The sequence below is a fragment of the Lagenorhynchus albirostris genome, chromosome 16 (assembly GCF_949774975.1).
Source record: "Lagenorhynchus albirostris chromosome 16, mLagAlb1.1, whole genome shotgun sequence".
Lineage (NCBI taxonomy): Eukaryota > Metazoa > Chordata > Mammalia > Artiodactyla > Delphinidae > Lagenorhynchus > Lagenorhynchus albirostris.
Genome location: NC_083110.1, coordinates 2,649,368 through 2,711,831, shown reverse-complemented (window position 1 = coordinate 2,711,831; position 62,464 = coordinate 2,649,368). Strand labels below are relative to the sequence as shown.

Below are 62,464 nucleotides of genomic sequence, written 5' to 3'. Positions count from 1 at the left end.
CACTTGGAGTTAGGGTCTCAAGGGGACAGAAGCATCTGCAAATCAGAACCACAACCATCATGGTGTCTTCTGTAATTCCAAAAACAACTTCAGACGAAAAAGGGTTTTTATTTTCAAAACAGGTGCTGACTACTGGATTCAGAGCTGCCTTTCAAAACAATCCTCCCAGCACATGCCTTCCTGCATCTGACCAATATCTGTGAGGGCCGCTGGGTGCCCAGCTTTGGCTGAAGTCGCCTGGATAGACCTGGGGCAGCCGCACCACGGCGGCCAGAGGACGAGGATGCTTGTGCTCTGGCCTTACTTCCAGAAGCAACCGGCAGGACACTAGCGGACTCGCCGCTCTCCGCTCCGGAGCTCTTTCACAGATGCGCAGAAGGCTCAGGGTGCTGCAAGGGTGCTCAGGACCGACGTCTTGTGCCCCACTTGACACAAAGGATTAACGGGTTAACGGTAGGGGTTGGTTTCTCTTACACATTTCTGCAGATAACCGTGCGTCTTCTGGGGTTGCGAAGTGCTTATCCAGTGACAAGGTCATCATCTGACAACTACAGGTCCCTTCAATCTGACATTCCAGCTGGGCACGAGCCCCGGCCCAAGGACGGCCAGGGAACGCGCCTCACGGCCCCCGAGGGATGTCATCAGATCCCAAACCTGTTACCGACTCAACTCCTTAATTTCTGTTTCCTCACCTGCAAACTAGGAACAACAGTGCTGGAGTTGGAGGGGCTAATAAACGGTATCCCTGTCCACCACGTCCTGAAACAACCGATAAAGGCAAAGCAGCCGGGGAGATGGGGACAGCGCCAGGGTCTATCGCTGACTGAGACCGGGCCACGTGGCTGCCGAGGCCCCGAGGGAGCCCGCGCGATGCGGAGGCAGTGATGCAGAGCGTGCAGCGCACCCCGTTACGCCGAGCTGCAGGCTCGCCTCCTGGCACGAGGCCGCGCCCCAACTCCCAGGTGTGTGTGCAGCTCCGGGGCGGCGCTGAGGGGCTGGCTCTCCCCGCCCCGGCCCCTGCTGCCCACGGGCCCAGCACCGCACAATGGGGCGCCGGCGCCCCCGGCCAAGCGGGCTCAGCCCCTTAGCGCCAGTCCCTCCCACGGTCTCACTCGCCCTCCTGCGCCTCTGGCCAGCTTCCTAATGTTGCGCAGAGTTAGGACGCCCATCCGTCCAAGGGCGGGGCCCTCCCTGCGGGGAGCGGAGGAGGCCAGAGCGTTGCCCAGCTGCGCCCGCTGCCCTCCCGGTGGCTCCCCTCCCCTCCCCTCCCCCGCCCCTGCTCTGGCTCCGCCGCCCAATCCCCGCTGATGCCTCCCAGGTCTGCTCCCTTAACTCCCGGTCACCCTTCTCCCCCACAGAGCTAACCTTCGACCAGACTGAGCCACGAGGAAACGCAAAGGCAGAGCAGGAGGCGTACCTGCTCTCGCATCGTCGTCGGGCTGAAGGGGCCCGTGCCATGGCCCGGCACGAGCGCTCGCACGCGCGTGTGAACCTGCGAACCGACGAACCAGCCACGCGCTTTCAGTACCTTTTTCCAGCACTCCCAACTCTTCTCCCTCCCCGACACGCAGGCGTCAGTTGCCGGGAAGGTGCGTCGGGTCACCCTCCCCTGGACCAGAACTGCCACGCGCCTGAAGGGAGGCTCTGGGTGGACAGGACCCTGCAGGTGCCAAGAAGAGGGGACGTGTCGTCAGAGGCATGACTGCGGAGGAGCATCTGACTTGTGCGGAATTCACACATTAGAGGTACACAGGCTTTGGCAGACTCTTCTTTTATTTAGGAGACCGATTCCCCCGCTGGTTCTTGCTCCTGACAGAGGCCTGGGTGACCTGCACTCTTCCTGAACGCCTAACGGGGGAGGGGGAGCCACCAGGACTGCGTCTTCCAGAAAGTCAGCAAGTGGGCAGTTACTTGCATTGTGGAGAAGGGCGTTTGCACACAGTATGGTCACCCCTCTGCAGCCGGCCACTTCTAACTGCAGGATCAGGGAGACGACTTTTTATATTCATATATATATTTCCTTCAATCATATTTTAGAAATCAGCTCTGCCACGCTAAGATTTACGATAAAAATAAAATAATTTGCTCTGTAAACTACAGTAGAAAGTTTCAAATGTCTTAGTTAAAAACTATCTTCCATACAACGGAAAAAGGCTTTTGTATTCTTTTTGGGTGAAAGAAAACCCAAATACGCTGCGGTGGGAGGCCGTCCTGGTGCGTTGCTGGGACCCTGTGCAAGCGCTTCTTGGCTGCAGGCCGTGAGAGAACAGAGCCGCTTTCTTCCGTGCAGGCGCGAGGCCCGACTTCCTCTCCCCTGGGCTCTTCCAAGATGCTTAAGGCTGCCCCGCCGTTGCCTGGTCCTTCGCAGCGGCAACAAGCTCTGTAAGAGCTGGAAAGCTTCTTATGTCCTTTGTCCGCAGGCCTATCTTTTCGATCTGCAAAGGCCACGGGGATGAATCAAGTTACTGCGATGTGAGCTGAACGTGGAGAAGACCCTTACAAAAAAGGAAACAAAACACGCACCCTCACCTCACCCTCCACGGAACCAGAAAAGGGCAGCTCCCTAGTGACTGGTAGGATATTTCTTCCTTTCAAATAAATGCAGTAAAAAAAAATTTCCTTATGGTAGAATTTATTTCGGGGGGTCATTCTAAGAAGCCAGTGTTAAGTTATCTTAGTTCATTAAATCAGACTCTCACCAGGATAAGAGCCTCTTTTGCGGACTGGAAGAGAAAATTCACACTAAGAGAAATAATAAAGTAATTTTTTAACTGAAGCATTTTCAAAAAACAACTGGCCTAAGACCTTCATTTCTTAGTGTGTCATCCACAAGCCTTTCTTAGAAGCTGATGCAGTCAGACAGCTTTGCACAGCAGCTGCTGTGGATTATTTCAGTGCCAGAGACGCAGCATGTAGCGTCCCTCCCACCTTAACCCAACAGCTGTCAGGAACTACACGCGCACGCGTGCACAAGCGGACCTGGAAAAACCCAGACAGAGTATCGAGTCTCTGCCGGCGTGCTGTGGCTCGTGTGGGGGCTGGGGTCGAGGACTGCCTTTTCCTTCCCTCCCCGGCCCACAACTCTTTTGCTTGTTTGCTCTTCATGTGTCTATAACTGACTTTCCTGCCTGTCAAAAGACTTCTGAGTTTCTCTTGAGAAATAAAGAAACAAGGCAATGGACTTCTGCCAGAATGCATCTCTAAATTCACCCGAAAGGGGAAAAATTTAGATTTTTAGTGATGACCCTGAACTGTATGAAAGACTGACTAGAAAACAAGGCATCTTCTGATGGGAATGTTATGATCCCACTTTTTCTCTAGCAAAAAGGTCTTCCTTGAGGATCTACTGCTATAGAAAACCTAAGCAGTTGACAAAGCCAGTTTCTGAACACCCCAAAGCTCTGACAGTCTGTGAGGACAGAAGGCCGTGCGCGGAATCCACACCTGCCCCTACGTGGCGGTACCTACGTGAATGTCCACATGCCGTGACACAAAAATCTGTGTTTTATAGAAAACCTACAAAACGCAGGCAGGGAAGCAAAGAAGCTGTGCTGAGATAGTTTTCAAGCACCGCACTGAGAAGTCAATGGCCTAACTCTTCTCCGAAAGTCAAACTCACAAATACCTCAAAAGACCCTCATCTGGCACCCGTGACGTATCAGGCACGTTCCAGGCAGTGGACCAAAAGGACGCCACCTCTGCCCATGGGCACAGCCCCAGTGGCTTCGGGAACATGAATGCCAGCTAGCCAAGAGGATGTCAATTCCCTGGACCTCAAAAAGCCTGTCTTTTCGTTCTCATGTTCCCTAGGGGCCCATCCTCTTCCTTCAAGCGTCTGGGGCCCTGGCCCTCTTTTCCAGCACTGGGAATGGACTCCCGGCTCCTCCCAGCATCTCTGGGCTCAGGCGCACCACCAGCTGGCTGCCAGGCCCTCGGAATGTGGAGTCAGGCCCCCTGGAAGGACGGCGGCGCTCGGGTCACCTGCTCTCCTAAATATGCGACGTCCAAGGCCAACTGCAGCCTGATCTTGTCGTCGTCACTCATGCCGCCGCCACTGGGCCCGGCGGGGGTGGCGGGAGCGGTCCTCCTGGCTTGTTTCAGCCTCTTCAGGCTCTCCTCCATCTTCCTCACGGAGTTCAGGACGTCCGACACGGTCTCATAGTACCTTGAGCACGAGACACACAGACTGGTGAAAGAGACACAACGCCAAACACGCCCGCGAGCTTTGTGGACCAAAACAGGGATTTTTAAGATAAAAATTCAATTCCAGTAAAAAAAAAAACAACCAGCCATGGTAAATACTGTTTCTCAAGACTGAAAGAAAAACAGGGTCTTGACTGTCTAGCACTGCATCCTCTCGGAACATAACAACTATGTACGTGAATTCTGTCTAAAATTTCAGTCCTGAACACTAAGCAAGAATCTCAGGCCAAACTGTCTTTCTCATATAAAGGGTGAACAGCTGCAGCTTGTTCCCCAATGCAAGGAACAAACTCATTTACCATCAGTTCTAGGAACAGCTCATCTTTTAAAAAGTATTTCAGAACTTTTAAATAAAACTAATTGCCTTTAAATATTTTCAATATAATTTCCAAATTATAAATGAGTTATATTTCAAAATTTTGTTTACAAGCTGGTTATTTGGAATATATTTCCCCACAGAAACAGTATTATAACTCATTGTTATGTTCTAAGTTAACTCACAAATGCTGCTTAACTCATAACTGGTCGAAAGAAACAAAATAGTACTGCAAAATTAATAATTAAAAAAAATCCAACAATAAAATCAAATAATATACTTTCTGACATAACTCCGTGCTGGATTTGGGGAAAAGTAGGGGGAATCGGAAATGAAGAGATGCTCGACCACAGTGATACTGAACACCTCCCCTGTTCTCATTGGTTTTAGGATTTTGACACCCATCCTTCAGCAGTTGTAATTACACTGCACAATGAGTGTTTCCGCTTCCTTGATTACACGGGTCTCCCCAGCGCAAGTCTGCTGATTACGTGGCATGACTGGAGCCATCATGGACTGACAGAGCTGAAGAGAAAGGACCTGAAAGGAGAAAGCGTGCCTGGACTCGCAGAACAATCCTGCATGAAGCGACGTTAAGGACAGTCCAAGGCAGTGTGCCGGGGGAACTGTGCAATGTGCCTGGGCCCCGAAAGGTGTGTGAGCTGGGATAGGCCAAGCAGAGCCTTGGATGGGGTGGAGCGAGCACAGTCGGGGAGGGACTGAGTGCCCGCACCCTGCCTTGTCCAGCGATGAGGCCACTGGATGTTCTTACTACCTTATCTACAAGCAGCCTGTGATGGTCCCAGTGATGTCTGACTTAGGGCTTTTCTAAGCAAGTCCAGAATAGTCCGCTTTTAAGTTACTTACTTATGCGTGCTGTCAGAGAGAGCGCCTTCTAACCACTGCTGAATTATGGCTTGTTTGAGCTTATCCTTGTGCCCGCTCTGAAGCTGGTACAACGGCTTCAGAGCACTGTCCACATAAGAGGAGGCTGTCGTTGGCACCTCCTGGAATAACGTTGGTAGGGGTTAAAGATGAACAGAAAAAAAAAAAAAAAAGAAAGAGAGTAAGTTACCCAAACCTCACGTTCAAAAGGGCATTACGCAGGTACCAGTTTTGAGACACATACAAGCATTGTCCACAGAAAGACCCCTGGAGACCAAGAGGGAGCCGTGGAGAGACAGCCGGGGAGGACGATGCCCGGAGCGACTGGACTCAGGCTCCCTAACCTGCTGTCCACACAGATCACCTGGCCACCCCGTTAATTCCGGGTCTGATTCGGTGTGTGTTGCAGGGAGGGGAACGGGGCCAAGTTTTGAGATGGCACATTTCTAACAAGCTCCCACCAGCGACCGTCTGCTGCTGGCCAACAGACCACCACGTGAGAGCTTAGGATCTAGGGTGTCTGACTTTTCTTAGTTTTGGTTTCTTCATCCGTGAGTAAGGACACGGACGCTCACTCTGTAGGACTAATGAGGGTATAAAGTCTTTAGCACGGTGTCTGACCTACGATGCAAGCGCTCGGTAAATGTAACACCCCGTTGAAGAGAAAGGGAAAAGTTGCTAGATTCCTAAAGGAAAAGTAATGAATTTGGCAAATTAAAATAGGTCTCTCCCACTTCAGACCAGAAAATCGGGAGATAAGGTACTCTTGCTAGAAATGGGAATTCTGCTGGAGTGTCCCAGTTTTTAAAAGGAAAAGGCGAACAGCCCCAGCGGAGGCGAGCTGGGTTTCAGCTCAGCACTCAGCCCAGCTGCTCGCTGCACCCAGAACACAGGCAGGGCGGGACGAGTAACCCTGACAGCAGCAGACCAGACAGCTGCAGACCAGGCCGCAGGCTCAGCGCACAACAAAGACGCGGCCCCGCCCAGGCGTGTCTGTAGGAACTCCGGGATATTCCAAAGGAGCACAATGCTGCAGGAGATTCTCACAGTTCCTGAGAATAATTTCAGTTGTAAATGGCCTAAAATCCAACTATCCAACTGGGAGAAAAGAAAATCTAGAGGGAAAATAAGTGAGAACTGACAAGAATGAAATGAGCATAAATAAACGCATGAAAATGGGAGTTCAAGAGGGAAAATTAAAACGCTGGTAAAAACAAATCCCCCCAAATCCCCATTCTACAAAGTGAGGACACAGAACTCGACTCTGAACACCAGTGTGAGCTTCATTTTTCACCTTATAAATGCCTTTAATATTTTTTAATGCAGCTTTTTTTTATACCTTACCTAGTAAAAGACAGGAGAAAGCAGGTACTTCCAATGACAATGTAAAAGAAATAAGGTAAATTCAAATCTTTTCAAGTATAAAATATGAAGACCAAAAGAAGGATAGGACTTAAAAGTATTTTATTAAAATGCTTCCTTTGAAGATACGGTTTTTCCTTAAGGCCAGAAGTCCGTGCTGTGCAAGTCCAACTACCTCAGTTGTGTCTGTGCCACATCTACTGAGGAGCCCCCTTCTCACGAATAGGGTTTCTCTCCAGGAGACGGATTCTCCCCCCGAGAACCTATTTCTGTCCCTCGCCTAAACAATTCCTCCCTCTCTGGCCTTCCTGATATATATTTCCCAACCTCGAAACCCTTTTCAGTGAGGGCACTGACCTTGTTGGTTCTTCGGTACAGCCTGGGAACCTCCAGGGCACTTTTCAGGTGACTGAAGCAAGACTCACTCAAGTCCTGGGTGACTCTGTCACTCAAGGCAGGCACACAGGCAGACAGAGATAGCCGGGAGTCCTCCAGGGCTGCTGCACAGACAGAAGCATGTGTTTAATCACACTATCCAGGCCCAGGGGTGAATTCTATTTTAAACACCGTCAACATATTTAGAGAGCATACTACAACAAACCAAATCAAATCAAATCATTAGAATTAAACAAAATATCTCATCCAAGGAAGTTATAAACACAGAACAGAATACAGAAACCACCAAGAACTTACGACTAGAGAAGAAAATGGTTAGTTAAAATTTATCCTACGGTCTCTAAAATTCTATTGTAAATTATTTCTTATTCAAAGATTTGCTGAATCTAAAGATTCATTTTTACCTGAGATGGAAGAAAAATTCTTAAAGCCAATCACTTCAAGTTTTGGCCTGATTGTTTCCAAGAGCTCTGGAAGCTGAAATAAATATGCACTTTATATATTCAGTTACTTTTTATAAATCAAAGGAAGAGTCAATTCTTTATGCATCTACGAACTCTAGAATATTATTAATGAACGATAAAACTAAACTCAGAACTTCCAGTGGTTTTCATCAGAAGAAAACAAAATTCCTAATTAATGCTTTCACTATGAAAGAATCCAACAGCATGGAAAATAGCATTTTCACGGCTATTAACAGACCCAGAAAACATGCGAAATCCTTTTCTATTCTGCAGCTCTCCCCAGTACCAAAAAAACACATGGTAAAGACCACGTTTTTGCTCCAAACATACAATATCTGTCCAAGCACCACAAAATATTCAAACTTGAGAAAAGCAGAATTGCATATCACAGCGCTTAAACACATTCATCCCACAAAGTTCTGTTAATGGTAAAAGCAAGAACATGGAATCTATTTGGAGAAAACAGGAAGACGTGTTAATAGGTCAGCACTTTCAAAGTATAACTGAAGATTACATATTACCCTGAAATACTGGGTAAGTGAATTAGAAACGATTAAAATCCAACCACTAAAGGTCATGCCTGCACAGAGTAAGCGGAGCTAATGCAAGAAACGGCGGTGCCTGGCGTGCTGCTAGACTGTGGCGTCACTGCTGAAGGGAAGCCGAGGCTCCGGGCTAGCACATCCTAGGCGGGACTGGCAAGCACGGGGGAGTGAGCACGCCGGGCAGGGAAACGAGAGCAACACCCAGAAGCGAGGTGAACGGACGTGCTCTCAGGGTGCTCTGGGCCCACAGTTCTAAGCCCCGTGAGGCCAGCCACTGCAAACATTGAAGCCGGTACTTAGAACTCCTCCGGGACACAGGCTCACCTGCTCCTGAAGCCTGTCCAGGTCTGCGACCACGTAAACAAGCTGAGTGCTGGAGACGGGGACGACGGGCTTCGTCTCGGAAGGGCCGCTTCCTCGGTCTTCGCAGTTTCCTTGGGCGATGGAAGGATCTTTGCTGCCAGTTCCCGAAGGCTTTTTAATATCCTTGGCACTTTCATTAGAGATGGGCCTGAGTAAAAGCTGAACAAAAGGGTTTCAACGATTAAATGTGTTTCCACCAGCAAGATACCTGCGCATTTATACAGGTCAGTGACTCACCATAAAATGTCAGCTGTCTACAAAGGATCCAGTGAAAGTTTACTCATGACAAACACCACAGCCCTCTCCCCAGGCAGGCGTGGAAAACAGAGAAACAGGACAAACTGCAACCCCATGTGCATTTCCCCTCCCTAAGTAACAGGCAGAAATGAAACCACAGGCCCCTAAACTAAAGGAAAATTAAGATGTGGAACATCATAGGTTTTAAAAAATTAATTAACTGCTTAAGGTAAATAATGTACGGTATCTGCTTAATAAATTTATCATCAACATAAGGGTAAAAAAATCAAAATCTAAACCTTAATTATGCTTCAAATAACACAAACGACAGAAGTGTTCTTTGCATAATGGATTTTTGCTACAAGGGGAAAAAACCTATGAGACGTGCACTGGGATCGAGAAAAGAACGGAATATTCTGGATGTGAGAAGAACTGCTGGCTAGCATCTTGCTTGGGCGTGGCGTAGCAGGCCCAGGCCTAACAGAAGTGTACCAACCCGACCGTGCCCAGGAACGGCACGGTCTTCGTGAACAGTTTCATGGAGCACGGTGGTCTCCTGAGACCCCTCTGAGCAGAGAGAGGCAAAGGCGGAGGAGGAAAGGAACTGCCGTGGAGCGCCCCTGTCTGCCAGGCCCCTTGGTTATCAGTTTGCTGGTCAAACCTCTCTCTACTCCTCACGACAAGCACAGACAGAAGCTGTTTTCCTCCTTTACAGATGAAGAATCTGAGACTCAATTTCCCTAAGACCACGAAATTAGATAAGGAGTGGCAGAGCCAAGGTCTGACGCTGTCACAAGCCTGCGCTCTTTCCGCTGAGACCCTCTGCTCCAGATGACAGAGTGCTTTCCTCTCCATGGATGAGGCCTTCCTCGTGTCGTCTTCCCTAAGCTTCTGCTCACATCTCTTTTATACTCATCACCTTGCCGTGGCCGGGGGGTGCGTCTGTCACTGAGCTGTCCGTGCAGCAGGCATCTCTGAGACACGGGCGCAGGGCCTGGCGGGGCTGGGGGCTCAGCAGGGGACCACACGAGTACTCCCGTGGCTTTACGCACAATATCTAATAAACCATCAGAGGCGTGCGGACGCTTAATGCATCCAACTACTACTTCTGAAATGGAGGGAAGGTTAATTAATTTTACTACCTTTTAATCTCAACCACTTGGAGTTTTTACACTTCCAAAGACTAGGTACTAAAGTACGCATTTTAAAAATCATTTTCATTAGAATCATTTCATTTCTGTTTTAGTCTGGAGGCAAAGATCCTGGTTTTCAGAAGGGAAAAGTGAGGTGGCCGGTGAGGGCTTTTCCAAACGACAAACCACTGACCACGTGACAGCAGACGCCCCTCGAGGCCACACGCACGAGTGAAAAGGAAACCCAGAAGCGAAATTGGGTAGCAACTGAGAAGCTGGCCTGCAGTCCCCGCATCAACCTCTCATGACAACACGGCCTTTAAGACTCTCAGCACGTTCGGCTTCACCCATCTTTAATTTGTTTCAGCCTCGATTAGGGATGAGCCACCCGCCAGCCCTCACCTCCTTGACAAACACGGAGTACCGTGCGAGAATCTGCAGAGTGAGTCTCCACAGACGATGCACCAGCAACGGCAAGAACATCTGGTCAGACCAACACCTCTGCAGGCTGCTCCACGTCCTGTGAGAAGCCAAGAGGCAATACGAACTTCCAGCTAGACAAAAAACATACGGTTAAGGAATCTCAGCTGAAGGGCCAACGGCTAAAATCTTCCACGTACACCCCAAGGGTGAAGGCAGCGGCCTTCTTGTCAGCAAAGCTTTAGGGAGGTCCTTCTACTTTTACATGGCTCCCCCTCCCAGGCATCTGACAGGCATTAGACATAAGCGGCGTTCAGAATCGCCAGCCAGCAGACACTTCGTACCAGATCAACAAGCACAAGCTGGAGAGGCAGCCACTGGCAAGGGTTTCACCTTCGGTTCTGAATTTGTCCTGTCTTCTCCTTCCCTCCTGAATACGCTATTTCAACACAGGATGTCGATTACATATGGCCATTTTGGGCAAAAACAGCTGGAAACTAACTTTGAGGCTAAAAGAGTGCAGTTTAGATGGAACTTGGCTGCACGAAAGGGAGCAGAAAGCGGAGTGGAGCTGCCCCAAGACCCTTGCGGCTATAGGAACAGCCACCTACTAGGTGAGTGGCCACCGGGCATGGCTACAACGTGACACAGGTGAACGAGGCTGTAGGGATGCAAATGATGCAAACGTGTCTGCAAAGTGTATCCTAACCCCAGTCACCTGCGCACTGTCCCAGGACTGGCCCAAGGGCTCTGGAGGCCCGGGGCAAGGAGCCCCCGCTGTGAGCCATCGCCCCCCGCCCAGAGGGAAGGCCACCCTGGTCCTTCACCTCAGCTTCGGAGAGAAGTGGAGCGTGGCCACTTGGCTACAAAAAGGGCTGCTCCCTTAAGCACAGCAGCAGTTATATCCCCTTGACACGTTATACTGAGGAATGAAAATGAGGTCTCCTTCCTGTGTTCTTAAAGCAGCGTTTTTATCATCTCTGTACAGCAAGAAGCTCTATAAACCTTTTTTTTTTTGCGGTACGCGGGCCTCTCCCTGCCGTGGCCTCTCCCGTTGCGGAGCACAGGCTCCGGAAGCGCAGGCTCAGCGGCCATGGCTCACGGGGCACGAACCCGTGTCCCCTGCATCGGCAGGCGGACTCTCAACCACTGCGCCACCAGGGAAGCCCTATAAACCCTTTTTAAAAAAAGAAGTTAAAGTACACCTTTGGGTCTAACTTACTGGAAGACAGGAAAAGGTGAAAGAGCCCCCAGGGTACTGAGGTCCCCAAGATGACTTGGTGAGCCTACTTAACTCAGTGACAGCCTGTCATTTGTCACTTTGAGGAAGTTACCTGGTGCGTCTTCCAGGACATCTGTAAGTGCTGCTTCTAAGGATCCCGCTATTTCTCTAAATCTGAGAGAAAAACAAGAGTGTAAACTGTTGTTTTCTCTGCTGCAGGCGGCTGTCCCACCCACCCTCCCCTCTCCCCACGAAACAGGACCTTCCTCCACTGGCTTGTTGGTGAGGCCAGCACTGTCAGAGATGCCGCACCAGCCCTGATGCCTGTTCTCCAGACTTTTTTTTACCGAGCAGGAAATAAACGTGTCTCAATTAATCCACTAGGAAGCCATTTCTGGCAAGTCCCACCAGCTATAATCGGGTAATCACTTCAAGGCTGCAAGACTGGTTTTTCCAATCCCCTTACATCAGCCCTATCAGAAGAAAGTGAATGTCCCCCAAACTAAGAAATGAGAAAGCTGTATTCTGTGTCTTTGATCGCAGCTTGAGAAAGATCACTGAAGGTAGAGGCAGTTACACCAGAACAGCTCTCTGCCTGGCGCTCCTCGAACATCTGCTGCCCTGCTGCCGGTCTCTCACGTTGTCATGGTAACTGGCCCGCCGGCCCCGAGGCTCAAGATCTGCTTTCTGATGGGTTTTCTTTTTCCTCTGCTGGCCCACTTGTGCCCTCATACCATCCTGTCACAGACTTCTATTTTAATGACTAGTGTGGACACATTTTTATGACTCTGAAATGAAAACTTTGTGTGTGTGTGCGTGTGTATTTCCTTAACTAGCTGCTTACGTAGCATCTTTCTTCCCAACTATATAGCTCTTCCATCTTCATACTTTCTTTACCATACACTCTTCTGTCACCTGCTAGTCCTTTGCTAGCAATAAATTCTGACACATGCTTCAATTTACTGAAGTCGTAATTCTGGTTTTTGGATAGCACTCACGTGCTTTTTAAAAGCAGTTCAGAGGCTGGTTTTCAGGAGTAAAAGCACTTCACACAAGGAGCAGCCACCCCATCCGCCACAAAGGTGCGAGTGGCTGACAGCGGAGGCCTCTGGACCGCCCTGGCCACTGGAGCTGGCCGGTGCCTGCAGCGTCCCTACACCACAGGGAGGGAAAGGACTCGCCCTCTGCCCCGTGAAGCCTGCGAAAGGCCAGTCTCTCCAAGCAGCAGGGAGAGGCAGAGAGAGAGCAAGTGATAGAAGGCAAGCGGGGAACAGAAGAGAGCGCCGGGGCCCAGCGAAGGAGGCGGTGGCCCCGAGCACAGTGAGGACGGGGAGGGGCTGCCCCGCAGTGGAGGGAGCAAACCAGCACCTGCGTCAGCCTCAGACCCTCAGCCCACCTTTCCTCCAAATCCGCAAAACACGGAAAAGGCCTGACAGCTAACACAGCACCATTTACAACGGGAACACCAGGCCCCAAGGAAGGGAAGGGCCTGTAAACGCGCAGCACATCCATGCTGAGCGCAGCATGAAGAGAGGTCAGCTCGAAGCTCTGCAGCCATGAGAAGAGCAGGTATAGTTCAGTGTAAGTAAAGACACGGGATAAAATTACATGTACGTCTGTGACAATTCTGATAAACACACAAACGAGAAAGTGCAAGAAAAATGCAGCAGACCCGACACCAGTGCATTTCACACAGACGTGCTGACTGCGTGGGACCAGCTGTTGGACCCTTGAAAGGAAAGCTGTCTATGTCACGTGACCCAGCTGTCCCCTTAGCCCCAAGGGCCAGGAGCCCAGCACCAGCCCCTGGCACAGCCTTGCTGAGCAGTAGCTTCCAGGATTGAAGTGATACGTTATACTTCTTAGAAAAGAAACAAAGTGAGATGTTACTTTGGTGGAATTTGAAAAGTTGTGCTGTAGTCTTCGTGTGTATATGGGATGCTATTCTACTCTTGATAGGAGATTTGTAAGAAAGGCAACCCCAAATACAAACACTCCCAAATTCTTACATTTGGGTTTGGGGAGGGCCTGGAGACGCACTTCCCAACGCATGTCTCTACTTCGCGCAGGCATACACTTGCGGAGGGTGGAGGGAAAGGAAGGTACGTTAGTGCCACACGGACTCCATGTCATCAAGGAGCTACACCATGCTCAGCGCGTGCTGAACGTGACAGACACAGAACACACATGTGACCGTCCTGGGAGCATATAACATTCTAGCGAGATTTCAATTAAAAAAGACCTAACGCTTTGCCTGTGGCATTTAAAGGGCGACCAGCCCAGTTTCCAGGCAGCCACTGATTCGCTACCATTTGAGACTGCTCTGCGCACATGTACATTTAATCTCTTCCTATGAGAAACGGAGTCCTAACCCTACTTTCCGATACTCCTGTAAGAACAAATGAAGCGCAGACACAGTAGGGTAGCAGGGGCAGGAGGGGTGCACAAGTGCTCACAGAACGGTGTGTGTGGGCCAGGGCTGCCTTTTTCCTGAAGGTGACGGGGATGCAGGCATAGAGTCAGACCCGGGAGCATCCACCTGTTACTGAGGGTGCAATATTAATACTTCTTCCTAGAAACATGTCAACACACCATCACCCCACTGGCTTTAGGCTTACTTTAAATGACCCTGAGGTGAATCAGGTAACACTACAACTCTGACCCCAGCGGTGTTCGCAAAACATTCTGTCATCCCTCAGAATAAACAATCTAATGCCTGATAAAAATCAACAGAACGGTGTCCCATAAAGTATTACTTGAATTTATTTCTTAAACAGAAAAGCAGATGTATTGAAAGTTATGAAGCTCCACACTTCATAACTCAAACATAATTTTTTTTTAATTTTATACATTTTAAATAAAACTGTTTACAAAGAAAAGTTAACCAATCCCTTTGAATGCTATGGCTAAAATCTGCTGAAGGTGAAAACGTCTTTCAGGGAACTGGCTGAGTTCCGACAGAGTTTAAGGCTCAATCACCAGCTTTGAGAGAACGTATAATGAGAGGAGAACCTGCCGAGGCCGGGCTGTGCCGCCCCTGCGGGGCCCAGAGCTCCAGGAAGCAAGGTGACAGTGCAAGATTACCAAGCATGGGGCCCTGGGGTCTGGGGAAAATGACTAGAAAAGAGGGGTTCGGAGGCAGTAGACGGGAGCATGGGCTGATGGCATTGGATATCTAAAGCAATCTAACTTTGAACCTGGACTACAAAAGACATGGGACAGTTGAAACATTATTTCTCTACTGCAGTCTTATGCTATAAAGTGATGCTTCACCATTTTAAATTCTTCTCACAAACCAAAAGGGCTTCTTGCCCTGGCTTAGTTTTCATCATCACGTAACGACTACTTCCCATGCAGTCCATGAGTATCTTACACAAAAAAAATCCTTAATTTCCTACCTACAGGATAATGTAACCTTGAAAAATTAAGCATAAAACCCAGTATTGTGTGTAAAAGGGCATTTACTAACAGTCTGACAGCTACGATTTCACTATCAAAAGATGATTACATACATTCTCAATCATGGCGAGTAATTACAAATCAAGGTATCTAGTTCTTAGTATATCTCCTTCTGTAATTATTCCTTAGAACCCTGGGGAAGGACTGCATCATAATTAATGAAAACATCCAACAATTTAAACAAAAAGCCTGAGTCTTGAAAGAGCATCCTAGCTCAAATGCTCTGGTTAACGCCGTTCTACGGAGGAGCTTACTGTGATCTCACTCAAGAGAAGCTGCACAAATGGCTATTATCACCTATTCTTCTAAGGGAACACATATTGTTAAGAATTTATCCTAAATTTCCCCAAACAGTCTACAGAACCACTTACTGACACAGGTGATATCATTATGACATCTGGAAGAAACGTGTCACCGTTTTCCAGAATAGAGAGAAAAAATGTCACAAAGTATTATAAAGGAATCCAAACTAATAGGTAGAATTACTATCAATTGCTAAGACGGAATCAGCTACAGAGACTACTTTAAGAGAGAATACTTCTCCCGACTCCCTCTGAGGACAAAAAATGTTCCAGATGAGCAAAACAACAAATGCAGGGTAGGTCTGCTATTTGAAGCAGGTGATGAGAGAGGAAAACGGGGAGAAAGAGCTGCCAGGTGACCCGCTCTTTCTGTCTCTTCAGGACGAACAAGGACGTAGCACGTGGGAATGAAGCCAGGCCTGGTCTAGCTCACTCTGAGTCTAGTGTTCTCAGTTGTCTAATGACCAAGGAGTAAGACTTATCTTTCTGTCATACAAGCCAGAACTTTGGCAATCACGATACTTCTGTGCACTTCCACTCTACATTTTGTTTCCCAAAGAACAGTATGATGATCAAGAAGGGGCTGTTAGCTGGAGCCAACATACTTAACTGGTGCTCAAATTCTGTTTTAGAAGGGTGGAGGTGGGGGGGGGGTAAATTACTGACCTTATTTGAAAATACACAGGCAAGTTCCACTTATTATTGAAGCTGTGATAGGCGGGATGTGCTCTTAATCTTTTTACACTGGCCTGTGATCCACATTGCCGTTCAAATGTTCTTACAAAATCCATACTTATGGTATATTTCTAAAATAAGAACAAACAGGTGGCATTTTCATTTCAAGTGAACTAACCAGAACTGGGATCATATAGCGAAAAAAGCTGTAATCAAGATAAAGATCAACACACAGAATCATAGTTTCTGGATCTGATAAGGACCTTATGGGACCTTCCTTCCAAGGTCCCCGCTTAAAGATCAAGTAATGCCCAAAGTGGTTCTGTGACGTGCTCAAGGTCCTAGGTGGCAAGCCCGTCAGGAGACCCAGGCATCCTAAGTCCAGTGGTCTTTAAGCGACAGCTCTCCCCCATCTTCTAGGGCACCCCTAACCCAGTCCATTGGAATCACAAGAGATTGCAGATTAAGTGGTATAATTTTCATTGCCTCTCCAGAAGAAGAAGAAGTAGAAAATTTTAAAAAGGAAAGAAAGACTCAAACCATGTGAGTAATTACATCCTTTTTATAGATGGCACAGCGTGAAGATTGACAGGAGGAATCTAAAAACACCATTAAGAGCAGAAGCTAACACTTACTTAATATTTATCATCCTCACACAGTGCTTAAAATTGTCTTTCTTACTTTAACCCAGAAAACTGCCCTACCCGGTAACTACTTTTATATCATCCCCTATTTTATAAATGACGCTTCCTCTTCTGCTTAGGCTCAGAGAGAATTTACCCAGAAACAAAGCAAGGAAATAGGGGAAACAGAACCCTCACCAGTCAGCAGTGCAAAACTGCAGTTGCACATTCCTTTGGCAAGGGCTCTATTCCCCAGTCCCCAGGCTCTGGGGAGGACACTGCAGGACTGCCCATGTACTTCTCACTAAGAGGGACTCTGTTCTGGGTCACCAAACCAATCACCTGAATATGATGATGTCTGTGCTTATGTGGGAATTTTAGTGCAGTAACACTACTACAGGTGTTCAATTTCTTTCAACTGGTTTTGAGCTCCACTTACTGAATCCCCTGAGTGTGGTCTACATGTGTGGAGTTGAGACAAAGAAAGGTATTACTCATCCTTTTTGGGATAAAACTATACCCCTGCATATAATGGGTGTTGAAAAAATACAAAAATATTTTTCTCTTCACAAAAGCATGTCCCATTAAAACTGAAAGCTGAAAGCATTTCTTGCAAGAAATGTTTGTACCCGCAAACGTTAAGTATTGGTTTAGAATTCTAAAGTCGACACTCTAGCAGAAAGCTTCATTTCTGAGCTGAAAAATCTCCTGAGCCTAACACGATCAAAATGATTCTCTAAAGAGGAATGAAAAGGGTCTTAAACTGCTAATGCTCAAGACCTCATATTGTTCAGCACACTGTAACACGGGCCAAGAGAACAGATCGGTGGTATTTCTGGGACAATAAAGCTCCCAGTTTGTTGTCTTACCTGTCTGGAAGTCTACCTGGCCCCAGGCTCACCACACTCACCTTGTGCCTCTCTACACTTTAAAAATTAATAAGCAATTTGACCAAGCAGAGTTAGAAAAAGAAGCAAATAGAAGTTCTAGAAACGAAAATAAGGGTAAATTGGAAACAGGTGAAAAGGAGTTTAGACAAATCTGAAGAAGGAATCAGTGAACTAGAAGAAAAGTCCCAAGAAATTATCCAGAATGAGCACAAAGAGACAAAAAATTAAAAAGTGAATTCAGGAAACACAAAGGATAAAGTGAGGAAGTCTAATCAAAAGTTCTAGAAGAAAATAATAGAGGAATGAGAGAAAAGCACACTGAAGCGTTAATGAATAAAAATGAGACAGAGCTGATTAAAAACCACCAATCCTCAGATCCAGGAAGCCCAACAAATCCTAAATACGATAAAGAAAAAGAAGCCCACACTAGATTCCCATAATGAAGCAGCACACTAGAGTCACAGGCAAGATTTGGGAGAGACGGCATGATAACTACAAAGAAACAACAATAACTATTTTCATAACGGAAGTCAAGAGACAATGTTCAAAGTGCAGAGAATTCTACTTCCATCAAAACTACCTTTCAAACACAAAAGGTATAAAGTTATTGTCAGACATACAAACTGAGGGTTTATCACAAAAAAGTGAAACTTATTATCAACAGGCCCTGCTAATAGATGAATTTCAGGAAGAAGGAAAATGATCCCAGAAAAAAGGTCTAACATCCAAGAAGGAACAGGAAGCAAAGGAAATGATAAACACGTGGAATAATTCTGAGGGGAGAACGATGACCATGTAAAACAATAAAAATAACGCCCAATTTGGGGGATAAAAAAAATCAAAATAGAAATAAGACCCTGGAAACAGTCATAGATACGATGGAATGGGGCGACTGGCACCAAAGTCCTCTAAGATCCCTGTGCTGTTTGGGAGGCTGAGAACACCAGTGAGCTTTAGATTCTGTTAAGTAACCACTAAGGTTACTTAATACATAAAGAAATAAAGGGTAGAACTTCCAAATTAGTAGAGGGGAAAAACAGAATAAATGAGGAAAACAAATCCCCAAAAGTCCAAAATACAGAGAAGGCGGAAAAGGAAAGAAAAAAAGAAGGGAGAAAGGAAAAGAAGGAAGAAAAATGGGACAAATAGGAAGAACCAAAGAAACCCCAAATATATCAGTCACTACGATCATCGTAAATTTAACAAATTACCTAAGTGAAAGACAAAGATTGTCATGTTGAATAAAACAATCGAAAACCCAAAAATCAAAATCCAGAGCAGGAAGGAGAGGAGAGGCACCGAGGGGCTGAGCAACACGAGTACTGAGCAGGGGAGCTGGGCACGGACTCAGGCCACCTGGCCGAGAGCCTTTATTCTTCTCCAGGACGCTATGTACTGTCTTTAAAAAATGGTACGATGGAAAATTAACATACGAGTCTACTGAAATATCAACCGTGAAGTCTTTTAAATGATGTTTTTTTTAAAAAAAATGAAAATATTGAGGCCTCCTAATCTTTCAAATTATAGAGGACACTTACATATTGCATATTAAAATCCAATCCAATACTTCGTTTTCCTTCAAAACGGTACAGTAGATATCAACAAACTTAATTTTTCATGGAAAACAGCTGCAAACAGCCTTGTTTTTAATGGTCCTTAGGATCTTTTTAAAAATTAGAATATTCAGATCTAGTCCCAATTGCATCTAGACTGAATTTTACTTTACATTCTAAAAAATATTCTTAGTCCTTGAAGTTATCAGAGACTATGACTTGAATAAAACAGTGCGTGTTTTAAGGTAAACGCTTGCTACGTAACTCAGACTGTGGTTTTTCCTAAAACCACAGAACCAAGACTGTGCAGAAAAGATATGATTATCCTAAAGTCTCAGGTTAACATCTTCAAGAATCAAGACGATGGAGGAAAAGGTACCTGGTGAAAGGCATCGGGATTCCCAGGATTAAAAAGTGAGGGCAATTTTTCTTCTAATCCTCGTACTATTTCTGGCCAGACAGAATTCACCAAAAAATCATATCCGGGAACAGTATTGCCTTTTTCACTGTAAGATAAGAGGAAAATTTCAGTCAAATACACCAGAATCTTCTACTGCCAAAAAGCAAAATTCCACTGTGGTGCTTTTATTAAAACAGAAGTTCCTCAGCCTAAAATTTATTTCAACCTTTTTAAAAAAACGATATCTGTCAATTAGTTTGTTCTTAGACCCAAACTTCTATTTCACTCCTTGATCTCATTCTCACCTTGAACCTGACACATCCTCTGTGTCCTGACTCCTACATCTATCTATGAAGTAGTAAGCAAGCTGGGGTCAAGGATAATGGAAAACTACACCAACTTAACTTGGCACAATTTTCTCCCCTAAAATGGGCTACCATGTTTATACTCTGTCTTGAAAAAGAAGCAGTTTAATACCACAGGAAAAGGAGTCTTTGTGGGACTTCCCTGGTGGCGCAGTGGTTAAGAATCCGCCTGCCAATGCAGGAGACACAGGTGCGAGCCCTGGTCCAGGAAGATCCCACACGCCGTGGAGCAACTAAGCCCGTGCGCCACAGCTACTGAGCCTGCGCTCTAGAGCCCACGAGCCACAACTACCGAGCCTGAGCGCCGCAACTACTGAAGCCCGCGCGCCTAGAGCCCGTGCTCGGCAACAAGAGAAGCCACCTCAATGAGAAGCCCGCGCACCGCAACGAAGAGTAGCCCCTGCTTACCGCAACTAGAGAAAGCCCGCACGCAGTAACAAAGACCGAACGCAGACAAAAATAAATAAATTTTTTTAAAAAAAGAAGAATTATGTTACATCTACTCTGCCTGTGCTCTGTAAATGGAACAATAATGCCTACAGGACAGCACATATATTTAAAAAAAAAAAGAAAAGCAGTCTTGTATTCAACCTTAACACCACTCAACTCTAAAGCACTATACATCACGCTAATTGCCCAATTACTAACAACTTCAGCTATCCCTAAGATTACGCTCAGTTCTAAAGCTCTATGACTATTTTACGTAAAATCTCGATCACAAATCTTAATACAAAAAACTGATAACGGTAATGTTTTTTGTGTGTTTTTTGTGTGTGCATGCTTTATTCTGCATTTTTAGCCAAAAGGCTGGACTCTGGGTTTCTAATTCACAAACTTAGATGAGATACAACACTGAGATAAAAGCATGCACTTGGGAGCCAGAGTACGTGAGTTCAAATCTTGGGTCATTTAACTTCTCTGTGTTTTGGTTTCTTCATCTTCGAAACAGGGATGATAATGATACGTACCTCACAGGGTCATTATATGGATTAATATTTGTAAAGCATTTAGGATGGTGCCTAGCATACAATAAGTGCTATGTTAATAGTGGTTAAATACACAAGTACATAAACAAAAAAAGCAGGTTCCTTAAGTTTCTCTTGAACTTAAAGACCTGTAAGTAGCTTTAAGCAACACCATCTCACCGATCGACCCACTTTGACTGCTCCGTTATTGATATGCTCTATATTAAGATAACTGTCTTTAAAATTGATCATCCATGCAATATACGGTCTCATTTTTTTAGCAAAACGGGGAGTTGTGTAGCTAAGTGGTGATAACAAATTGGCATTTAACATTCTGATAAGTATTAAAAATAAACAGTAAAAAGTTTGCATAATTTTCCTGCTTAGCAGAAACCATCAAGACAAATAGCTTATTCAGCTTTACTGTTCAGAAAGAGCTATCAGATAATCTCATTCTATAATAGGTAGGAATTGATGAGAAATTACTGGTGGGATTGGAGGAGGGTCCAGGAGGGAAAGAAGATGCCTGTGTCCCACATACCCAATTCCATGTATCATATCATATACTTTTAATCATAATAAGAAGTAGCTCTATTAAGGTATCGGAAGAAAGAAGGAACAGAATTGAAGATTTTAAAATACAAATGCACATAATCTGAACAACACTGAAGGACAAGATCACCTCATTCCCAAAGTAAATGTCTAACTAAAGCCCCAAAGAGAAAACTTAAATCTGTGAGATCAACAGTTAGAAAAGCTAACCCACATTCTTCGGAAGATAAATCTTGAACGTCGCTGGTGTCCCCAGCTATAAAGGGCACCTGGAGGCAGAAGCTGAGCAAGGGAAGGTGAGGAGTGGCGGGACGACGGGGCCTCAAGCAAATGCAGATGGCCCACCAAGGTACAGTTTAGATTCCTCAGATTTCTGAGGCGTCTACATGAATTCTGCCACACTGAAAACCATGGAAAAGAGCACGTGAGGCTCTGTAACTTGACATTTCAGGACCAAGACTAGGCCTGTCAAATCTAATGACTGGTTGTTTCATAACTGTGGCTTCTTTAAATTTACCCCATGACTTCTATTAAATTCTTACCCCAAATCCAAATCCAACTAAATCTTCACGATTACTAAGCAAAAGTGGCAAAACAAGGCTTCATCTGAAATCGTGTACTGGAAATAGGGTACTTCACAAGTCAAGCAGCGTATTTGTTCCCCAGATTTTTTTTTCTTTTCAAAGAACAAAAATTCAAGACCAAATATAATGTTCACTCCATGAAGACAGGGACCTCGTTTGCCTTTCTAATGCTGTAAGTAGGTTAAGTCTTTCATCCTGCAAACACTGGGTAGTTACTGCCTTCAAGGCACTGTGCCAGGAGGGAGGAGTGGGCCGTGCGGGAGGGGAGCACACTGTTGAGACGGAAAAAGTGAGAGCGACGTGCAACGGCCTGCGGAGAGCAGGATTAAAGGTAGACATCAGGGTAAAAGATGGTCTCTTGAAGGACGTGGCACCTGAGCTGGGGCTTCACGTGGAGTGACAGGTCAACAAAAAGAGGGATCAGGAAAGGCGGAGGGGACTCCGAGGAAAAACACAGACCCGCCCAGCGTGTGCTGGGGTGGGCAAGTGCAGCTGTGTGCTGGAAAACTGCAGGGCGAGGGTACTGCGGAGCAGAGCGCCCCACCAAGGACCACCGGGGCCAGAGCACAAGGGGCCTTGTGTGCTGATCAAGAAGCCTGCATTTTCCACAATGAGCAATAGGAAGCCACTAGAGACGTAGGAAGACGGGGCATGAATCTCAGCGCCGTGGGTAAATGTACCAGCAGAGGGGCCGACTGAGGCGCACGAGCGGGTGGGGAGACCTGCCACTGTGGGCAGGGAGATGACAACGGCCTGGGCCAGGACAGTGGCAGTGGTGGAAGGCAGCGGGGTATTTACAAAACAGAACTGAAAACCATGGAAATCAGACAAAAGGAGGGAAAACTGAAGATGACTTTAACCACAATTAACATCTTATAAAGCTTGTTGAATTAAACTGAATTGATATTTATTAACAGATTATGACATTAGGATAATGGAAGGAAACCAACTTTTATTTCAAACCTAGTTTAGGGAACTGACAGTGTAGGAAAGGGCAAAGCATGGGCTGTGGATTCAAGAGAGACACACCATTCTCCTCCGTTCCACCCACTACAGTTTCCTTCTCTGTAAGACGAGGCTAATGGCCCCTGCCCAGCACAGAGCACTGTGCTCACACACAGACAGGAAAGGGCATCTGAACCTGGTCCACACGAGACAGCAACAACCAGCAGGGCACGAGCGGCTCCAGGCGCAGCCCCGGACCGCGGGAGCTCTGAGAACAGCTGCTCAGACTACCTTGAGGTGGCTCCTCCCGTGACCTCTCGAAGGAGGCGGCAGTGGTGGGGAACGAACTCCAGGAGCTTCCTGTACATGAGCTGAAGATCACTCGGATGAGCATCGGCAATCTGCTCTACAATCACCTAGTAAAAGGAGCATCATTTTTAAAAAAGACAAGTATGAGTTACATACCACAGGGAAAAGAACAAAGAAAACCTGAAAAGTGTGTTTCCTCTCGCCCCTCCTCCCCAGCTGACATGTTTCCTAACAGCAACAGCCTCACTCAGAGCTAGTTCCAGGATTCGGGTGCATAGCTCTGACCTGGGGGAGACACAGGCTGGGTGCCAGAGACTGGCCTGAAGCTGAAAAGCCAGACACATTCGCCTGTTTCCCTCCTGAGCTTGAAAACGAAATAAAACGATGATTTCCCATGACAACAGCTCCTTGCTGTCTTGACCGTGGCCTTTTCTTCTAAATACCATTATTCAGATTAGGGGAAGGTTTGAGACAGAGAAAGATGGAAGGGAGTATATTTTATTTTACTTTATTATTATTTTATCTTTTGTGTTAAGGTTGAGAATCAAGAGGCGAATGACAAACATACGAATTTAAATAAAATTAAAATGTGGCCACAGTTTATTTAATATGCCACCGAAACATCAAACGTTTCTTTAATTTAGCACATTAGGTTCAGTTCAATGAAAATCAAAGGCATAAATTAGTAACCATTTTCACTTAGTGATAAAGAAATAGTGTAGGTAATTTGTCTTTTTCACTCCTATAGAGAGACAGCTATGAAATACAACAGGATACAAACAGAGGAAGTTGACAGATCATTTATTTTTAGTAATCCTAATGGAAGCTGACTGGACTATTGAAATTAATCCTTAAGTTTCATTTTTATCAATGACATTCAATTTTCCCCATTTATAAATGGGAGACTTTCACCCCAAAGTCATGGTGAGTAGGGCTTTGTACTTACTGGACAGAAAGAGCGTCCACACTGATGTGGCACTGAAGAAAGTCTGCAAACACTGAGGACGGGCCTGTGACTTCCACCAGTTTGAACCAGACAAAGCTGCCATTTTTGCGCGTCGGAAAATGCTGAGTATTGGCAACTTCACATGGTACAATCTGTAATATATTCTGGCTGCTCAAAGGCAGAACGTGCTTACTTCCCAAATTTTAACTGTGTCCTCGTAGGCGAAGGACACTGGATAGCCAAGTTCTGGATTTAAGGTATTACGCTGCTAATTTGCCTATGAAAGCCCTTCATCTGTGAATATTCCCTCCCTCCCACCTTCCTGGCCCACACACTCCTCAGCAGTCTGTGAAGACAGCCCTCCACGCAGACCTTCCACGCTCAGAGCTCTTGGCCCGCTGTCCCACCACGAGGCACTTGAGCTGCGGTGCTGGCATCTGCTTTACTTGTTCCATTCTACCCACCAGACCAGTAGTTAAAAGATTCGTTTTAAAAACTTTATTGGCAAATAATCTACATAGCATAAAACTGACCTAAAAATGTTGATACACACCTTCTCCCTAGGGAAGACCTGTCCCCTACTAAATTAAGATAATCCCTGGGCTACAGCATCACTAGAAAATACGAGAGAGGGTGCCTGACTCCTGCACGCTGGTTGTAACCACCAGGGACCAACCTTTTCTTACAGCTGATGCTGCAGTAACTATGAGACTCTTTACAGAAGGACCTCTGATCCACCCTCACGCCCAGTGAAGCATCCAGGACACAGCAGACGCTCTCTGAACGCCTGCCGAATGGAGGCCTGGGGGTGCACAAACCTCATCCACGTATGGTTTCACCAGGACTTGACCAACTAACGCCTCCGCGTCCCGTGCCTTGTCAATCGTGGCATAAGTCCGTAAGCAGTGCCGGATCACATCGACACTGGAAGTCCGCAGGCCTTCCAAAAGGAGGCCTTCCAGTGACTGCTGTAACATGGCTGTAATGCCAGCTATACGCTGCAAGAAAAACAGGTAAGAAAGCAGCTGGAACAATTTCTAAAGACTCAAATATATACATAACAAATCTCTGGCGGCACTAGAAGAGAATATGTGTAAAATTAAAATATTAACATTTTCTGGAGCGTAACAATGAATCTTTCCTCCACCCCACATCTCTTTATAAGTAAATCTTTGCTATATCAAAGGAGGACTTAGACAGAATTGCAGAATGAGAAAAAAAGTTACTTTCCTCTTAAGCTACAGAGTAAATCTGACAAACATCATGAATCTAAAGCCCAGTCGAGAGTTGCGGATAAACTAACTCTGACTACATCATGCAGTGTGTCAAGTTACATGAAGTTTAGAATTAATTTTACCCTTATAATTCGGAGAATATGCCTGTGTCTTTACACAAAATCTACAATGTGTGACACTTAGGGGGCAGGGGTCCAAAAAACAAAAACTGAAGGAAAAAATTCAAAGCTAGTTTCAGAATCCCGCAGATCAACAGTTATCACAGGCACGACAGGCATGCCTTGGAGACGCTGCGAGTGCGGCCCCAGACCACAGTAAACCGAGCAGGACCACAGTGGAGCGGGGCACTGGGACCTCCTGGCCTCTCAGTGCACGTGAGAGAAATGTTCACACCATACTGCAGTATACTAAGTCTGCAACAGCATTATGTCTAAAGAAACAAGGTATATACCTTAATTACCTCAATTAAAAAATACTTTATTGCTAAAAGATGCTAATCATAATCTGAGCCTTCAGTGAGCTGTAATCATTTTGCTGGTGGAGGGTCTGAAATACTGTGAAAATTGCCAGAATGTGATACAAAGACATGAAGTGAGCAAATGCTGCTGGAATGGCACTGGTAGGCTGACAGACTTGCTTGATGCAGAGCTGCCATAAACCTTCAATTTGTTAAAAAAACAAAACAAAACAAAAACATATCTGTGAAGTGCAATGAAGTGAAGGGCAATAAAATGAGGTACGCCTGTATCAGGTAAAACCAAAATTATTTAGCAAATTCCTAAATACCAAAGTGTGGAGATCTAAAACAACACTTACTGGTCTTATTTTGTCCAAAAGAGGCATGCCTTTGCTTTGAACAGCGTGAAACTGTAACTGGTTAAATTCTGTGGCAATTCTCTCCAAAATCTGTCCAGTCAGAAGTGGGCTAGTAGAGACAATTAGAGAAATTTAACTCCTAAAGGTTTTAAATTTCCAAGAGAACACATCACGTGATTAGCAATGCTGATGCTTTAGCACCCACTGTGTTTTTCCACAGCCCCGTTACAAGGTAGAAGCTAAAGCATCCTTCGTGCCATCAGCTTTCACAAGTCACATGCACAGCATGTTCTAGGACAGTGGGCAACTACTTCAGTATAAGCCACTGACGCTGCCTGGCCTCAGCCACAGGGTCCAAGCAAGAAGCAGGAGCTGGACCAGGCCACTGTGGGTGTGACGGGCGTTTCCACCTCCTCCCCCAGGCTCTCCTGTCCATGGCCTTCTTCATCTTTAACCTCCCTTCCCTCTCTTGCCCTATCCTATTATTTACACCTGAATCCCCTTCTACTGCTCTGTCCCATTCTCTCTTCCTCTAAAATACCTCCAGTACTTCTAAAATACCAAATACTGCTGTCTCCTTGATAAAATAAAAGCGGCCCTCTAGCGGCAATACATCAAGTAAGTCAGAAGAGCTCTACATTTTCATGTACCAAAGAGCTGAAAGAGCAGTCGACCTGTATTCTCTGGGTCCTAGTGGAAGGACATTCATTGTGTATCTGCCACAAGTGTAATAAATGCATTTCTTTCCTCTAAAATACACTGCAACAATACCACTCAAAAGGAAGCTAAACAGCAAAAGAAGAAAAATGTAAAGGCACTGAAGCGTCTGCTGGGCTTCTCTTGAGGCATCCTATATCTAATGGTGACCTATCAGTGAGTGAGGGGAAAAAGTCCACATCACAAGGAAATGAAATGCTATCCATTTCAGGTCTATCCAGTCCTGTATCTGTAGCATTCAAACTAGTTTAGGGCTTCCCTGGTGGCGCAGTGGTTGAGAGTCCACCTGCCAATGCAAGGGACACGGGTTCGTGGCCCAGTCCGGGAAGATTCCACATGCCGCGGAGCGGCTGGGCCCGTGAGCCATGGCCGCTGAGCCTGCGCGTCCGGAGCCTGTGCTCCACAACGGGAGAGGCCACAACAGTGAGAGGCCTGCGTACCGCAAAAAAAAAAAAACAAAAAACACACAAAAAACTAGTTTAGAGGGAGAGCAATTCCCCTGCAAGACCAACCCAAAAGGTTAATCCCTCTTTCCTGAGTAACCTAGTGTGGATCTATTAATTATAAATTATCTAAACGTTTCTTGTACTAAGAAGCATGCTGTAGTTACCATTCACTTACATTGCCCTGGTTTTCGTCTCTCTACAGCTCAAAGTTGCTGATCTGAATTTTAAAAAGTACCCAAAGGTGATTCTGAGCAAGAAACAGCATAATATCTATTACATTGAAGATGGAACATTGAGGGACTTCCCTGGCGGTCCAGCAGTTAAGACTCTGCGCTTCCACTGCAGGGGGCCACAGTTCGATCCCTGGTTGGGGAACTGAGATACCACATGCCATGCGGTGCGGCCAAAAAGGAGAAAAAAAAAAAAAAAAGATGGAACATCGCAAAGGAATAGTATCATAGAAAAAGACATCAGTGAGGAAGGGAGTAGGAACGGACCCAAGTGGAAAGAAAACAGGGAGGCAGGTATGACGGATGTCGAGTGCAGACAAGTTGGCAGGAGCTGCCAATGCTGCTGAGGGTGAGAGAGACGCGGAGCAGCTCAAGACAAACGGCTCCACCGGACGGGTCAGAAGGGACGGGTCAGAAAGGACGGCAGCGGAGACCCTGGCCAGCGGAGGTAAGGGCAGGAGCGCGAGGACGGGGGGGCTGAAGGGACAGAGACAGCAAATGCTGACCACTTGTTTGTACATCTTGATTATGAAAGGAAGTAGAGACCCAGGACAGGAGAATCACTTCCTTCTTGGATGCCACATTCCTCAGTCTATACACTGAGAGATATGGAGCGTACTGCCTTTAAGGTGCTCCCAAATCTAACATTTTGATCCCTAAAATTAAGAAATCCAACATGCCTTTATCGTGTGGTAAGACTTTGGTATAGGTATATTCAATTTGGCTTTGGTTGGCTTTGCAGCAGATTATCCAATATTACTCAGGGAAACATGTTATGGCTGTCCACGTGACTTTAGGAGAAGCTCTTGTCAGACCCAAATTAGATGTGTGAAGGCCTACGACATGCCGGGTGCGGGCTGCCGAGCTGTCAGGCAGCCCTGCCAGCGGAGTTCCTATTAGCCTTACGCTGCCCATGACACAGGGAGCTGAGGTGCCATGACTCAGGCTGCCCAATGGTAGACGCAGCACAAACCTGTGCTCCTCCCATGGCACCATGGTGCTGGTGTGACCTACTCATTTTCTGAGCCACTCATCTACCTGGCTGATTTAGAATTCACACTAGGAAGGTAATAAGACGGTCACAGTGTAACAAAGGAAATGGTCATTTTTTTCTAATTTCACAAGGTTTCTTTCCCCGTTTATAAATTTTAACTAAATGTGTCCTGTACTGTTTCTTAACGCTACAATGCTAGTGCAAGATACATGAATGGTGATACTCTGGGCATGTCTACATAAATTTATGAAAGATAAAAGCCATTCCATACCTGGAAGATCAAAGGATTTTGCCAGTGCTTACATAAGGCGATTCCAAAGATAAAAATCTTCCACTGAAAGCACACTCCTCTGACTCCCTGTAAGGTGATGTGTTGGAACAGTGGTCCATCACCACAAAGGTTTTAGAAGGATGTATTATAAACTTGACCATCTCATGCCCTCCACTTTTCATAAGCTACGTTCAAAAACACTGAGCCATAGACTTGCCTTTTCTTCTTTATCAGAAATGCGTTTTAACTAAAAAAAAAAAGTAGCCTGGGTGTGAAGTACTAATTTATGTGATATTTAGTGAAAAATACTTACCTGCTTGCTTCCAGTGCAGATGTTTCTTTAGAATGTTGAGAATTTAAGATTTTTTCAATTTTCTCAACTGATCGAATAACCTGTATAAGCCTCAACACACATATCTATAAAAATAAAAATGAAGCCAAAAAGAAGTTATCATGATGTTTAATCTTAATTATCTTATTTCCCCTTTCTAAATGCAGGGAAATACAAAGCCAAAAGTCACCTTAAAGTGTGTGGAGCACTCTACAGTTTGAATACTTCTACATAACACTGAATTCCCAAGAACGTAAAACTTAATGTTAGCTGCCCAGAAGAAGCGTATTTCAATATTCTATTACGAGTTAATAGTTAAAAAAAGAAAAACTAGACTTTTTTTGTTTTCTCATTTCCTGCATTTTTATTTCTTCTTTCTTTTCCCCATCTTAAATGAACCCCTGTATAGGCACTACATTTATTTTCTTATGACCCTTTTCTCATGTTTTAATTTTAGTTTCCGATCATCTTTATCCTATTTACATGTATACGACACAATTATATGCCTAAGCGTCAATTCATTAAAGACATTATTACACAATAAACATTATCAAAGAGGTTGAGGAATATTATAAAAACTCTCATCCTTAAAAGAACAAAAAGGAAGTCATTCGTTAAACAAACAGTTACTAGAACCTACTGTACAGCACAGGGAACTCTACTCAATGCTCTGTGGTGACCTAAATGGGAAGGAAATCGAAAGAAGAGTGGATATATGTATAACGAATTCACTCTGCTGCACAGCAGAAACTAACACTACACTGTAAAGCAACTATACTCCAATAAAAATTAATTTTAAAAAAAGACAAAAAAAATTAAACAAATAGTTCCTGAGCACCTATTGTGCACCAGACATTCTTCCAGACAGTGAGGACACGGGTGAATAAAACAGGCAAAAATTCCCTGCTCTCACAAAGCTTACAATCTTTCCTAGAAAGGCACTGCATTCTTGAAATCTTTGGACGAAAGCGGATATTTAAAGGAGAATTAAACAGAAGGTTTCAAAATAGGCTTCTTTCCCTTGAGATTTTGAAAATATGCTAATAAATTTAGAAAACACTGACCGAGCACCAGGCTAGAATCAGAAGTCTCAAATTCTAATCCTAACTCTGCCATTACATCCTTAAAGTCAGATAATAAAATTAAAACACAGGACCAGTAAAATGTAAAAGCAGTGCATGCAGAGGTACAGTTAACAAGTGGAAACAAAAGAAGAAATAAACGCGGCAGAATGGGAGCAACACACTAGTTTTTCAACCTGCAGTAGAACACTGGAAGAGTTGGTCTTAGAAAGCCCACTTACTCCCTAATGTCTAAAATTTTAATATTTTCTTTATAGGGGTGCTGAGAAATTAGTTATATGCCTGTTAAACTGTAAAGTGTTTCACGGATACCAGTTATTACTGTTTCTTCTTTCGGAAAAATTGAGGAATGTTAATTTTGTGACCACTTGGGTACATCTAAAATTCTGTCTTACTATTTCAAACAGTTGACATGACATTATAAGTGTAAGTATATATAGATACATAGAAAAAGGCTTTGAGAAAAACCACTTTCATAGTACTGAAAAGTGTGAGAAGACATGAGGGAAGGGCTTTTAGCTGGCATGCAGCGTAAGAAATCTACAGTTTTCTTTAAAAGTTTTAATGCCGTCATGAATAAATTAACGCACGAGAAGAATACGCGATTTTCTCTGTCTTTTTCTTCTATTAGTTACTTTAGCACACCTCTCTTATTAACAGGACCTTAATCAGCCCAGGAGTGAGAAGACCTGGGCTCCAGCTCTGGCTCGACCCCTCGCAAACTTTGCTGAACACTGATGCCTAAAAATAAGGAGAGACCCCACACTTCCTCTCTGCCAAGGTACCAAGAGAAATAAATCAGACCACATGCGCGGAAGTGCCGTTAACTCCAAGGTGCTACCATGAAGCCATGTGCAACCTACCTTTTTTCTCCTAATGTCCTCTTGTTTAGACATTCGTTCATCTACTGCCCGAATTCCTTCACTGACAGATGATCTAAGACTCTTTAAAAGAATAAAGAAAACATACAGCAGAAACTGTTTTGTGACATTACAAAACTTACACATTTAATTAAATTCCACAGAACTTAATTTTATCTTCGGGCCGGTATTATGCAGATATTGACAAAAATACATAATATCAGATACAACTGCTGTCGAGGGCACTCATGGTTTGGGGGCAAAATGACATATAAAGCCAAGGTTATGGAGGATTAACGGCCGAAGGAATAATAATACATGTACCGTCAATGTCGTTCAAGAAATCATCTGAATCAAAGGAGAGTCTGGCACAGGGGATGGGACTTGAGTCTGACCCTGAGAACCTGTGGAAGCTGACGATGGTGGAGAGGAGGTTATCAGAAGACAAAGGTGGGAAGACACAACTGACGGCGCACACTCAGGGTGGGTGAGGCATGCACCCGGGTGCACTGCAGGCTTCATTTTGCAGAGGAGTAGAAATAAACAGGGAGGGGTTGATTTAGGAGGACTTTAGATTCTACACATTTTAGGGAACTAGAGAATCCCGAAGCACTGATATTTCCTGATGAAATGCTGTTTGGGGGATGGTAGGAATCAAGAAGTAAGGAACAGAATGGCCAGGAAAAGCCAGAGGTCATAGGTGGAGAAACATGTCCAGAAGCTAATAAATTAAGCCAAGTATGAAGAATTGAGGCCAAAATGAAGGTAATGGAAACGATCAGAATAAACTAGATAAATCACAAAAGTTTTATAGAGAGGTGAATTCATTCATTCAATAAACATTCAATAAACATTATGAAATGTCTATTAAATGTCAGCTACCGTGGTAGCCAGTGAGGCTACAATTTCTGTCTAGAATTAGACAGAAACAGTCTTATCCCTCAATGATCGTAGAATCTCAGAGCAGCGTCGTGAGTTGAGGTCAAAAAGGCAGGTGAGGTCTGTGGCTGGTGAGGAGAAAGGTGGCTATAAAGACAGCTGCAGAATAAGGGAGGCGACGTGGTACTGGCAGGTGGCAGGGCTGGACTAGAGCCCGGAGGCGTGAGAGCAACCCAGGAAGTTCAAAGCACAGGTCAGCAGAGTGGAGAGAGCGCACAGAGAAGAGTGGGAGGTTACCACAGGCTGAGGCCCAGGAGACGCCAGCCACGAGGCTGGGAGGTGAGGGAGCACCGAGGAGGAGGCAGGAGAGCCACGCAGAAGCTGCCGCGCAGCCCAGCAGCGGGCCACAAACCCCTTTCCTTCCACTCCAAGGAAAAGCACTGTAATGAGCTTTTGTAAAATTCAAAAACATACACTTTCAAACACATCTGCTAGTTCAAGGCACAGCTCAACACTTATCTCTCTTATGAAGTCTTTCCCGCCTACCCCTCCCCTCCTCGGGACTTCTCAGCTCTGACACTCCCATTACCCTGCACTTCCTTCAGTTCTATCCAGGCAGGGCCTCTTTACCTACGTTACCTACTGAGAGCCTCGCACGTGCCAGGCGCGGTCTCGGGGGCAAGGTGCATGAGGCCACTTGGTCTGGCGTGGTCCAGTGGTGACACACACAGGAAGCGATGGTGCAGTGCATCACAACTAAGGGACAATGGAGGTCGGGGTGCCTAGCACAGACGAGTGGGTGAGGGGAGGGCAGGCCACACGGTCTCCTGTCAGAGGTGATGCCAAAACTCCCGCTCCACTGTTCATCCAGATGGGGTCCCTGTCCTCAAGGCTTACAGGCAGACACTCCCATTCCCACGGGAGAGAGTTTCTCCCAGAAACTAGGCGTTACATGATATTTATATTATCCTTCAGTTACATACAGGGGTTGAACAGCTTTTGTAGACTGGTCCAGGAACCTAACCACATGTAAAACACTGTCTGGGAAAACACTTGTAAAATTACAAATTTTAAACTATACGTCAGCCAGTTCTAAGTTGGAGACCACTTACAGATGGGGGAGGTGGTATTAACAAGTTAAATTTTGAAATACCCTTCTTTTCCGCCCTGACATTTAAAAGTGTCTACTCTTTGACGATCTGTCGTCTTCAAACCAAACACGTTTTTAGTCTGTAATATCACATGCAAAAAGTAGAGAATCATTTTCACCAGTTTTGAAGGTGAGTACTATAATCATGGACCATTAAACCACCACCACAACAACCTAACACATTAAAGGAGTTCTTCTTGGAGAAGGCAAACGAGCGTAATGTGCTTTATACATATAGACTGTTTACCGGCACCTGGGGACTTACCAGAACCTCTTCCCGTAACTGTCCCAAAGGCACAGAAAGCTGGCTGAGGGCTCTGTCCATGCCAACCTAAAGGCAAAATCACGTTGGCACAAGCACGTCAGAGTCAGGAGTGACAGTGAAGCTTCTGTTTAACGAGCAAAGCAGTACTAGACTTAGGTTATTCTTTCCGTACAATCACATATTGCTAATAACTAGATAAATAACAGAAATGCTATCTTACCACAAATATTGCTCACAGAAAGTGAAAAAATCTGTTGATATACATGAAACTATGCAAATAGGGAAAGTCGTAATAAATCAAAGATTCCTCGTGTACAGTTTGCCTCTGGATGAAATTTTAAATGAATTAAAAAAACTTTAACAGGAAAAATCGCTATCTCTGTACTTATGATGTTCGGCCAGCTGATGTGGAAGTCTGATGAGCTATATCTCTCCTAAGTATTATCAGAGCCTTTGAGAAAAATACAAATTAAATAGAATGGAAATAAAATTTTCAGGGTTTCTAATCCTACTGGAACATTTATCTTACTGGTGTACTTCCCAAAAGCAAACACAGCTCGTTATTCTTAATGCTTCCTGAAATTCCCATGGAGATGGCGACTTTCTGTACTTCTTTGGATAAACAGATTTAACAACAAAATAAAGTATGAACAAGAAGACTTTTCCCAGTATTAAAACTCAAGCATTTCTAAACAACTTTTCCAAGTAACTGATGCGCTTCTCACAAACCATTCCTATGTTTTTATAAAACCAGGCCACCTAAAGGTCAATATTGGCCAACGTTTCCTCAACCTATGTCTGGCTAGCACAGTACCTGAAAGTAAATTAAGCACTTCCTTAAGAATAGTTGGTATCTGCTCTAGCAAATTAGTCTAAACCAGTGAGATTTCATGGTAATCACTTAGCAACTAACAAAAACAACCACTCTTGAGATGGTTATCCTTTACTTTTCACTACTTCTTAATAAGTCATTCAAAATATAATCAAACTAAACTCAAACACAAAAAATGTGTATCAAGAAAGTTTAGTTCTTTTATTAATAAGATTAGTAATCTCTCCAAGTTTCTGGGGGAAAAATCAACTAAAAGGTTTCTAAAAACACTCAGCACTTTTAAGAATAAACATGAGTGAGAAAGAGAGTGTGTAGTACGTATATAAATACACTGACTGGTAGGAACTCTGGATTTAAAGTTTACCAGGTTCGTTGACAGGTTGACGAAGTCTGCATAGTCCTTGTTGATGAGCTCGACCATGGCCGTTTTAAGCAGCTTATAGTAGAGCTCCAGGTCATCTCTCAGTGCTTCCAGCTGGACCCGCTTCCGACAGTCGGACACAAAGTGATCGACATCGAAGTCTTCCTGAAAATAAAACCAGAAAAAAGAATTACTGCAACGATATCACATTTTACACACAGAAATAAAAAGAGAGAAAGAATAAGAGATAAACGCCATTCTACTCATTTGAAAGGCTACTGCCGTTGGGAGAAAGTCCTTTTAAGTACACGTGACATAAAGGTGCTTGTGCACTATCAAGGCGCCCAGAGGGTGGCCCCTGACCAAGAGCATTCTCTCCTGTCGCCTACATTCTACAAGGGATTTAATTTTTTTTAACTACACACGTTAAATAGGCTCCTCACAAAACAGAAATTGCTCCTTTTCCCTTAGTTTTAAAAGTAACAAATGTTCACTGTGAAACTTTCAACCAACAAAGAAATACAGCCATCCCGCAACATCCATGGGGTCCTGGTTCCAGGACCCCCTAGGACACCAAGATCTGGGGATGCCCAAGCCCCTAATATAAAATGGCGCAGTATTTGCGTATACTTTAAATCATCTCTAGATTACATAATACCTAATAAGATGTAAATGTTATGCAGATAATTGTAAATACAATGTTAATACTAGGTAAACAGTTGCCAATTCAGCAAATTCAAGTTTTGCATTTTGAAACTTTCTGTAATTTTTTCCCCCAAATATTTCTGATGCATGGTTGGTCAAATCCACAGATGTGGAACCCGAGGAGAAGGAGGGTGGGCTATAATGACACAAAAGACAGAGAGTAAAAAAAAAAAAAAATCACTCAGTCCTGATGCTCTACAGATAGGCACTATTAATGGTTTTCTCACTATTTAACATCATGATTCGCATCCTTCCAGAATTTTTTTGACTTTCTCTTTACAATATAAATTATATTTTAAATTGAGATACAGTTGACATATAACATTATATGGCTTTTAGGTGCACAACATAATGATTCCACATTTGTATCTATTATAAAATGATCACCACAGTAAGTCTAGTTAAAATCCATCGCACACCATTACACATTTCCTTTTCTCGCTATGAGAACTTTTAAGATTACAAAGTGAAAAAAGCTAATCTGGACAGGGTATATCCTATAGGATTCCAACTATATGGCATTCTGGAAAAGGCAAGACTATGGACGCAGTAAAAAGATGAGCGGCTGCCTGGGGTCGGAGGGAGAAAAGGATGGACAGGCAGAGCACAGAGGGGCTTTCGGGCTATTACATACAACACTGTGACTGTACATACAGGTCACTATCCATTTGTCAAAACTCATAGAATGTACAACACCAGGAATGAATCTTAATGTAAATTATGCACTTTGGGTGGTGATAATTGTACCAACTCTCCGCTGCCTAGGATTTGTTGCTGTTTATCGTAGTTGTTATTGTTTAATGACTTTTCTAAACAGACTGAAAAAATAAAAAGGTTCACTCCCTTCAACTTTCAAATACACAACACGGTATTAACTAGTCACCATGCTGTACACCACATGCCCAGGCTTACTTACCTAATTAACTGCAAGTCTGTACCATCTGACCCCCTTCGCCCATTTTGCCCACTCCCCACCGGCTGCCTCTGGTAACCACCCATGTGAACAGTACCTGTGGGTCCATTTTTTCTTGCTTTGCTTTTTAGATCCCACACGCAAGTGAGACCATGATCATCTTTTCTCTAACTTAAGTCACTGAGCACTAATGCCCTCAAGGTCCATCCGCGTTGCCACCACAGAGGGCAAGAGTTCTTTCTTTTTCGTGGCTGAATAAATCCCAGTGTGTGGTGTGTGTATCAGTTTCTTTATCCATTCATCCATCCATGGACGCTTAGGCTGCTTCCACGTCTTGACTATTGCAGATAATACTGCAATGAACACTGGGGACCTACAAGCGTAAACCTCAGTGGCCACCAGAGCCAGGTGACCTAAGAGGTGTCCCCAGGCAGCAGCTGCAAAAATCAGGGCGCCAGACCAAGTACACACGTTCCCTTCCAGGAGATACTGTTGAGCGGAGCAAGGAGAGAGACAGCACAGATGGCCCCGCCGGCCTCCAAGACAGCACAGATGGCCCCGCCGGCCTCCAAGCCCCCAGACGTGGGCGAAGTTAGAAGCCTTCCCCTCAGGCCGATGCTTTAAGATAAACAAGCCTCTTTCACAGCAAGTCTGGGCCCTTTTCAGTTGCTGTGTCTGTGTCAGGCCCTGGGGAGGGTAAGTTCATGCTGCCCCTTCAAGAACTGTTTCTCAGGTCACTGTAGCCTCATGGGTCTTCCAGATGCCAGCTCCATCGACTTTCAAAGCTAGATGTTTTGGGGGCTCATCTCCCAGGTGCAAGTCTTGAAAGTAGGGGTGCCAGGGGTGGGGTTCACACCCTTCGCTCCTCGGGGAGCAGCCTGGGATGGGAGTTCCCCCTGATTGTGGGTCACCACACTGGCGGAGGGGTGTATGGTGAGACTGTGTCTCAGCCTCTCCTACCCACTCTGATGTGGGTCTTTTCTTGTTTGCCAGATGTGCAGGAGTTGCTCAGCTAGTTTTGGGGGGTTTTCTCAGAGGAGGCTGTTCCATTAAGTAGCTGTCGATTTCGTGTGTCCATGCGAGGAGGTGAGTTCAGGATCCTCCTACGTCACCATCTTCAGCGAAACCCCAGACCTCTTCCTGTGTTCACACACACACACACACACACACACACACACACACACACTCTTAATAAGCCTCTTCTAAGCTACTTTTCCCCATATAGAGATATAACTGCAATGTCTTTCCATAATACATATAAACTTGTTCTGACATTTTATATGGGTGTGAGTATTCCACTGAGCAAATGTTCAGAATCTTTCAAAACCAACTTCCAAGTACTGGTCTCACAGGTTCGCTATGCCATCTCCCTTTGTAACATTCTGATGCCCCTGGTAGGCAGACACGCATACAGCCAGCAGGTTACTGTCTATCGCACCTATGACTCTGCTACTAGCTGAGCTGTTTAGTCATCAAGAATCAGATGTGATGATTCCTGAACTTGTTAAGGTCACTTGTACTTATCATCAAAATTACAGAATTTTATTAAACATTATATAAACCAACAAAATATAAGTGCAAGAAGATAACTGTTCTCATGAAAACTATGATGCTCTGTGAAGACCCGACACTGAGAAATTGATAAGACCATTTTTCCTCAATTATGTATCACATGACCATGAGCCAGGTAGGGCAGCTGGAAGGAGGGTCACACAAATCTTGAAGGATTCTACACCAGGTTCTCTGCAGATGCCTTAGGGTTCTCATCCGACTTAAAGGACAATCTAGAAATCGAATCAGCGGACGAATTTTCAGAGAATAGAGCTTGGCGCCACATCAATGGAGAATAAATGTACACACGTATGACTGAAAATAAAACGTTAGGGACTCAAGCACCATCCCTTGAGTACTTGTAAAAACTGACTTTCTTAATTAATCACCCAAACACCTGCTCTGATAGTGTCAGATAAGAGGATTTCGTACCAAACTGTAATTTCACAGCCACTTAGTGAAAACCATCTGCTTCTTTACCTAGAGCCAGAATTAGCCTAGACATCTTGCTGCTTGAGATGACCCCAGGTAACACCTTACATTCATAGTTACACAGCAATCGCAGCGAGAACGTGTGGGCAGGCCTCAGCCTGACATCCTGGCCTTGCTATTAACCAGCTGTATGACTGTGCAGAGGACTCTGCTTGCCTCAGGTACATAATCTTTGAAGGTATGAAATTCAGATGGATGAAGTTCAGGTGTGAACTTCATGGTGACACTCTAAATCACATAACTCAACTCTCACAAACAAATGCTATTAGGTAACATTAGCGCTCAACTTGCCATTTATATATTTGTTCTTAAACAAGCGTTGCACTGCACAAGACTAAATTACTTAGAACATCTGTGAATACTAGATTAGGAAGCTTTTGCTATGACAGCAAACAACCCCAAACTCGGTGGTATGTAACAACTGCCACATTTCATTTCTCAGAAATAGTTTTACTTTACACTGTAGATTTCCTAAACATTTAAAAAGAAAGAACTTAAAACCCATACATTTATAGTCAACTGATTTCTTACAAGGGCGCCAAGACCATTCAATGGGGAAAGAAGAGTCTCTTCAACAACTGACGTTAAGACAAGAGAATACCTACACGGAAGAGAATGAATTTGGACACCAACCTCACACCATAAACGAAAATTTAAGTCAAGATAGATCAAAAGACTTCAACAGAAGAGCTAAAACTATAAAACTCTTAGAAGAAAACAGGTGAAAGTCCGTGTGACCTTGAATTAGACAGTCACTTCTTAGATATGACACAAAAAGCATCAAGATAATAGAAAAATTGAACGCGATCAAAATAAGAACTTTTATGTGTCAAAAGACACTATTAAAAAAGTGAAAAGACAACCCACTGAATGGGAGAAAATATCTGCAAGTCATATATGTGATGAGGGTCTAATATCCAGAATATACAAAAACTCTTACAACTCAACAATAAAAAGACAAACAACCCAATTAAAAAATGAGCGAAGGATCTGAACAGACACTTCTCCAAAGACGACACACAAATGGCCAAAAAGCGCAGAAGGAAGTAACAACAACTGGACCATTTGGCTGTAATGTGGAAGAGTGTGACAGGACAGACTAGAGGCAGGAGGGTCAAGGGGAAGAGACCAAAGCAAGCATGTCTGAAAGCCAGTGGGGAGAGTGCAGGAGGGCCTGGGCTCCAAGCACGGGCGGAAGGAAGGAAGGAAGGAAAACCCCTCTACATAACAGGCGAGGAGGAGAAAGAGAACGGGCACAAATACAAGAATGAGCCGTCATCGTCAGCAAGATGAAGGAGTTCCCATTCGATGGCACTCTTTTTGCTATAAAACAGGAAGCGAAGTCGTACGCTGGGCTAGAAGGGGAAAGCTACGATTCCAACAGCACTCCTAGGTAAAGGGATCTAATTTATTTCTGTTAGCAGGCCGCTTTCTCTCCCTGATACCAAGATCTTAGGTCCTATTTCATCTGATAGCTGGCTATCAATGCGCGCTAAAGATTTCTGCAAGGTGACGAAGCTAACGGTATGATGTCACCACCACCTCTGCCCCAAGTGATTCTTCCATCTGCCACTCCTGTCTTTTGATCACCTCCACCTTCCACAAATCTGTCCCCTCCTCTTTCTCATTAGATCTCACAAGGACCACTGAAATAACTTTTTAGTAGCCTCTTTTTTTTTCTGTGTTCAGAAAGGTAGTTTGCTATTTATTAAGAATTTATTAAATACTTTCCTAAAGGTCTGAGGTACCACTAAGACACTGAGTTAGGACTGAAACACATGTGCAAGAACGGTCCGTATCAAAATATTAGCTCATCAGTTCAAATCCAACACAATTTTCCCTTGAGCTGGAACCCGATATCCACCTGAAGGAACCAGTGGCACAGCGCCCTCTAATGTTGCTCCAATGCAACAGACATGCCCATGTCATCTGCTTCAACCGTGAAGGCAGCTCATCAAGCACAAGGCCCTCAGTGCAGCACACAGGGCCCCGTCCAACTTGCAACCCTCCCAGCTGCCCTCCTACCTTTACGGTCTCACTCCTGGCCAGCCTTCCAGCCTCTCTGGACTAGTCCAGTTTCTCAGCACACACGGTGGTCTTCCTGTGACCATACCCAACAGCCCAAACCATATCTTATGTACCCTTGTACTATCCCGTCTAGATTGCTGGTTGACACAAAGCAGGTGATCAATGAATGACTGTTTATTAAGTGAGCAACTGCTACCACTGTCCTAACAGGCCCTCGTCATGTCTGGCAGACTAATGACACAGTTTCCAACCCAACGACTGGATTTCAAGTAATCTCAACTCTCCTAATGCAAATAGGACATTCCCTCACTTTCCCACAGGAATAAATTACAAAATGTGCTGAATGAGACACAGAGGTAGAAATATAACCCCGACAGCAAGCTCTCCACCCACCATTTCTGCCATGGAACTAAAACTTATAAAATATCTCTTTGAAGGAAACACAAATTGCAAATAACCTTTATCTCCAGGTCTCACCTAGAAAATCAACATTTAACACAGGATAGCTGTCCTAGGTATTTTTCTTCTACGTGTGAAGTGGTCACATTTATTAGCACTACAAACTGTAGGGCACGTTCAGAGGCTTAGGAGTCGTGAAAGAATAGGGCCATTCCAGCCACCTTCCCAGTTTGCCCTCTCCTTACTGCTGGTTCTACTTTAGAACTTATATTCTGAGGTTTCTGCTTTCTGCAGCTGCTCTTGCCAAAGGCATTCTGCCATCTCAGAGCAAGAAACATGGTGGGGCTAGCAAGTCCGAAAGAATGCTGGTACTGAGCCTGAAGGAAGCCTTGAAGAAGGCAGAAGTTGGACAAGTTACGTTTTCTGTATTCTGAGACTCCTGAAATCAGAAGTCAGAACAAAGCCCCTGATCTCTGCTTGTGCCTTTTCTTCTTCCAGTGCGCCTCTTCTCATCATGGTCTTTCTTTCTACCCTCGCTCCAGGGCAGCTCTCAGCCAGGGGGTGGAACAAAGCGTTCCTGGATCAGCAAGTTCACTCCGCGGTCCCTTTCACACATCCCTGACAAGTTATGCTCTTCCTTGCCGTGGTTTAGCAGAAACACCACTGTACGAGAACAAGAGTACGTTATTCCTGGGTCTAGACAGCCCCGCATACTAAAAATGATATGGCCACACTGGAGAGAATCCAGATGGAAATACTGTTTTTTACCACATTAAAAAAAAATTTTTTATTGGAGTATAGTTGACTTACAATGTTGTGTTCGTTTCAGGTGTACAGCAAAGTGAATCAGTTATACTTATATCCACTCTTTTGGATTCTTTTCCCATATAGTTTATTACAGAATATTGAGTAGAGTTCCCTGTGCTATACAGTAGGTCCTTATTAGTTACCTATTCTATACACAGTAGTGAGTATATGTCAATCCCAATCTCCCATCTTATCACTTCCCCGGCACGTTTCCCCTTTGGTAACCATAAGTATGCTTTTAAGATCTGTGAGTCTGTTTCTGTTTTGTAAATAAGTTCATTTGTATCATTTTTTAAAATTAGATTCCACATATAAGTGATATCATATGATATTTGTGTTTCTCTGTCTGACTTACTTCACTTAGTATGATAATCTCTAGGTCCATCCATGTTGCTATAAATGGCATTATTTCGTTCTTTTTTAGGAACAGTATAGAGGTACCTTAAAAAGCTAAATATAGAACTACTATATGATTCAGCAATCCCACTCCTGGGCATATATCTGAAGAAAACCATAATTTGAAAAGTTATGTGCACCCCAATGTTCACTGCAGCACTATTTACAATAGCCAGGACATGGAAGCAACCTGAATGTCCATCAACACAGGAATGGATAAAGAAGGTGTGGGACATATATACAATGGAATATTACTCAGCCATAAAGAAAAGAGATATAAATACTTTTAAAAACCAGAGATGTGATCTGAATGCAAATATCAAAAAGAGAGAGAGACTGATGAACCTAAAATAAGAAAAAGCATAGTATGACTTAAAGTCATCAAAAAAGAACAGTAAGGGACTTACACTCACTTCCTTAAAAGTTTAGCGTCTACTGAGCCAAAACGTTTACCTTTTTAACACTGAAAACGGCCACTTAATGGTATCAAAACCCCCAATCCTTAGATATAAAACATAAATATGTTTCTTGGTAGTTGAAGTACAGACCGAGAGGGTTACACCAAATAGGTATGCAAAGTTCCTCCTAGCTCTGATTCAAATCTTGGATATTTTCAAGGCTGTGCCTGATGAACCTTTATTATCCATAAAATGTTTTCGGTTTATATTGCTATTCTGCTTATGTAAGTTTATGTCCTACAATGACCTGCAGACCAACTTCGAGGTCACCTTATAAAGAGCAGTAGGGCAACTTTAGAAAAGGAGAATAGCTTGCTGTGTTGTATCGCAACAAAATGAGAAGATTCTCATCTTTTAAATATCTCATTCAGAAGCTTTAGATGAACGTTAAGAAAAACTTTCGATTTAGTGCCTTTTCCCCCCACCTGATCCCTCGGTATGGGCGTGGGTTCGGAGATTTGGTCAATGCATTAGTACTGAGCTTTTAGGTGCAAGGCGCTGGTCAACAAGCTTCTGTCTGGCCAGGGGACTGGCAATCCTACTGCACTGCATGCTAACGGGGTCGGGTAATAGCAGGGGCTTATTATACTTAGCTCAAAACCACTTGCACACAACTTCGAGGCCTTTTCGCTCACTACGCACGATTTCACAGTGGTGCTTTCTCCAGGCTGCCCCGGCCACACCTGAGGCCAAGAGACCCACTGCGAGGAGCAGCGAGGTCCCGCCGGGGGCCGGTCCGGAACGCGCGCGGCCCGAGGAGGCCCCGGAGCGAAAGAAGGGCAGGCCCCCCCGCCGCCGGCTCGGGAAGCGGAGCCCCAGCGCGCACCTTCATGAACTCGTCCTTGTCGAAGCAGAGCGTGTCCGGCCCCTTAGGTAGGTTCATCCTACTTTTCTCCATCCCGCCGGCCGCCGCCGCCTCTCAGCGCCGAGACCCGGACGAGGCGAGGAAGCAGGACGCTGCGCGCACGGACTCGGCGGCCGCAGCCAAGGTACAGAAGGCGCCGCTTCCGCCAACATGGCAGAGCCCGCGCCGCGGCCAATCAGCGAGCGCGCCGCGGGCCGGCCTCCGCCCGCCGCCGCCAAGAGGGGCGCCGGGACGGCCGCCGCCGCCGCCGCCGCGCTGCAGGTGCTGCTGCCCCCGTGCGGCGGAGGGCGGCCCTGCAGCTCGGGCCGGCTCCGACCAGGCGGTCCAGGCGGGGGCTGAGCGCTAAGAGCACGGGCTGGAGGACTCCGGGGTTCCCTCTCGACCCACTGGCAAAAATCGACCTGCAAGCTCTTCCAGGGCGGAGGGAACAGCCACGGCCGCAGTCGGCCATTCGGTTCTCAGGTCCAGGGTTGGGCTCAGATCCAGGTGGGCGGTCTGAGTGCAACTTTGGGTCTTCAAGGTTCTTAAAGGAGCGCCTCATCACCTGCCTAGTCGGGACACAGCCGACAAATACATGTGCATACATATTCATTTTTAATGTAAACCAGGAGTGGGCAAATTTTTGTGTTTGTGGCCAGTATCGGTGCGATTACATCCCCCCCCCCCATTTCTCAGACTTTCTCCCTCCTCCTGCCCTCGTACATCCCAGTTTTATTTTGACGGTTTCTTTGTGTTTCTCTTTTTCCCATTGTCCCTCCCTCTGGCTGTGAATACCATGATCAAATGATGATGATTCATTTCTCTTTTTTTCTCCTTAAGACCCTGATAACCCTAACCACGAACCTCAGTAAACACTCTTCACCCTGCCACGTCTTTCCTTCCTGCAGCCCGTTACCTTTATACACCAGGGTGTAGGCTGTTCCTCCCAAGGCTATTTTCTCCTTGGAGATAACGCTAACCCCTAAGAGTCCTTAAAAAGGAGATCAGCTCAGTGCTTCGTGACCACCTAGAGGGATGGGATAGGGAGGGTGGGAGGGAGGCTCCAGAGGGAGGGGATATGGGGATGTGTGTATACATATAGCTGATTCACTTCGTTATACAGCAGAAACTAACACAACATTGTAAAGCATTTATACTCCAATAAAGGTGTATGAAAATGAAAAAAAAGAAATGGCAAGTCTACCGGGGGAAAAAAAAAAAAAAGGAGTGGGACAGAGGAAAGCAACACCTTAAGATAAGACACTTGCTTTCAAGTTACTCCAAATAGGAAACTGGTGACATTTTTAAAATGTAGGTATAGAATCCAAAACAATATACTCCCTACCACTGGGACTGGCAAGTCTTGTCAAAGGGAATGTTCCCTGCTAATGTCTAGAGAAGCTGATGGATAGGATGAGAGGTGGGATCTATCTGGAAAATCAAAATAAATTACAATCATGAAAAGTACATCCTGCTATTCTTTTTAAAATGTGGAGCCAGAAAGGCTCATTATTTGTTTTTGGTTTGTTTACTCTTATTATGAAAATTTTCAAGCGCACACAAAAGTCTGGAGAGCACGGGATACCTCACCCCCTTCCACGTGTTCATCACCTTGCTTCAACAATCATCTGTCTTCTCCTACCACGGCACTACCACTCCCGTTTTTTCATCTGGAATGTATTTTGAGACAAATTGCAAACACCACATCGTTTCCTGCTCCCCAAATACCTCTGTTTACACATCAAAGAAAAAGAAGAAAAAAGATACTTCCTTACAAGCCCCCAGTGCCATCATCACACCTAATAAAAATCACCAGTTCTAATACTGGCTCTGAGAGGTGTGACTTTTAGCCCAATGCCACGAGGTTACTGAGTGACAGTTGCAAACCCAGAAAGCACAGACTGCAAAGCCCACCCTTAACCAAGGCGCCAAGATGGGGGGTTGCGGGGAAGGTGCTGGGTAGACCAAGTAAAAATGTCTGGGAAACCCTGCCTTTTCTAGAAGTCTAAATGAACTAGAACTTGAACTCTTTCCTTCCTTCATTATAATTGCCTTCTGAAATTGTTCCCAGGCCTTTAGTAAAGAAATGTACCTAAATTTATACAGGGTGGCATGCTAATCATGGGGATGCTGAAGGGATTAGGGGGTAAAGGAGAACAAGGGTCCCTGCTGCTGCCCGCCGTGATTCTGGACGCATGCAGCAGTGAGCGAGCAGCGGCTTGAAGCGAGACCTTAGTTCCCTGACCAGGGGATTGAACCCTGGTCGCCTGGGTGGACACCAGGAATCCTAAGCGCTAGACCACGGGGGCCAGCGGCTAGAATTTAAACCCCCAGTCCTTGTCTACCTTGAAAGGAAGAATCTGACAAGGAGACGGAAGGTATAGAGGAAAGTAAAGCGATTATTAGAAAAGCAGAGTACATGCGGAAAGACGCACGGGCGAACTCAGCGAGAGAGACAGGAGAGTCATGCCTTTGGGAAGTTTAAATCCTTTCTAAGGGGTCAGTCTTCTGGGTCTTTGCCTTCTTGGCTAATCATCTTGCTTTGACCCCATGGCTACTTTGTCCTGGGACCCTCCCCTAGGTGAGCATGCACCCCTCAGTCAAGAGGATTTCATCGCACAGGCGTCTGGCATGGGCAAAGGCAACACTTATTATGGTCTGGCACCCCTGCCTTTTTGACCCCATGAGGCCGTAAGGGCATGGGTAGTGTCTCCCTTGCCTCAAGGACGGGAAATGTGTGATCTCTTAACAGGCTTTAGCCCCTCTCTCCTCCTGCCATAAAAGTGTCCAATGTCCAGTTATCTACCCTATTCCTGTTGTTGTTTCTTATATCAACGTGCAGATCTTTAAATGCAGACAGGAGCCTGGTCATAAATACGTAGCCAGGAGCCCATTTGTCCCTTGTCTCAGGAAATGTAAATAAGAGGCTGGTAGTGAACAGTAGGCCTGCGGCCCATCTTCTTCTCACCCCAGGAGGTGTGACCTGGAGGCCGGTTGTAAATGACTAGTCTGGAGCCCATCTATCTCCGGCCTCTGCAGGAGCAGCAGGGAAGACCCCCGATGCTAGTGGAGCATCACGGAAAGGACAAAGTGAAGACGGAGATTAAGCCTGAACCTGCCCAGAGGACAGGTGTCACTCAGAGCTGATGTTCAGTTGGTACACATCATTTCACTCACACAAATGTTGGTGCGTGGCCTTTGCCTAGAGCCTGCTTCCTGTCCCCTTGATGCCTTGAGCCCTTCCCAAGATCCCTATTGTGGCCTGGGGAGGCGATTGATGAAGGGTTAAGGCCTAGCTCAGCAGGGGTCCTTTGGCCAGCTTCTGATTGGTTCATTGTTTGTGCTGCTAAACATTTGAATATCGTCTTTAGTGAGATAGCTATTTCATAGGACATAGGAACTGAAAGATTAAATTAAAAGTAGATATAAAATTCCTAATCGTCGCAAGACATAATAAGCAGTCAGCGTATCCTAACTTTCTTCTCTCATTCTCCTTTATTTAAAAATATTTATTTATTTATTTGGTTGCACTGGGTCTTAGTTGCAGCAGGCAGGCTCTTTAGTTGCGGCTCGAGGGCTCCTTAGTTGTGGCACATGAACTCTTAGTTACGGCATGCATGTGGGATCTAGTTCGCTGACCAGAGATCAAACCCGGGCCCCCTGCCTTGGGAGAATGGAGTCTTAACCACTGTGCCACTAGGGAAGTCCCCTTTTCCCTCATTCTTTGATCTGTACTTTTCGTAAGAGCAGGACTTCAATTTGACACATTTTTCTATCTTCAAGTTTCTCTCTTCTATTCCCTAATTTCACTCTTCTGCCTTTCATTTCATGCTAAAGCTCATGCCTGCTACTCCATTTCTAAGTAAATATTAGCCCCCTTTGACTTTGGATCTCAGGAAAGTTCTTAGTTCCCTATTTTCAGTGGCGTCGTGACAGGTCCCCATTTTTCCTTCCCACTCTTCCCTATTTATACTTCTCACACTTTTGGCAGACTTGCCATGGAACACTTAAAACTTGCAAAGAGAAATACTGTGCTCAGGGAATTCATATGAGCATTTTCTCCAGTAATCATCAACGTGCTTTCTTTCTGATCCCTCCTGAACTGTTGTGCTAGAGCAGCGAAAGCTTCCAACAGCAACCGGAGTCATCCTTGTTCGCTACCGCAGGAGAGGAGGGTTTCCATTTTTATATGGATCATATGCTTGAACTGAAGGCTACGTATATAGTCTGACACTCTTTCATTCCAAGAGGAAGGCAGGCATGGGCTGGGGCAGGGGCGGGGGTGGAACCAGCATCACGCTCCAGGCCTCCAACCAACTTGGCAAGCTCTCAGTGAGCTCACAGGACCATTTCAACATCTTCTGTATTTGATTGATATCCCACTACGTTCCAGAGTAGATTTCAGGTGGTTTGGTTTGAATCTTAGAATTTCCCATTCTAACTAAGAGACAGATTAATCCTAAGGTATCCCAAATTTAGCCTCATCTCCCTAATCAATTAGTACCCATGTTTGGGTATGGTAGTACTGGAGTATTCTTCCATGTGTATTTTATAACAGACCCAACTAATAAAAGTGGTAAGGATAACTCTTTTTTTTTTTTTAACATTATAGGGAAAAACATGAAAGACTTTGAAATAAACGTGAAAGAAAATAGAGTCTTCAAAGGAAACATAGGTGTTTTCTAGCACACCCTTCTGGGCCGATTCTGTGGGAGTGTTGTGTGCCTTTCTTGTCTTTGAGCTATGGACAATCTTGTAAACTGTAGATAATTGATATCAATGTAAATTATTCTTATCTGCAGCTATACAAATGAATTTTGTCCATGGGAAGTACAACTGACCCCCTCTTTCCTTTGGAGGAATCCAGTTTTGCATCTATTTGCATCTATAAAAGCAAATTCTTTTAGGCATTCCTGTTTGTTTATGTGTCTACTCTTTGGATTCTCCCTTGGCGTGGTGGTAATGTCTCACTGACTTCCTTGTTAATTAATGAATTAAATAAAATCTTTACAAGTGTTCATTTTATATTTGTATGAAAGTCATAATTTTACCTTCAAAAAAATTTTCCCCTAGCAGCATTTCAAATAATAAGCTGTGATAGGATTCTAGTAAATGAAAGTGTGGAGAAATCAAATCAGGGTGAATTTTAGAATGAACTTCTGTGTGGCCAGCACTATGCCAGAGGTGGGGAATGAATGAGGCTCCAGACCTGGCATCTGGCCCTGGGAAGCTGTGACCTGCTTTGTCATTGTCATGCATGACCAATGATGTGACTTTCCCACCAGTGTTCCTCCAGGCTCAGTTAACCTTCCTCTTCTGTGCTACCCTCTCCTGTAGTGATCTTAACTATGCCTTTGGTTTCAGCTCCCACCCACAAGGCAGCTCCTCTCCTATTGCCTCCCCACTACCCACTTCTTTCTTCCCCACCATGGCCAAGTAACGGACCACCTACTTGTGCTATTTCATGGTGATGTCCCACCGGTGCCTCAAACTCGGCACGTTCAAACCTTGATTCATCATCTTTTCGGAAAGACCTGCTTATCCTCCTTCATTTTGTTTCTTGATAAATGGCTTCACCAGATGCCAGCTGCATAGGCCAGACGCCCAGGAATCATTCACACAACTGAACCAACCTGCTGTACCACGACCTCAAACGGATGCTCAGCCCTGACTGTAGACTCCCCTGTCTCTCCAGTGGTTTGCTTCCTTTCCAGTGGAAATGACCATTTCCCACCTAGGGGTTTGCCTCAACACCTAACCCCGCCCCTTCTGAACAACACCCCCTCACTCTCAGCTCATGCCTAGTGTCAACTCTGAGAAAATAAAAGCAAATTAGGCAGGAATTCCCTTATCCTCACCATCAGATAAAATCTATAGCGGCGTCTGTACCCATTTTAATCTGTTTTTTAAACATTTATTCAAGAAACATTTATTAAGCACCCACTGTGTGCTGGGTACTGCCCTGAGTGTTGGTAATTCAGGGATGAACAATACGGAACAATACGGAAAAGTCCCTGTCATCATGGGTTTACGTTGTGTTGTAATCAGAGAAATGTACCATAAACAAAGAAAAAGAGGGTGTTTGCTAAAGATAAAGCAGGTTGATGGAGAAGAGCCGCGATAGACTATTATGGGGGAGCATGTTTCCCAGCTGTCACCAGGGGGGCCCTCCTTGTGTTTAGGATTCATTCCTTCCAACCCTTTCAAGGCTTCCACGCCCAGAGTTAGCATCAACATCTCCTTTCTAAGGGAGCATTCCCATCAGCATACAAACCAGCTTCCATCTTTAAAAAAAAACAAAAAGCTTCCTTTGACCCAACACCTTCTCATTCACAGTATAACTTCTAAAATGTTTGCCTATACCTGTGGTTGCTCAACTAGGGTAACATGCACTTGAAAACTCTCTAAAGAATCCTGTGAACACAGCAAAGGAAACTATCAACAAAACAAAAAGACAACCTACAGACTGGGAAAAAATATTTGCAAACGATGCAACTGACAAGGGATTAATTTCCAAAATATAGGAAAAGTTCATACAGTCTCAATAGCAAAAAACACAAACAACCTAATAAAAATGGGCAGAAGATCTAAATAGACATTTCTCCAAAGAAGACATACAGATGGCCAACAGGCACATGAAAAAAATGCTCAACATTGCTAACTATTAGAGAAATGCAAATCAGAGCTACAAGAGGTATCACCTCACTCCAGACAGAACGGCCATCATTAAAAAGCCTACAATTAATAAATGCTGAAGAGGGTGTGGAGAAAAAGGAACCCTCCTACACCGTTGGTGGGAATGTACAGCCACTCTGGAGAACAGTATGGATGTTCTTTTAAAAACTAAAATTAGAGCTACCATATGATCCTGCAATCCCACTCCTGGGCATATGTTCAGAGAAAACTACAATTCAAAAAGATACTTGCACCCCAATGTTCATAGCAGCACTATTTACAATAGCCAAGACATGGAAGTAACCTAAGCGCCCATCGCCAGAGGAATGCATAAAGAAGATGTGGTACAGGGACTCCCCTGGTGGTCCAGTGGCTATCTGTGCTCCCAATGCAGGGGGCCCGAGTTCGATCCCTGGTCAGGGAACTAGATCCCATGTGCTGCAACTAAGAGTTCGCATGCCACAACTAAAGATCCCACATGCCGCAACTGAAGATCCTGTACATGGCAACAAAGATCCCACGTGCTGCAGCTAAGACCCAGGGCAGACAAAAAGAAAAAAAGATGTGGTACATATATACAATGAAATACTACTCAGCCATAAAAAAGAAATAATGCCATTTGCAGCAACATGGATGGACCTAGAGATTATCGTGCTAAGTGAAGTCAGACAGAGAAACGCAAATATCATATGATATGATATCACTTATATGTGGCATCTGATAAATGAACTTATTTACAAAACAGAAATAGACCCACAGACATAGAAAAAAAAAACCCTTATGGTTAACAAAGGGGAAAAGGGGGGGTGGATATTTTAGGAGTTTGGGATGAACACATACCCACTACTATGTATAACATAGATAACCAACAAGGACCTACTGTATAGAACAGGGAACTATACTCAATATTTTGTAATAACCTATAAGGAAAAAGAATCTGAAAAAGAATGTATATGTAATATATATGTGTGTGTGCGTGTGTGTATAACTGAATCACTGTGTTGTACACCTGAAACTTATATGACATTGTAAATCAACTGTACTTCAACCGAAAAAGAAAGAATCCTGTGCACAGATCATTTTAAGGGAGTCCATTTCCAGATCCTCTACTCCTCTAATGCTCTTTAGTAAACCTGATATGCCCAAGTCAGGCATCACAATTCTTCTCTCACTTTACAAGAGAGCAGTACACCCCCTTCCTTCCAAATCTTATTACAGCGTGTGCCTTGGGGTGACCCCAAATTTGAAATATTGGTTTCATCTCAACTAACCTCCTTCAGTGGTTAATCTTGGTGACTCCCACCCTTAGGGCTTCCTCTCCTTCTAGTTAAGGTTGAAAGTTAGCATTAGAAAAAGGGCATTTGGGCCGATGTTGAAAGGCTGTGAAATCAGAAAAGCAGAATCAGTTTGGGTCAGTGACACTGATTCTTTTCAACTCTATTGTTTTGAGGGATTAAGATGTTTCCAGATACAATAGGAAAAAACACAAACAAGCATTTCAACTGATTTCTCTCAGATTCAGTGTGGCTTAGTACATGATACAGTAGAAAACTAGGTTGTTGGTATTTTTAAAAACTCAAATTGTAACAGGAAAATTTTATTTCAATTAAGTCAATCCTTTCCTATTTCATTTTCTAATGTTTAATATTTCAACCTCTAATCAATAAGAATATGTAAACTTACAATGAAAGGTTTGTGATGAAAAATTTCAGGCGTCAACCTAGAACTGTTTGCAGTGGTGCACAGAGTCTCTTAGCAAGCACAGGGAGGCACTCGGGGCTCCAGGCACTCACGTCCCCGTCTCTCCTTAGTGCCCTCTTGTCCTGGGTTTCTCTTCCCACCATCTGGACCTTCATTCTCACCCTTCTTCTCTAACTGGCCACTACACTCTTAAATACCCTAGAGCTTGATCCTGGGTCTTCTCCTGTAGCCGTGCTCTCTCTGGATCAGGGTTGCACAACCTGGGCACTGTTGACACCTGGGACTGGATTGTTCTTTGTTATGGGGCCGTCCTGTGCCCTGTAGGGTGTTGAGCAACGTCCCTGGCCTCCACCCACCAGATGCCTCTAGCACCTTTTCCCTCAGCTATGACATCCCAAAGTGTCTCTGCACGTGCCCTGCAACAAGCCCCCTACCCTCAGCCCCCAGTTTAAGAACCACTGCTCTAGATGATTCCATCCAGTGTCGTTGAGCTCTAGACAATTCCATCCAGTGTCGTTGATTGAAGTACTTTCTATAAACTGAAGTTAGTACTTCAAACCCTAGCCTTTCCTTGGAGCTGAGACCCGTATGCCCCACTGCCCACAGCGCGGCTCCATGTGAATACACAATAGCCATCTTACTTTCAGCATAATTTCTAACCTGCTTCCTCCTCCTCCTGGCCTTCTCCAGTCTCCCTGGTACCCCCACCTGCTTAGTGGCCAAAGCCCCAGCCCCCGGGACGATTCCTCCCTTTCCCTTATCTTGATTTTGCCTCCAAAACAGAACTCAGACTCTGCCACTGCTCCTCATAGCCACTGCTCCCGTTCAAATATATTTTAAATTCAGATACTGCCGTCAGGCTCTGGCCCTGCTTACACAGGTGTTTCACAAGGTCACTAATAACCACCACAGGGCCAAATCCAGTGGTCCTGGATCTAATTCTCAGGTCTCATGTGACTCCACCTGTCGGTCCTAAACGACAGGCAGTCCATTCATTTAAACTTGCTGTATGTGATTATATTGTGTGCACCTGGCGCTTCTGACCCTCCCTTTGTGTCCACTTTGTCCCTTTCAGTCTTCTTTGTTGGTCTTCCTGGCCTTTAAACATTGGTGTGCCCTGGATGAGGGCCTTCAGGTTTAGTTTTCTGTGGTGTTAAAAAACAAAATTCAACGGAGTAAGTTTTAGAGCTCTTATTGGCTTTATTCAACAGTTTGCGAGTCGGACAGCATCCAACCAGGCAGATAGAAAGGAGCTCCGAGGAGCCGTACAAAGTAAGAGACTTTTATAGGCAGAAGGGAGCGGGAACAAGGAGGTTATTCTAAGTAAAAATGAGATCGGTTATTGCAAGGTGGCTTTCCTTCAGGGGAGGGCAGGGGTCTATCGGACAGATGACCTCACTAGTGCTGACCACGCGATTCCTGACGGACTGGTTTAAGATTCCGTTTCAGGGAGAGCAGAAGTTGTAATTCCGTTGTTTTGGTTTGGTGACATGGGGCTTAGCATAAGCGACTCCATTTGGGGCCTACTGTCCTGTTTTTAACGGTTACTTCATAACAAATGACTACAAGCTTCGTAGCTTTGAACAGCAGACGTGTATCGTCTCACAATTTCTGTATGCCAGGAGTCAGGGCACACTTAACTGGGTCCTCAGCTCAGGGTCTCACTCAAGGCGGAAATGGAGATGTTGACCAGACTGCATTCTCATTTGAAGGCTCGACTAGGGAAGAGTCTTCTTCCAAACTCACTTGGGGTGTTGGTAGAATTCATTTCCTTGGGCCTGTATGATTTGAGGCGGAGGGGGCCTTCTTCTGGCTCTTAAGTGGAGGCCGTCCTCAGCTCCTAGAGGCTGCCTGCAGTTCTCTGCCCCACAGCTCACCCCACAGGTGGTTTGAAACACATCTCTTTGCTTCTTCAAGTCCAGCAAGAGGGCCTCTCCCTCCAATCAGCAAAAACACAGTCTTATATAATATAATGTAATCACAGAAGTGACAGCCCCTTACCTTGCCAAATTCTACTGGTTAGAAGGAAGTCCTAGATTCTGTCCACTCTCAAAAGACCTGTAACAGAAGGGGAGAGTTGTCACAAGGCTGTCTTAGAATGCTCCCTAACACACCTTCTCTGATAGATAATGTACATTGCTTTGCTCATTGTCTGGCTCTCCTCTTAAAATGGAACTTCACGGGGGGCAGCAACTTTTTCTTTATTCCATCTCCTGGCACAGGGCAGGTGTTGCATAAATACTGAAGAATAATTTGTTTCTATTTTTGCCTTCCTTCTATTTGTTCTCTACATAGCAACCAAAGGGATCTTTTAAAATGTGAAATGTATCTTACCACCATCCACTGACCCAGTGTAAATCCTTTCCGTGACCTTTCTTTTCTTCTTTAGTCCCTCCCCAAGGGACACCAGAGGGTGCTACCTAGTCCAGGCTGTGGACTTGGTGTCATGGGAGCTACAGAAAAACCTGGCCCCTCTTGTCTGGGGCTATGTCAGGATTTCCTCAACTTTCTGTTTTTTAACTCGACCCACAGTAAGAAATAAGTTTTACTTTGAGACCCAGTATATGTATTCATATTGTGTGTGTACATGTAGGTAGAGATAGGTATGTATATATATATTTACACATATACATATATACTTATACTGCAATAGCTAATTGCATGTGTCAACTTGACCGGCCATGGGGTGCCCAGATCAAACGTTATTTCTGGGTGTGTCTGTGAGGGTATTTCTGGATGTGATGAGCATTTGAATCTGTGGACTCAGTAAAGCAGACGGCCCTCCCCAGTGCAAGTGGGCACCATCTAATCCGTTGAGGGCCTGAACGGAACAAAAGGTGGAGGAAGGAGGAATTCACCCCTTTTCTCCTCACTGCTCAAGCTAAGGCATCTCATCTCATTTTTTCCTGCCCTCAAACTGGGATTTATAGTGTGGTAAATCCCCTGGTTCTAAAGCCTTTGGGCTCGGGCTGAATCACACCACCAGCTCTCCTGGTCTCTAGCCTGCAGATGGCAGAGCCTGGGACTTCTCAGCCCCCCTACTCGCATGACTCAGTTCCTTATAATAAATCAATCTCTCTGTCTCTCTTTGGTAAATATATATGTGTGTGCATTAATGTCTCTATCTCTAGCTCTCTCTCTCTATCTATCTAACTGGACCCAAAATTGCAAGATTTGCAGTGAAAACCATGAGAGTAAGTGGTCGATAATGTCCCCTCCCCCCTTTTAAGATGCAATTTATTTAAAGTAAAAAAAACAAAAGCTTATCCATTTTCCCATCCCCTACTCCCTGCTTCTGGTAACCACCAATCTGTTCATCTGTTCTCTGTATCTATGAGTTTGGTTTTCATGTATATATATATAAATATATATATATATATACACATATATGTGTACACACACATATATATACACACATACATATACATGTATATATATTCCACATATAAAAGGTCGTATGTAATTTGTCTTTGTCTGACCTATTTCACTTAGCATAATGCCTTCAAGGTCCACCCACGTTGTTGCAAAAGGTAAGATTTCATTTTTTTTATGGTTGAGTAATATCCCATTGTTTTATAAATATATGACAAAATTCCTTATCCATTCTTTCATCCATGGCCACCCTGGCGGCCCAGGTCACTTCCCCGGTGTTCATCTGTCCCATCTAATCCATCACAACCGCTGGTGTTTCTCTCCTCCGCACACCTGTCCAGTCTGCCTCTGTGCCACCTCCATGCTGTCACCCAGGGCAGGTCACGTGGAAGCGCGCCGAGGTCATTACAGTAGAGTCCGGACTGCTCGCCCCCGCCGCAGCCTGCGTGACCAAGTCCTCACACTGCATCCACCACACACCAATATGATCGCACACGTTCTGCTGAGAAACCCGCAGCATCTCCCCAGGGCCTGTGGACAGAGCCCAGACTCCGCGTGCACTGAACTGTCTCAGTGTGGCCACACCACCGCTGAGCTGGGGACCGTGGGGCTGACCTCCCTGAAAAGCCTCACGGAGGCCCTGCCTGAAGCGGACCCCTCCCTCTGCACCTCCACCGGACCCAGCATCTTCCCACTCTGGCTGTGCTGGCCTCCCTCACCTGGCCTGCGCACTCCTCCCGTCCTGTGGGGTCCGAGACGTGGAGGTCTGTGCAGGTGCTCCCCCAGCCCCCTGTTCCCCCTTACAGCGCAGTGCACATCCCACTTGGGTCTGCACGCCCTCCAGACGCTTGCCCCTGTACCTCCACAGCCGAGCACAGGGCTAGTAACTAACAGTAAGCGCTCAAATATGCTGAATGAATGAATGAAATGAAGACTTGATCCCAAACTCTGATACGAATAAATCAGGCCTGAGAGGTACAAAGAGGACAAACTGAACAAGATTCTGAGAGGAGAGAAACTAATATTCGTGGAGTACACGGCACTTTCATGTTATTTAGTCCTTACAAAAATCCTTTGAAGTAGGTAGTACTACGTCCACTTCACTAGCAGGAAAACTGAAGAATAAAGACTGAACACCTGTCCCTGGGTTGCAGGGGCCAGCCTTCCCCTTCAGATTTCTTACCTCTCTCCTGTACCCTTAATCCTCACTCCGTGCTTTATTCAGATTTCCTTAGTTTTGACTAATGCCCCTTTTCTGTTCCAGGACCCCATCCAGGACACCACATTGCATTTAGTAGTCATGTCCCCTTGGCCTCCTTTTGGCTGTGACAGTTTCTCAAACTTTCCTTGCTTTAGATGACTTTGTCAGTTTTTTAAAATTGAAGTATAATTGACCTACAATATTTCATTAGTTCCAGGTGTACAACATAGTGATTCAATATTTCTATAAATTACAAAACGATCACCACGATAAGTCTAGTAATCATCTATCACCATAAAATGTTATACAATTGACTATATTCCCCATGCTTACACTTCATCCCTGTGACTCATTTATTTTGTAACTAGAAATTTTGTAACTAGAAGATATACATATATATATATATATATATATATATATATATCTTCTTTATCCATTCATCTATTGATGGGCACTTAGATTGCTTCCATGTCTTGGCTACTGTGAATAATGTTGCAATGAACATTGGGGTGTATATATCTTTTTGAATTAGTGGTCTTTTTTCTTCAGAAAAATACCCAGAAGTGGAATTGTTGCATCATATGGTAGTTCTATTTTTAACTTTTTTGGGGAAACTCCATACTGCTTTCCACAGTGGCTGCACCAATTTACATTCCCACCAACACTGCACAAGTATTCCTTTTCTCCGCATCCTAACCAACACCTGTTATCTGTTGTCTTTTTGCTGATAACCATTCCAACAGGTGTGAGGTGATATCTCATTGTAGTTTTGATTTGCATTCCCCTGATGATTAGTGATGTTGAGCATCTTTTCATGTGTCTGTTCACCATTCATACATCTTCTTTGGAAAAGTGACTTATCAGGTCCTCTGCCCATTTTTTAATGGGGTTGTTTGTTTTTATGATGTTTATTTGTATGTATTGATGTGTATTTTGAATATTAACCCTTTATCAGGAATATGATTTGCAAATATCTTCTCCCTTTCATTAGATGGCCTTTTCATTTTCCCAATACTTAATTGTGCAAAAGCTTTTCAGTTTGATGTAGTCCCATTTGTTTATTTTTGCTTCTGTTTCCCTTGCCTAAGGAGACATATCCAAAAAATATTGTTAAGACTGATGTCAAAGAGCATACTGCCTATGTTTTCTTCTAGGAGTTTAATGGTTTCAGGTCATATGTTTAAGTCTTTAATCCATTTTGAGTTTATTTTTATATAGGGTGAGAGAAAGTGGTCCAGTGTGATTCTTTCACATGTAGTTGTCCGGTTTTCCCAGCACCATTTATTGAAGAGGCTGTCTTTTCCCTGTTATATATTCTTGACTCCTTCGTCATAGATTAGTTGACCATTTAAGTGTGTGTTAATTTCTGGCCTTTCTACCTTTTTCCCTTGATCTATGTGTCTGCTTTTATGTCAATACCATACGGTTTTAATTACTATAGCTTTGTGATATAGTTTGAAATCAGGGAGTGTGACACCTCCAGCTTTGTTCTTCTTTCTCAAGATTGCTTTTGCTATTAGTGGTCTTCTATGGTTTCATACAATTTTAGGATTTTTTGGTTATATTTCCATGAAAAATGCCATTGAAATTTTGATAAAGATTGCATTTAGGGCTTCCCTGGTGGTGCAGTTGTTGAGAGTCTGCCTGCCAATGCAGGGGACACGGGTTCGTACCCCGGTCCGGGAAGATCCCACATGCCACGGAGTGGCTGGGCCCATGAACCATGGCTGCTGAGCCTGTGCGTCCAGAGCCTGTGCTCCGCAACGGGAGAGGCCACAACAGTGAGAGGCCTGTGTACTGCAAAAAAAAAAAACAAGATTGCATTTAATCTGTATATTGCTTTGGGTAGCATGGACATTTTAACAATATTAATTTTCCAACCCATGATCATGGAATATCTTTCCATTTATTTGTGTCTTCTTCAGTCTCTTTCGTTAATATCATGTAGTTATTAAATTTATTCCTACGTATTTAATTATTTTTGATGCAATTATAGATGGGATTGTTTCCTTAATTTCTCTTTCTGATAGTTTATTATTGTATTATCTGGTGCCCCAATTCTTGTGGCTGTGTCCTAGGGGACACCACTTTATTTCCTGGCTCTGGAGGCTGGGGGTGCTTGCGTTCCTGGTCTCATGGAACTTTAATAACTGGTGTCACCTGAAAGGCACTCATACCCTTGTCTGGTGCCCTGATTTTATGACTGCTGTCAGGGGACACCTGTACATCTAGCTCTAGTGGATAGCAGGGTTTATACTAATGGGTCACCAGGGCTGTTACCACTGGAGAAAGAGTTCTTAAACAACTATCATCCCCAGGGCACAGCAAGAGGCAGCAGACCCAGGAGCTGGGTCTTTCTTTGAAGGAGGTCTATTAGCTGATCACCATGACTGTGGCCTGAGGGGCAGGATTATAATTAAACACACATTTAGGGGCTTATTGAAATCCTTTCCAGAAACCTTGGGGGTGGATGTTATCTTTGCACTCATTCTCTGCCACACTCCAGAGCACCACTGTCTTCTGGGGGATGGGGCAGAAGCTTTCTATGTGTCTAGTGCCCTGGTTTTCATGTGTCTGGTGCCCCAGTGTTTGTAGCTGCAGCCCAAATGACACCCCTTGATCACCTGGCTCTAGTGGTTAGGTGGGGCTTGCATTCCTTGGCGTCCCACAAGACTGTGGCAATTGAAGAGACAGTTCTTGGCAGGATATGCCCCCAGAGTACTGCACAGACAGTGGAATGAAGCATACTACACAGTTTTTCTGTGAAGGAGGTCCCTTTGCTTATCTTGGAGCTTCAGCTGGAGGGGCAGGCTTCAGATTTGGCACACATTTAGGGACATATGGAGCTGCTCTCCAGGAACATAGTCTGTGGATGCTCTTTTGGTGCCATCTCTCTGCCTTGCCCCAGCTCACCAGTATTACCCAGAAAAGAGACTATATACTCATCTAGAGCCCCAATTTCTGTAACTGCTGCCCAAGGCAGATTGCCTGGCTCCAGTGGCCAATAGGGCTTAAGCTTGTGGTCCCACAAGACTGTATATACTTACATACCTTTAAAAGTTGATGCCTAAGAGTCTGCTTTCTAGTCAGCCTGAATCTAGGTGCTGAGGTCCTCCCGTTTAGGACACTGACAGGTTTAGCACATCCTCAACTACTGGGAGCTATTAAAAATATAATAGGCTGGTTGGAAAAACACAAAGGTTTGAGAGACAACCAAGAGCTGGGGCAGGGTTGAACAACAAGGTTCATCTCTTACATGGTGTCACACTTTCACATCTAGGAGAAGTAACTGTTTCATCTATTGTATAGAAACCAGCACAGAGAGTCAAACAAAGTGAAGAAATAGAGGAATATGTTCCAAATGAAAGAATAAGATAAAACCTCAGAAAAAACCTTAATGAAATGGAAATAAGTAATTTACCTGATAGAGTTCAAAGTAACAGACATAAAGATGTTGTTCACTGAACTGAGGAGAAGAATGGATGAACACAGTAAGAACTTCAAAAAAGGTATGGAAAATATTTTAAAAAGTATCTAATAGAAGTCACAGAGCTGAAGAATACAATAACTTAACTGAAAAATACACTAGAGGGATTCAACAACAGACTAGATGAAGCAGAAGAAAGGATCAGTCAGCTTGAAGACGAGGCAGTGGAACTCACTCAGAGCAGCAAAAAGAAAAAAAAACGAAAAACGTGAAGATAGCTTAAGGGATTTATGCAACAACATCAAATGGATTAACATTCACATCATAGGGCTCCCATAAATAGAAGAGATAGAGAAAGGGGAAGAAATCTTATTTGAAGAAAAAATGGATGAAAATATTCCCTAAGCTGGGAAAGGAAATGGACATCCAGATCCAGAAAGCCCACAGAGCTCCAAATAAGAGGAATCCAAGGATATCCACACCAAGACACATTATAATGAAAATTTCAAAATTCAAGGAAAAGAAAAAGAGGATTAAAAGCGGCCAGGCTATAAGCATATTTTTCAGTAAAAACTTTGCAGGTTAGAAGGGAGTAGCATGAAATATTCAAAGTGCTAAAGGAAAACATTCCATTAAAGAATACTCTACTCAGCAAAGTTGTCATTCAGAAATGAAGAATAGATAAATAGTTTTCCAGACAAGCAAAAGCTAAAGGAGTTCATCACCACTAAACTGGCCTTACAAGAAATGTTAAAGATCCTTCATTAAGCTGAAAAGAAAGGATGCTAATTAGTAACAAGAATACATATGAAAGAATAGCCCCAAACCCATCTATATGCTGCCTATAAGAAACCCATTTAGATGAAAGGACACACAAAGACTGAAAGGGAAATGATGAAAAAAGTTATTCCATGCAAATGGAAACCAAAAGAAAGCTGGAGCAGCTATACTTATACCAGACAAAATGACTTTAAAATAAAAACCGTCATAAGAGACAAAGAAGGGCATTACTTGTTGTAAAGGGGTCAATCCAGCAAAAGGATATGACATTTATAAATATTTTGCAACCAACAGAGGAGCACCTAAATATAAATAGCAAATATTAATAGACCTAAAGGGAGAGATATACAGCAGTATAGTAGGGGACTTTAGTACCCCACTTACACCAATAGATAAATCATCCAGACAGAAAATCAACAGAGAAACTTTGGCCTTAAATGATACATTAGACAAGGTGGACTTAACAGATATTTACAGAACATTCCATCCAAAAGCAACAGAATAAACATTCTTCTCAGATACACATGCAACACTTTCCAAGATAGACCATATGTTAGGCCACAAAACAAGTCTTAATAAATTTAAACTGGAGGATTGAAATCTATCAGGCATCTTTTCCAACCACAACGGTATGAAACTAGAAATCAATTACAAGAAGAAAACTGGAAAATTTATAAATATGTGGAGATTAAACAGCATGCCACTGAATAACCAATGGTTCAAAGAAGAAATCAAAATAGAAATTAAAAAATACATTGAAACAAATGAAAATAGAGATGTGACATACCAAAATATACAGAATGCAGCAAAAGCAGTTCTAAGAGGGAAATTCACAGCAGTAAATGTTTACCTCAAGAAACAAAAAAGGTCTCAAATACAGAAACCCAAAGTTAGTACAAAAAAGGAAATAACAAAAATTATTTAGAGCAGAAATAAATGAAATAGAGACTAGAAACATAAAAAATCAATAAAACTAAGAGCTGGTTCTTTGAAAAGATAAACAAAATTTACAAAACTTTAGCTAGACTTACCAAGAAAAAAAGAGAGAGGACTCAAAGTCCAAAACAAAAGAGATGTTACAACAGATACTATGGAAATATAGAAATATAAAGAATCATGAGACTGCTATTAACAATCATATCCTGACAAAGTGGACAACCTAGAAGAAACGGATAAATTCCTAGAAACATAGAACCTACCAAGACTGAATCATGACGAAATAGAAAATCTGAACAGACCTATTAATAGTAAGAAAATTGAGTCAGTAATCAAAAACCTCCCAACAAACAAATGTCCAGGAACAGTTTCACAGGTGAATTCTACCAAACATTTGAAGAAGAATTAATATCAATTCTTTTAGAACTCTTCAAAAAATAGAAAAAGAGGGACGTCTTCCAAATTCATTTTACAAGGCTCACATTACCCTGATACAAAAAGTAGACACGACTCTTTCCACCAGGTCAGTGGTCGGCAACTGGAAGAGGGCTCTCACCAGAACCTGACCATGCTGGCACTCTGCTCTTGGACTTCCTAGCCTCTAAATCTTTGCTGTCACATATTTCATAGAAAGGCTGATGGCAAAATCCCAAGGGGGAGAAGCAGAGGTCCTGAGTTTGAATCCTGGCTTTGCCTTCTGCTTGCTGAGTAACATTGGGTGGGCATTGCATGTAGAAAAACTCTGGCATTGAACTATTAAAAGATTTATTAAATTCAAAATGAGCTGATCCTAGTACCTTTAATGATTGCACATGTTGCAATATGTGGTCCAAAATCTCATTGCTACATCTTGATCAAAACTTGGAATGAGGATTTACAGCTAATGCTTCATGTATGGAGTCAAGATAGCAGAATAGGAGGACATGCAGTTTGCCTCTCCTCACACGTACATCAAGAATATATCTACAAATGGAACAGTTCTCACAGAGCACGTACTGAACACTAGCAGAAGACCTCTGACACCTAAAAGGACAAGAAAAATCCCCGTGCAACTAGGTAGGAGAAAGAAAGAAAACAAAGAAAAGAGGAAATGGGATGGAACCAGCACCTCTGGGGAGGAGCTGAAGGAGAGGAAAGGTTTCCACATTCAGAAAAGCCCCCTCATGGTGCAAGTATCAGGTGGGACAGAGAGAGAC

General features: G+C 44.4%; 1 protein-coding gene across 3 annotated transcripts; it reads right to left on the bottom strand.

Moving 5' to 3' along the window:
- Nucleotides 1–1,755: 1,755 nt before the first annotated feature.
- On the bottom strand, nucleotides 1,756–43,348 carry COG2 (component of oligomeric golgi complex 2). Of its 3 annotated transcripts, XM_060125571.1 has the most exons (18): nucleotides 43,159–43,348; nucleotides 34,587–34,748; nucleotides 33,391–33,456; nucleotides 31,100–31,180; nucleotides 29,137–29,240; nucleotides 26,166–26,274; nucleotides 24,933–25,112; nucleotides 23,151–23,275; nucleotides 19,428–19,554; nucleotides 15,974–16,113; nucleotides 11,659–11,720; nucleotides 10,307–10,458; nucleotides 8,496–8,693; nucleotides 7,567–7,639; nucleotides 7,124–7,266; nucleotides 5,387–5,526; nucleotides 3,982–4,165; nucleotides 1,756–2,435 (listed from the first exon to the last, which is right to left on the bottom strand). In XM_060125571.1, the coding sequence occupies exons 1-18, from the start codon at nucleotides 43,228–43,230 to the stop codon at nucleotides 2,334–2,336; spliced, it is 2,220 nt and encodes a 739-aa protein (XP_059981554.1). In that variant the 5' UTR covers nucleotides 43,231–43,348; the 3' UTR covers nucleotides 1,756–2,333. The 3 variants fall into 3 exon arrangements, with proteins under 3 accessions (XP_059981554.1, XP_059981555.1, XP_059981556.1); XM_060125572.1 differs by lacking the exons at nucleotides 15,974–16,113; nucleotides 19,428–19,554; XM_060125573.1 differs by lacking the exons at nucleotides 10,307–10,458; nucleotides 11,659–11,720; nucleotides 15,974–16,113.
- Nucleotides 43,349–62,464: the final 19,116 nt, after the last annotated feature.

What these genes read in the sequence shown, in the direction of transcription:
- COG2 (XM_060125571.1), bottom strand. Translation starts at nt 43,230, where the DNA reads ATGGAGAAAAGTAGGATGAACCTACCTAAGGGGCCGGACACGCTCTGC. An exon ending in ACGGGAGGAGCCACCTCAAG is followed by an intron (nt 19,555 to 23,150) that starts GTAGTCTGAGCA and finishes CTTATCTTACAG; the next exon opens with TGAAAAAGGCAATACTGTTC. An exon ending in TCGCATATTTAGGAGAGCAG is followed by an intron (nt 2,436 to 3,981) that starts GTGACCCGAGCG and finishes TGGCCTTTGCAG; the next exon opens with ATCGAAAAGATAGGCCTGCG.